The following is a 72,089-nucleotide window of genomic DNA, read 5'->3' as shown; positions in this document are numbered from 1 at the left end:
TTTAGGGAACGGATCAGCATATGAATGGAGTAAAATAAAAATTTCAAAGAGAGAACATGAAAAAATATGGTGATGAATTTGATTTTATTTTACCCAATTCTATTTGGTTTCTATTTAATAATTTATTGAACTTGTACAAAGTATATGTGTTAAAAATTAAACATGCATCAAGCAACCCTCCTCCATATATATATATATATATATATATATATATATATATATATATATATATATATCCATAAATTAAAGACGGAATTAGTTTGAGTCCTGACTTAATTTTAATATGACGAAGTTAGTTTCTGCCCTATGCTGCAAAGGGGCACTTGTTTTAAAATAAAAATTCGTAATTTACATGAACATGTTATCGCTGCAAACATGAAATGTTTGAAAATATTGAAAACAACATCATATCTGTACGTATATAATATGTATTAGTTGTATGTCGGAAGAAGTGTTTTTCTAAAGAGAAATGGAAGTTATAAGACACTGGAATATTATAGAGATATTCTTAGAAATTATAATCTAAAATTAGTTTGTTAAATTTTATTTTGTGTCCATAGATAGCTTGTAAATGTTATAAATAGATGATAGCCCTTAAGATTGAGGATGTTCTAGAAATAATGAGAATAAAAAGAATGTTGACTAATGAGGGGGGATGTACATGCGTGTAAGTATGCCATTTACCCTTTTATCAACTTCTTCTTTTAATTTTTTTTTATTAGAAAATGCAAGAAGAATACATTAGCTCAAAGGAAGAAAATTAAAATACAAAAAAAGAAAATGAAAAAGAACAACTAGCTTAAAACATTTGCCAAGATTGATCATGTTAAATATTTGATTTTAGAGATCATCTCTTCAAGAATTTAACTTTGAAGACATCATCTCATGGGGTTTTGATATGTTGGGAATAGAACCCAGAAAAAATAAAAAACTCCATAAGGTTGCAAGTAAATTACATGAGATAGTAGATATGTTTTAAGTAGGTCGGCTATGTGCAAGTCACATCAAAAAGCAGAACTACTGTGTAGGTCACCCATGTGTAGATCAATTAGAGTACATACTTGTTCTTAGAAGGTCAACCACGTGCGAGTCACATGGGACAGTGCACCTATGACATGCTATAGGCAGGTCAATCATGTGTGAATCATATGGGAGATCGAGCATATCAACCTACTTTGTGACAATTAATCACATCTAATTCAAGAGGTAGAGTAGGTATTGTTGGCCTAATAAGGCTTAAAATTCTTATTTTGATGATAACAAATCATGATATGTTTAATGTGGTTCAAGTGAAAGTTTTTCAGGAAAAAAGGCAAAACTTAAAGGTAGTGACAAAGCTCAAAAGGATGATAAAGCCTATGAATCAAAAAGAGATCTTGAAGAGCATAGGGATTAAAGATAACTTGATGAAAGCTCAAAGGAAAGATTAGAAACTCAAAGACGATGGAAGAACAAGAACTTACTTGAAGATCAAAGGATTAAAGTTTTAAGGATGATTGAATGTAAGTACTTCAAGTTAATTTTAAGTATAAATTGAATTGAAGCTCTCATAAAATTAAAAGAAACTCAGAAATATATTTTTTAGAAAACCCTAAAGAATGTTTTTCAAAATCAAAGAAAAGAAAGGTTTTTGAAAAAGAAAAGTTTTTGAAAATCAGAAGGGCCAGCCGACTGTCATCTTGTGGCAAGCGACTGCCAAATTAAATGAATATTTTTTTCAAAGAGACAGTAGCATGCCAAGTGACTGCCTGAACATAGTCAGGCGCCTGGGCGGTCATGCCAGGCGACTGCCCTAGTTCTGGCAGGCGACTGCCAGTGTTTTGTGCTGTGAGTTTGTTCTATGACGGGCGACTACCAAGCTGTGGCAGGCGACTGCCACTCGAACGTTGGCTTAAAAACTCTCAACGGGAAGATTTTTTAAATGAAGTTTTTGGACACTATTATTTTGAAAAACTTGGAAACTACTTCAAGGAAACTTTGGGGGTAAGGAATTACTTTTAAACATCTATAAATAGCCCCAAACTTCAAAGATTTTTACACCAAGAAATTTTCAGCAACCAAAGTTCTCTAAAAGGCTCTCAAATTCTCTTGTATTCATTCATCTTCAACTACTGAGTTGCTACTGATTCAAACTCCGAAGTAAAGCCTTCAAAGTCGGAATATTTCAAATTTCAGAAGATATTTGGTGATCTATATTGAGTATTAAGTTTCAAATTCTTTTATATTTGAATTACTTTGAAGTATTATTGTGTTGAATGTTGTACTAACCTACTCTGCTGTGAGAGTATTTTCTTTTACACAAACTCTTCTCTATATTGGTTCTTGTTTATAAACGATTCAGGGTTGTAGAATCGCTGGACCAAACGAGGGAATATCGTTTGGAAAGGCGGGCTCTAGCCTAGTGAAGGAGTGTTTGAGCGTAGGGTATCGCTTGTAAAGGTTTTGTTCCACTCGTCAATGGAATAGGTTTAGTGAATCCTTTGGTGATTTTCCAAAGGCGAGGACGTAGGCTAGGTATAAGCCGAACTTTGTAAAAATCCTCGTCTCACTCTTTCTTTCCCTTACTCTTTATTTTCAGCATATTTAAATTGCGTGGATGATTTAACTGATAATCATATATACTATGCAATATAGAAATCAAGTAAACTGAAAGTTTAATTTTGATTTGGGTTACAGAAATCAAAAGGGAGTACATTGGTTATACCATATCTTGCGGAAACCATACGGGAGTACGTTACTTGGTTAACAGCCCAATGATAAATTAACTGAGAGTTTAGTTGAGTTCTGAATATTGAAGAAGTAGATATTATGTTGATTGGATGTTATATTGCACATCATATTAAAGAAACAAAACCATCAATACAAGGCTTTATATCAGCAAGTACAAAATTTATTTATACAGGGCTTTACATCAGTGAGCATAAGTTTTCATTCACTACAGGGCTTGGTTCAAATTTGGCTAATATCCACAAACAACTATTTTGAGTTTTATATTACATAAGTGATGTGCATTGGCTTGGTTGTTTGCTTTCTAATTATAGTTGATTGGTTTGGTTGAATGATTGGATGTTGGTATGGTTAGGGATTAAATAAAGAAACTAAGTTCTTGAGTGCTTAACAAATTAAAAAAACAAGTCACAAATTGGTTAAAAGAAATAAAATAAATTTGAGAATTCTAAAAAAGGATTAAAAGAAATTTTTAAAAGCCAATTCACCCTCCCCCCCTCTTGGGAAGCTATTCCTAATTTCAATTAGTATCAGAGCGGGGTTATAGCAACTCTTAACTAGAAGCTATAAAAAGATCTAAATGGCTCAATTTGGTGTAGCTCCCTTTGAAGAGGGATAATCTTCAACTAGGCCTCCTATCTTTTATGGTTTGAACTACACGTTTTGGAAAAAGAGAATGCAAATCTATCTCCAAACGATGAATTGGAAAGTATGAGAAGTTGTTATAGATGGAGATCAAATTTCCACTAAGATAGTAGATGGAAAACAAATCCCAAAAGAGAAGAAAGATATGACTGATCAAGATTATAAAATGCTCCAAACAAATTCAAGTGCTATAAATGTTTTATATTGTGCCTTGGATGCTAATGAATTTAATCAAGTAATGGCTTGTAAATCAGTTAAGGAAATATGGGATAAGCTAAAAGTTACTTATGAAGGAACAACGGATGTTAGGGATAATAGGGTTGATATGCTCACAAGCGAGCATGAAGCATTTAAGATGAACCCGGATGAATCAATTACAAATATATTTACTAGGTTCACTCACATAATCAATTCCCTAAATGCACTAGGTAAAACCTACACTACTTATGAAATGATAAGGAAAATTCTTAGAGGGCTACTAACCTTATGGGAACCAAAAGCCACTACCATAACCGAAGGAAGAAATTTGAAAAACACTTCCTTAGATGAACTTATAGGTTCTCTCCTTACATATGAAATGGCAATGAATGAAAGGAATGGAAAAACCAAAGCCCAAGAATCAATAGCCTTTAAAACATTAAAAGAAAACTCAAGTAGTGAAATGGATGAAGATGGAGAAGCCTTCATATCTAAAAAGCTCGCAAGGATACTAAGAAGGAGAAACAAATTCAAGAGAAGAAATCAAAAATCTGAATCAAATGAATAAGAAGAAGAAGTTAGCAAGAAATCAAAGAATAAAACTCCTACATGTTACAATTGCAACAAAACTGGACATATAAAACCGGAATGTTCACTAGTAAAGAAAGGATCTAAGAAGAAAAAGAAAAGGGCCGTGAAAGCCACTACTTGGGACATGATGAGAACAAGTAGTTTTGAAATTGAATCAAGTGACCCAGAGGTTGCTTATACATGCTTTATGGCTTGGGACAATGAGGAAAGCTCCTCATCCAAACCCTTAGATAATTCTTGTAGCAATTCATCTAGTGAATCCAATGATGAAGGTATGTCATCTTATGATGAACTAAAAAATGATCTATTCAAAGTACATAAGATGCTCATCAAAGTAAATAAACAAAATGCTTCATTGAAAAATAAGAATGAAGGATTAATGAAAGAGTTAGAATCCCTTAAAGATGCTGAAAGGGAAAAGGATTCAAGGATCAAGAAAATTGAAAATAAGTATGATGTTGCAATGAAAGAATTAGAAGCTAAAAATTTTGCTAAAAAAGAAAATGACTTGAAAATTAAAGAATTAGAATGCAAGAATGAAAAAATGATAGAAGACCTTAGATCCCTATCCTCTACGGTATATGAGAAAGATATATATATTTCTAAATTAGAGGATAAAATAAGAAAATTATCTCTAGAGTTAGAGAAATCTCAAAAGAAGGTTGGTAACAATAAAGAGATAGAATTAAATGATCTCAAAAATCATATTAAAGATAAAGAAAATATCATTTATAACTTTAAAAAAGGAAAAACAAATTTTGACAAAATGCTAGGCTCCCAAAGAATGTCTCTAAACAAAGAAGGCATTGGATTTAATTGAATTGAAAATAAAAAGAAAATAAATCTTTACATGGGTTATTTCTCAAAAGCCTCCAAAGATAATGCTACCACATCTAGTAATGCTTACACTAATACAATATGCTATCAATGTAAGAAAAAGTGGCATATAAAGTTTGAATGTCCATTTAAGAGAAAAGGAGTGAAAACTAAACAAATATGGAGAGTTAAAGAAACATCTTTTATCAAACCAACCGGAATCAAGAAAGTATGGGTATCAAGATGAAAGACTAGTTCATAAATGAAAAACTCCATGGATTAAGTCATTCCCTTTAAAAATTGAGAAAGTAACTTAATTCATGATCAATAAACAAACTAGTTAAAATAGAAAAACTTAAAGAAGAAATTTAAGATAAGTTTGAGAATGAATGACTATATGAGATGCTATATGCTTACATGCCTATATGATATGTTACATAATATATATTGAAAATTTATGGCTCACTATGTTGAAAATTTGAGCAAGAGATTATAAAGCATGAATATTGATATGAGATTAATTCTTAATCATGCATGCTATTGATGAATTACATGGATAGACTTACTGTTTTTTATATTGATATTCATGAGCTGTGAGAGATATAATGATTATTTTGATATCCATGAATATTTTTGGTCTCACATTTTAAAAATTTTAATTGGTATCACAATTTTACAAAGCTCACTTGGTATCACAATCTAAAAGTTAAATTTGTCTTTTAAGCATGACAAGTATGATTATATCTATAAGCATAGTATGACATTGATGATATTAGCATAATATTGATATTTGATACATAATGTGAATCAATGTATTGAAATATAGGATGATGAAAGCAAAATTAATAACAAACCTAAATGTATTGAATTTAGGGGGAGTGTTATGTCATATTGCTTATATTATGATTGTTTCCCTATTAATCAATTTAGAGAATTTTCAATTGGTATCATGAAATAAATTTTCAATTGGTATCAATTCTTAGTTGGTATCATGAATTTTAAATAGATATCATGAATTCAATTTTAAATCGGTATCATCATATCAACAAATTGAAATCTTGAGTAATGTCAAAGAAGGAAAAAGTTATTAGTAAAGATATGATTGTTAAAACACACTACACATGTTATATTGAAAAACTATAAATTGAGTGTGTTCATATGTTTGATATGCATGTTTAATGGTATACTCAACATGTGATTTTACTTGAACTTAATCATTTTTTTCTCTTTTTTATTGATGTAAAAAGGAGGAGAAGTGTTTAAGCAAAAATTAAGCATAGTATTACAAATTTCAAAAACTGAGCATGAGTTCAAAAACTGAGCATGAATATAATATATATCAAAAGGAGAAGTATTTGATAATGATGAGCATTATTGTAAAAGAGGTTTTTGAAATTGATATTGATCTTGCAAATATTGTTAAGATGATGCTTGTTGAAATGGGGTATTAATTCTTATTATTTTTGCTCTTGATTTCTCATCATCAAAAAGGGAGAGATTGTTGGCCTAATAAGGCTTACAATTCTTATTTTGATGATAACAAATCATGATATGTTTAATGTGATTCAAGTAAAAGTTTTTTAGGAAAAAGGCAAAACTTAAAGGTAGTGATAAAACTCAAAAGGATGATAAAGCCTATGAATTAAAAAGAGATCTTGAAGAGCATAAGGATTGAAGATAACTTGATGAAAGCTCAAAGAAAAGATCAGAAACTCAAAGATGATGGAAGAACAAGAACTTACTTGAAGATCAAAGGATTAAAGTTTTAAGAATGATTGAATGTAAGTATTTCAAGTTAATTTCAAGTATAAACTGAATTGAAACTCTCATAAAATTAAATGAAACTCAAAAGTATATTTTTGAGAAAACCCTAAAGAATGTTTTTCAAAATCAAAGAAAAGAAAGGTTTTTGAAAAAGAAAATTTTTTGAAAATCAAAAACATCAAGCGACTGTCATCTTGTGGCAGGCGACTGCCGAATTAAATGAATAATTTTTTCAAAGAGACAGTAGCATGCCAAGCGACTGCCTGAACATAGCCAGGCACCTAGGTGGTCATACCAGGCGACTGCCTTGGTTCTAGCAGGCGACTACCAGTGTTCTTTGTTGTGAGTTTGTTTTATGACAAGCGACTGCCACTCAAACGTTGGCTTAAAAACTCTCAACGGGAAGATTTTTTAAATGAAAATTTTGGACACTATTATTTTGAAAAACTTAGAAACTACTTCAAGGAAACTTTGGGGGTAAGGAATTACTTTTAAACATCTATAAATAGCCCCAAACTTCAAAGATTTTTACACCAAGAAATTTTCAGCGATCAAAGTTCTCTAAAGGGCTCTCAAATTCTCTTGTATTCATTCATCTTCAACTACTGAATTGCTACTGATTCAAACTTCGAAGTAAAGCCTTCAAAGTCAGAATCTTTCAAATTTTGGAAGATATTTGGTGATCTATATTGAGTATTGAGCTTCAAATTCTTTTATATTTGAATTACTTTGAAGTATTATTGTGTTGAATGTTGTACTAACCTACTCAGCTGTGAGAGTATTTTCTTGTACACAAACTCTTCTCTATCTTGGTTCTTGTTTATAGACGATTCAGGGTTGTAGAATCGCTGGACCAAACGAGGGAATATCGTTTGGAGAGGCGGGCTCTAGCCTAGTGAAGGAGTGTTTGAGCGTGGGGTATCGTTTGTAAAGGTTTTGTTCCACCCATCAACAGAACAAGTTTAGTGAATCCTTTGGTGGTTTTCCAAAGGCGAGAACGTAGGCTGGGTATAAGTCGAACCTCGTAAAAATCCCCGTCTCAATCTTTCTTTCTCTTACTCTTTATTTTCAGCATATTTAAATTGCGTTGATGGTTTAATTGATAATTATATATACTACATAATATAGAAATAAAGTAAACTGAAAGTTTAATTTTGATTTGGGCTGCAGAAACTGAAAGGAAGTACGTTGGTTATACCATATCGTGCGAAAACCATACGGGAGTACGTTACTTGGTTAACAGCCCAAGGATAAATTAATTGAGAGTTTAGTTGAGTTCTGAATATTGAAGAAGTAGATATTGTGTTGATTGGATGTTATATTGCACATCATATTAAAGAAGAAAAACCATCAATACAAGGCTTTATATCAGCGAGTACAAAATTTATTTATACAGGGCTTTACATCAGCAAGCATAAATTTTCATTCACTACAGGGTTTGGTTCAAATTTGGCTAATATCAACAAACAACTATTTTGAGTTTTGTATTACATAAGTGTTGTATATTGGTTTGGTTGTTTGCTTTCTAATTATAGTTGATTGGTTTGGTTGAATGATTGGATGTTTGTATGGTTAGGGATTAAATAAAGAAACTAAGTTCTTGAGTGCTTAACAAATTAAACAAATAAGTCACGAATTAGTTAAAAGAAATAAAATAAGTTTAAGAATTCTAAAAAGGAATTAAAAGAAATTTTTAAAAGCCAATTCACCCCCCATCTTGGGAAGCTATTCCTAATTTCAGGTATTGTCTACGTAAGTCGGCCACGTTCAAGTCACGCGAGAGAGCAAACTTGTTCTTGGTCTAGATACCCCATTTCGTTAGGGATTATTGAACTTATCATTTGATCACCACTCAATTCAAATTCATATTCATTTATATAATTTCAAATGAAATAAATAAAATACAAGGAAAATAGAAAAAAAATAGAAAAATGAAAAGGAAAATTTGGTGGGCCAGCTTCTTCATGCTTGCACCTACATACACAAGAAGAGATTTTAGTTACGAATTAGTAATTACAAATCAAAATCAAAATTAAAACAAAAAAGATCAATCAATCTATTTTAATTTGATTGATCAATCAGGATTAATTGGGTTGTTCTCATTTGGGTCTACAAATAGTGATCTTCACAAGATTGGGAGGAAGGAAAATTTTTAAGAAGAGATGGTTATTAGAAAAAGTGTGGGAAAAATATTTGAGAAAAATTGGATACTAAAAGGTGAGGAAAAAAACTGAGAGATTGAGGTTTGAATATGAGAAGCTGGAAGGTGGCACATTGGGAACTTATTCGATTTTAGATTTCAAAAGAGGGGGGGTGAATTAGGTTTTTAAAAATTATCGCCTAGGTCAATCCGTTTAAAAACAGTATTACACAACCTAGGATCAACCTATGCAATCAATAAATAAACATACACGTGTAGTAATAGTAAAGTGCGAAAAGGTAAACAGTATACGCGATATGTTATCGAGGTTCAACCAAATTGTCTACGTCCCCGCATTAGCTATACCAGCACAAGGATTCCACTATGGCTCACTTAAACGGGCGAAACAGCACCAGTTACAACCAGGTCAATTAGCGGGGCTGACCTCAACCTACACCTTTCTAGGATGGTGCACCTAGCTTTCCTAACCAGGTCTAAGCTAACCCGGGACTATTCAACAAGGCTAGTCTCCCTCTTCAGGCCCACCCCTAGAATACAACCAATGATATAAGATTTTGTACATGGAAATACGCTTCTTCACAAACAGATATGTACACTAGTATAGCTTAAACAATAATGCAAGCACGAATAATATGTAAATATGCTCAATGCTCTAATGTGTGCTAAACACTCAATCAAGTATGATAATCAATCAAGATCTAGAGTGTGTATCTAAGCAAGATTTGAAACAAAATATTTGAATATCACAATATCAGATCAAGGTTTCAAATATGCTAGCAAGTTGATTTAAACAAACTCAGTAAGATGTTCTCAATATACTAAGCACAAGGAGTGTTTGAATGCAAACTTGGAAAATGATTTTTGCACATAAAAATATAGGTTTAGGTAACTTGCAATGACAATGCAAGAACCACAACCCTTAAAGTCTTCCCACACAAGATTTATCAAATGAAATCTGTGGAAGAACTTAATGTTATACTCTCAAATAAAATCAATCAAACAATATAGCAAATGAGAGTATGAGCTAGTGAGATTAAGCACAAGCACTTTAGAAATACTCACAACACTTGAAAGATCAAGAAGAATGAAGTGTATAAGTGTTTGGGTGTAGTATAGGCTAAAAGAGGATTTTTGATTTTGAGAGAATTTTGGCTCTAATCAATTTGCTAATCCTTACTAATTATTGCAAATGAACATATATAGGCAATGGGAAACTTTTGACCATTGGGGACTCAATGGGGATATTAGAAAAGTTTAAAACAAGTTTAGAAAAATTAACCCAACTTACCCCTTTTAATTTCAGTAAAAAATAATTTAACCTGAGAGATTCGGGTGCCCGGTCTGAGGTTCGGGTGCCTGAATAGAATTAGTCAAAAAATTATTTTTTAAAGGTTTGAGTGCTTGAAGTCAAGGTCGGTTGACTGAACAAAAGTCAGAAACATTCTGTCCGAGGTTCGGGTGCCCGAAACTAAGTTCGATTAACCGATCGATTCACTTCGGTCGCCCGGGCCCTTTTTAAACGTGAACATACGAGCGCCCGAATTGGTGAAAAGCACTCCGACATAGGTTCGGGTGACGGAGGAAGATACGTTCAAATTGGTTCAGTCAGCTGAACAAAAAGTCAATAAGTTGACATATCCAGGATTCGATCACCCGAGGCATTTTAAACGCCACAGGTTTGGTCGCCCAAGCTCTCTCAAGTTTTTCAATTAAAATCCAATTTTGTCTTATTTAATTGCCTATATATAATAAGTGATGTTGGGGACTATATGCACTAAGCGTAGGTACTTAAGGTCCAACTAGGATCTATTTGAGCATATCTACCTATCATGCTTGATGCAAATTATTACAAGTCATAGGAGTGTACATTCCATAATAATATTACATCCCACAATGAAGAAAGTGAAAAAGAATTACAAATACAACACAAACTACTTCATTCATCAGCACGAACACAGCACGCCATCATGATATGTCTTTTAGTTCGAGTACGCATGCTGCATGCAAGCCTTAATACAAGCATCAGTACCAAGAGTATTTGTCATGATCAAAACTGGATGTGACCTATCAGGTCAACAATCTCCCCCTTTTTGATGATGACAAATACTTTATACGAAAATGGGTACAGCCAAGAAAGGCTCCCCCTGACTTTATGCATAAAGACAATTAAAGCTCAATTTAAATAATTTATTAATGGGTAATTAAATTTAAATTTATCAATATACTCATTTTTGCCTCTTCTCCCCCTTTTGGCAACAACAAAAAGGGTTAAGCAATCAAGTAAGAAGGTAAAGGAAATCATTTAGATACAAAAGGTATATAGGAGGATTTCTGAATAATTTGGCAGCATGTCATTTGAAAATAGACAATTCCCAAAGTAAATTTGTACCTAAGTGACCTGTTTTGAGTTTCAACCAACAATATATAGCACATTTCAACCATTCAACTCAAATAGTACATAAGTCAAAGGCTAATATTATCATGCAACACAAAGGACTTAGCAGTTTAAATTTCATATTCTCCCTCTGTTGATGATTATGCGAGGATGAAAATTAATTTTACATTTAGCTTTCACTCATCCTTTCAAAAATATTTCAAAATTTAATCTATCATAATCATTTTTTATTTTTGTTTGCTTGCAAAACTATGCATTCCCACAAGGTATAAAACAAGAGAAGATATGTGGGACTGATACCAATTGTTATAACTACATGGTAGAAAAATATGATACCAATTGTTAGAGACCATTAGTTATAAGAAAGATGATACCACTTGTTATCTTGTTATGATAACAATTAAAAGTTTACAAATATGCACATTTATACCAGTTGTTAATGTATTTCCATAAGATATAGAATTTGAGTACAAAATACATTTTATTTTCTTAGAGCCGTATGATTTTAAAGTGAAGTGGCTCCCCTTAAGAATATGCATTTTCTTTAAAATTATCTTGAGCACAATGCAAGAAAGCACAACTCAATATTTAAGATATTTAGAACTTAGAAAAGATATAGAATATGTGCAATGATTTTGAAAAATTTAGGCAGCATTTTGTTTGAAAATATGATTTATCCCATAAAAACCTGCCAATTTCAAAGCATTCAAATATATATCCACAAACAGCTCCAGAAGATTTAAGTTTTAAAATGAGCTAAGAGCAGATAATCTAAAATCCAAAACCAAATTTTACATGCACATATATTTTCAATTTTGAAAAATATTTCAACATTTTTGGAAAAATGTCTTCAAAAAAATTTGGCAGCATGCCGTCTGTAAACAGGACATTTCCCAAATTAACATGCACAAAAGGATTCTCAAACAAGCAGTATATCAAGAGTTTTGAGCATGCGAGAACCTAATTCTACTAGCAGGCAATTCTCAACCACTACATTTGCCATGTAGAAGGCTTTCATCACAAGCACGCATTTCAGTAGAATAACTAACAGTTCAAGAAAAATATGTTATCCATCAAAAATATTTAACTAATCAGTATGCTATAGATAGCAATGTGCAATTCAGTTCCCATAAAGGTATATAAGCATATTGTATGATATTGGATCAAGAGAACATTTCAATTTATAGTCGTAGAAGATAAATGCTCCCCTTGAGTTATGTGCTAAACCATTTTATGCCTTTTTCATTATCTAATTACTTAGCCAAGAGTTTTAGATTTTTCGTGATTTAATCTTGGCATATCATACTTAGGCTTAGAGGACCAAAAAGTCACAATGAACATGAACTAAGCCTATAACTGCCTCATTTCTTATGATTTACAATACGTAAGAGAGGCACAAGTTGGAATGGCTTTCAATTTAAAATGCGCGTGCATAGATCTACTTGAATTTTAATCATTCATCTTGATTGAGACCTGCTGCAACCACCTTAGCCATTCAACTCATCACGAGGGACATGAAGTTCTAAAAGATTTGATTTAAAAGTTGAGAGCTATACAAGAGAATTATAAATTAAATACTCTTAAGGATTAAATATCTATTATGTTCAGAAGAGTATTTGAGGAAGCAGGACATTATTTATGATACACAAGTAAAAGATTATGTCCTGATGATTTTAGCAAAGAGTATTTAGGAGTATGAATTCTTAGGACCATGCTCTTTGAAGAATGACAAGTACCCTTTGGGTATGATCATACAAAGGAGCAAGGATACGAACCAAGGAATGGGTGAAACCTTACCGAATATGATCGTGGTTTGGTAAGGATTTCCCTTGGAGGATACGGTGAACTAGAATTAGAAGATTTTTATATTTTAAGCACAAAAGGGAATATTTTGGTTAATCAGTGAAACTAGAATCCCTTAGTGGTTGCCTCTAATTTTGATTATGGAATGATGTCTTTAAGTAAGCACTAGTTAGAATAGGGACTAATGATCATTAGTACTTAAGCCTAGAGTGATGACTAAGCTATGGTTAAAGCTTTTATATTCAAAAATGATTTTTAAGCCTAGAGTGATGACTAAGCTATGGTTAAGGCTTTATATTCAAAAATGATTTTAGGTTTAAAGAATATATGTCAAGATGGATTCCCTAAAGCTCAAATATGTGCAACGAACAAGATATGCTTAACTTAAGATTTGTGTATTCAAGTATGAATTAAGTATTGAGAATAATATGTCAGGCACAATTGCCTTGTCCATTTGGAAGTAGATTTTTATTTAAGCAGCCAATAATTTCATATTTTAACCAAGGAATATATGCATTAAGTTCAGATTGGTTATTTTTCTTGAATTTCCATATTGGCTTAATTTTTCAAGATCCTTAGTATGTAAAATTTTGAATAGTGGACAAATACTAAGTTTTTACAGTTTCAGCTCTAACTACTTCCTAAGCCTTTAGACAACACTACCCTCTATAGCTAATCCTAAATGCTAAGAACGAATTATGTGATCATGTAATTCTCGTTTGAGTAAATTCTTCCTTGAATTTCAAGGGGTTTGTTTTCTTAACAAATCATACCATTTTTCTATCTTTTATTCTCGATGGGTTAGGAGTCGGTGATTCTTTGACTTTCCATACTCATTTGGGTTTCACACCTTTTCTTTTAAACGGGAAAACAAATTTTATGTGCCCCTTCCTTTTACACAAGACACTTGTGATGTGAGTGTATGGACTGGAGGAGGTACTAGCATAATGTTTCAATATTCTTTTACAAAGTACCCCATGTATAGGTTCCTCCTTTTCCTATTTTCAATTCCATTAAAACCTATACCTTCCTAATCTAAGGTCATCTTTTGTGAACCTAAAAACTTATTAGAGTTGCCCTTACCTCTAGTGAACATTTGAATCCTCTATTTTCTTTTCTAGCTCTTTTGTTTTCAAATTTTTAAGACCCTTGCAAACATCTTGAAGCTTAATGAATTCCTTAGTCATATTGTTTGCCTTTTGTTCAAGTTCTACAATCAGATGGTTTTATTATTATCATTAGAAATTTTAAATTTCAAGATAGTCAATTCCTTTTCCAATGATTCATTCTTGCTTGTCGGTCTTTTAATTTTCATGTCATTTTCTCCTTCAACAAGAATTTTAGATTCACATTCTTTCATGCATGCTTCATACTTGTTTTCCAAAATAGAATATTTCTTATTACATTTAACAAATAACTTATGAGTCCTAACATATTCAATCTGCAATTCTTCATAAGTTGGTGTGCTTTCATCATCAGTACTATCATATGATTCACAATCAGACACATCATTCAAATCAGCACATGAATCATTTTCAGATTTATCTACTAAAACATAAGGAATAAAGATAACCTCATTGTTAGTTAAGGCAACAAAGCACTGGTTACCTGCTTCAAGATCAGTAGAGCTTTAGTTACATGGAGAGATCACTTTATTTTGCATGGATGCTTCATATCTCTTCTCAAGTTCATCCCAGATTTCTTTAGCATTGCTATAAGTCATAACCTCACACAAAATATTAGAATCTAAAGCATGTAGTAAGGTATTCGTAGCATCAAAGTTTACCTGCAATAAGTTCCTATCATGATCATTTAATTCATTATCATATTTAGGAACATTAGTACAATAAGTGGATTTCACAGGCACACTATCACCCTGATCAATGACTTTCTAGAATTTCCAATTCAAAGCTTTCACATACATAGTCATTATGAATTTTCATACAGCATAATTATCACCACAAAATACTGGTGGGTGTGTGACCAATCTTCCCTCACAAGAAGAGTACTGTTTACCTTTTCGGCCAAATTGCCTACATCCCCGCCTTGGCTACACCAGCACAAGGATTCCACTACGGCTCACTTAAACGGGTGGAGTGGCACCAGTTACAACCAGGTCAATTAGCAGGACCAACCTCAACCTACACCTTACCAGGATGGTGCACCTAACTTTCCTAACTGGGTCTAAGTCAACCCGGGACTATTCAACAAGGCTAGTCTCCCTCTTCAGGCCCATGCATGGAATACAACCAATGATATAAGATTTTGTACATGGAAATACGATTCTTCACAAGCAGATATGTACACTAGTATAGCTCAAGCAATAATACAAGTACAAATGATATGTAAATATGCTCAGTGCTCTAATGTGTGCTAAACACTCAATCAAGTATGATAATCAATCAAGATCTAGAGTTTGTGTCTAAGTAAGATTTGAAACACAATATTTGAATATCACAATATCAGATCAAGGTTTCAAATATGCTAGCAAGTTGATTCAAACAAAGTCAGGAAGATGTTCTCAATATACTAAGCATAATGGGTGTTTGAATGCAAACTTTAAAAATGATTTTTTACACAAAAATATAGGCTTAGGTAACTTGCAATGACAATGCAAGAACCACAACCCTCAAAGTCTTCCCACACAAGATTTATCAAATAAAATCTGTGGAAGAACTTAATGTTATACTCTCAAATAAAATCAATCAAACAATATAGCAAATGAGAATATGAGCTAGTGAGATTAAGCACAAGCACTTTAGAAATACTCACAACACTTGAAAGATCAAGAAGAATGAAGTGTATAAGTGTTTGGGTGTAGTATAGGCTAAAAGAGGATTTTTTATTTTGAGAGAATTTTGGCCCTGATCAATTTGCTAATCCTTGCTAATTATTGCAAATGAACATATATATATATATATATATATATATATATATATATATATATATATATATATAGGCAAGGGGAAATTTTTGACCATTGGGGACTCAATGGGGATAATTAGAAAATTTTAAAACAAGTTTAGAAAAATTAACCCAATTTACCCCTTTTAATTTCAGTAAAATATAATTTAACTCGAGAGATTCGGGTGCCCGGTCTGAGGTTGGGGTGCCCGAATAGACTCAGTCAAAAAATCAATTTTTAATGATTCAGGTCCCAAAGTCAGGGGCGATTGGCTGAACAAAAGTTAGAAACATTCTGTCTGAGGTTCAGGTGCCCAAAACTAAGTTTGGTTAACTGATCCGTCCACTTTGGTCACCCGAGGCCTTTTTGAAAGCGAATGTTTAGGCACTCGGGTTGGTGAAAAGCACTCTGATATTTGTTCAGGTGACCAAGAAAGATACGTTCAAATTGATTCGATTGGCCGAACAAAAGGTCAACAAATTGACCTGTCCAAGATTCGGTCGCCTGAGGCGTTTTAAACGTCACAGGTTCGATCACCCGAGCTCTCTCAGGTTTTTCAATTAAAGTCCAATTTTGCCTTATTTAATTCCCTAGATATAATAAGTAATGTTGGGGACTATATGCACTAAGTATAGGTACCTAAGATCCAACTAGGGTCTGTTTGAGCATACCTACCTATCATGCAAGATGCAAATTATTACAAGCTATAGGAGTGTACAGTCCATAATAATATTACATCCCACAATGAAGAAAGTGAAAAAGAATTACAAATACAACACAAACTACTTCATTCATCAGCACGAACACCGCACGCCATCATGATATGTCTTTCAATTCGAGTACGCGTACAAGGTGAACCTGCATACAAGCGTTAGTACAAACATCATTACCAAGAGTATTTTTCATAATTAAAACTGGGTGTGACCTATCAAGTCAATAGAAGGGGAGAAAAAGAATATCGGGTTAGATATAGCAAAGAAAAAGGATAGATTTGTAGATTTAAGGATTTAGAAACAAGAAGAGTAAAAGGATTAGTACCTTTTTAATTTTGTTTTTGGTTTAAATCAAGAAAGGGTTTGGCTAAATTCAATAAATTCAAAGCCCAAAAGAATAAGTAATTTCAAAAATTAAAAAATCAAACTCAATTCCTAAAATTTTGAATAAAAATTCTGTGGAAATCTCCAACACTAAACCTAGGGATTTTAACCGAACTCAGAATTTTAACTCCAAAACCCGAATACCCATATCTAGATATGAATCTAATAATCTAGATCTGAATCTAATAATATAGATTTGAATACCCTAGATCTGACCTAAAGACCCAAGTCAACTTAATTTGGGTCCAAATCCATAGACCTATTTACCTAGCTAGACCCAAACCCTTTGGACCTAAGACCCATTAGCTCAATTTGTCATAAATAGAACTTAATCTGAACCATGAGCTAACCTAAAATCCCACAGCTCAATTAGTGAGCCTGGCAAAGGCCACTAACCAATCCAAGGCCAATTGCTAAACCCAAACCCAATTAAATCCTACACCTTAAGGCCTAAATGGGCTCAATCCAAGACCAACCAGTGAAAGGCCCAATTGGACTTAATCTAAGCCCATGACCAGACCCAAGACCCATTGGGCTATTTTAGCCCTAAAAACCAATTAGCCCAGTGTCTTCGAGCCCAAAATAGTTTAACACTAATTTAGCCTAAACCTTCTTAACCAAAGTTAAATCAAAACTCAAGTTAAATCAAATCCAAATTTAGAGCTTGTTTGGCTTGCAGAAAATGCAAGAAAATTAAAATGAAAGAAAAGAAAATGAAGACAAAAGGGAGTAAGAGATCATAGTTCACCTTAGATTTAGAGCAATAAAGGTTGTAAAATCATTGATCCCATGCCATTCGATCAAAACATGCAAATCAGAGAGAGAATAAGAGTGAGAGAAGATAGCAAAATGAGAAATAGGATCGAGAGAGAGAGAGAGAGAGAGAGAGAGAGAGAGAGAGAGAGAGAGAGAGAGAGAGAGAGAGAGAGGTAAGATAGAGATGAGAGTAAGATGGTAAAAGAGAGAAAGCCATATGAGAGTGAGACAAAGAAAAAAAAGAGATCTATGAGAGAGTGGGCAAGACATAGAGCGAGAGTTATGAGAGAGAAAAGCTATGAAAAGAGAGAAGAGGTGAAGAGAGAGAGGGTTGTGAGAGAGTGGAGAAAAAGATAGCTGTGAAAGAGAACAGAGTGAGGGAGGAACAGAATATAGATAAATAGAAAAGAAAAGAAAAGAAAAATAATATATATATATATATATATATATATGTATATATATATTAATTTTAAAAAAAAAAAATTAGTGGGACATGTGTCATTGTACAGATGGTGACATGTGGTACAACCTAGACCGCATGTCTGGGGGTGACGTGGTGCGATCCTGGCCATTCAATGTGTGTTTTCTCCAAATGGTTGGATCACTGCAATGTTAGCTATCCATGTTATGTCTTGTGTACCAATTAGCCTTTGTCACGTGGCAAGTGACATAATGCATGCTTTAATCACCCAGCCACAAATTTTCAAAAAATATATATATAAATAATTAAAAAATAAAAAATGCAAAAAAATATCTCCTACTACCACCTGTCATTGTCACTCGCCGACACGTGGTAGCTCCGTCTTCTCTCTTCCCCAAACTAGGCCAACTCGATTTGACCCCAGTTAACTTAGGTTAACGCATTGATCGGTTCAAATTGGTCTAACTCGCCCTAGACCACCCATTTTATTTTAAAATTTTTAAAATTAATTTTTAATTTTTAAAAATGGAGAAAAATATGATAGTTATGGTGTAATCCCAAGAAGGGGGGTGAATTGGGTGTTAAAATATTTGGCTAAATAAGATTTGCGCTGATTCACCACACATCATATCCCAATTAAAATTTAAAGCGTGTTATGTGAAATAATTATAATAATAAATGCAAACATACACGTGCGGAAATTAAAGTATGGAAAATTAAACAGATACGAGAGAGAGAGAGAGAGAGAGAGAGAGAGAGAGAGAGAGAGAGAGAGAGAGAAAGAGAGAAAGAGTAGACACAATATTTTTATTGAGGTTCGGCCAATCCTACCTACGTCCCCCCCTCAACCTAACCCACTTGAGGATTCCACTATATGCATACTTAACCGGGCGGAGCGACGCCCTTTACAATACTCCTTATAGGGTGAAGTCCACCTAGCTCACTTAATCGAGTGGAGCCAAACCATTTCTTCTTACAAGCAGAGTCTCCCTAGCTCACTTATTGGGCTAAGCCAAATCGGTTCTCCTTACGAGACAAAGTCTCCCTAACTCACTTAGTGGGCTGAGCCAAACCAATTCTCCTTACAGGATGAAATCTCCCCTACTCACTTACCAGGCTGAGCCAAACCGATTCTCCTTTACGGGGCAGAGTCTCCCCAGCTCAATCACCGAATTGAGCCAAACCGGTACATAAAACAATTTTTGTACAATAGAAAATGTTTTTTAAACAAGCAGATTTGTACACATTGAAGAACTATATGCACTCTCATATGATTTATGAAATGAAGCTTGGTAGAGTATTTAAAATTACTCTCAAAAGTATTCTTCAATAAAAATTAAGAGCTCATTGAAAATGATTTTTCTTCAAAATATTTGACCTTTCTAAAAAAAAATAATTACTAAAAGGCTTTTAAGTAAAGTATATGAATGAATACATGCTCTAACCTTTCTCAAGGGGCTTTTCAACCCAATATATATGAGAGAGATATATGCTTAAAGTTACGTTGTAAAACTCAAAATATTTTTTCCAAAAGATTTTTCAAAATGAAGAGTGGAAGAAAAATATTTCTTCAAAATTGACCTCTGAAAAAAAAATTCAAGTAGGCTTTCAAGCAATATATATATATATATATATATATATATATATATGTGTGTGTGTGTGTGTGTGTGTGTGTGTGTGTGTGTGTGTAAATATATGCTCAAGCTCAAACCTTTCTTGTATAAACAAAATTTTCTCAAAATAATTTGTCAAGTGAAGAGTATAGGAGAAATTAAAGATTGAAATCTCTCAAAAAATAAGGAAGCTTTCAAGCAATGTATATAAGTTAAATACATGCTCAAGCTTTCCAAGAACCTTGTAAAAAGGTTTTCCCAAAAAAATATTTTCCAAATGAAAGAGTCAGAGAAATTTGATCTTTGAAACACATTTGAAAAAAAAAAAAAGGCAATCAAGCAATATATATATATATATATATATATATATATATATATATATAAGAGATGATATATGCTTGAGTCTTTTCAAATAAAACCCCCAAAAAGATTTTCCCAAAAATATTTTCAAGAAGAGTATAAGAAAGAAGAAATTTAAAGCATAAAATGGGGTAAAAGATTAGAGAGAATCACAAAATATTTAACTAAACTTTCCTATTGATTCTCTAACATTTTCAAGGTGTTTAAGGCTTGTATTTATAGGTAAAAACCATTTCTAGTCATTATATGGCTGTTGGGACCTTAAAATATTATTTTATTTTGAAAACTAGTCATTTTCTGACCTTTGGGATGCTTTCCAAAGAGGTTCGATCGGCTGGGGCCAAGCCCTAGTCTACTGGGGCTTGAAATCCGCGAGGTTCGGTCGACTGAAGCGAAGATCTAGTCGGCTGGCCTTGGGTTTTCTATGCAGACACCTTTCGATTTTTTAGCCATAACTTTTTCTATAAAACTCCAACTTTGATTTTCTTGGTATCAACAGAACTCTAAGAGAAAATCCCACAACTTTTATGTTGAACACTTTTTAAGATAAGAAGTTATGGATTGAGAAAAATGCCCATCAATGAGATGGAAGAAACACAAAGGGAATTTTTCTACTACAGACTCCTTTCCATGTTTTGGCCATAACTTTTTCTATACAACCCCAAATTAGACATTATTGGTATCAACAGAAAGCTAAGAGACAATCCCACAATTTTCATGTCGAACGCTTTTTAAGATAAGAAGTTATAGATTGAGAAAAATGCTCATTTCTAGTGTCTGATCGGCTGGCTGATCGACTGACCCCTAGTAAAAATTAGTTTTTGCCTTCTTTTAACTTCAAAATCATTTAAAACCTTTTGGTATAAGCTTGACTTTGAATAAAAGGGTATTTCATGAAATATCGTGGTTCCTAAGATCAATCTAAGGTTAGGTAGAGCTTCAATTTAAATTAGATGATATGCCTGCACAATTGAAACCTAACTTACTATTACAACTTAAAAACAAATAAAATCTTCATGTTTTGCTCCTTTGCAATCCCATGGAATACACCAATTGGTGTGCTAGTTTAGGTGCTCTTTACGACTTCCATTCTGCATTCGTCACTTCTACTTACAGACATATAAACCTGTTCACACTCAATACACAAGCGAAATGCTATGGTTTGTCATAATCAAAACAAGAATTGAACTCAAAAAGTCAAAAAAATAGTAAAAAAATTCCTTTAGAATGAACATTCCTTTTTCCATAGGTATGAATATTCCAACTCTTTTCCAAGGGAATGCCGAATGAGCATCACATTCCTTCCTCTCTTCCCCCACCCCCCCCCCCCCCCAACCCAAAAGATAAAAAGTTCTCTACACAAAATGCTTTATTCCAGGCTATATCAAGGATTGTTCAATCAGTCAATTTGGTGATAAAATAAGAAAATCAATTTTTTTTTCTTTTTCAGTTTAGTTGAACTAAACCGAAAGAAATAGAAAATAAAAAATAATAAAAGAAAAGAACAAGAAAAGAAGAGGAAAGAAAAGAAAGAGCTGTGGTTGCAGCTTACAAGCTCATCGTGCTATGGCTACGAAGGCTCGAATTGGAACTCTGAAAGACTTGAAGCTCAAGGCTCTGAAGGGGTGAATCGGGTGATGCAATGGGAGGCCAGAGGTGATGGCATGGAATCTTGAATTGTCAATTCTTGAAGAGTTGAGGGGGCGATGGTTGATGGGGATGATGGCGGTGAAGGTCTAGGGTAATATGTGAAGGACCAAAGGCTTGATTTTCTAGACGGGTGAATGGGGATGAGGAACCCTAATATTCTAGTGCGAGGGCTGGTGTTGGGTGTGGGAAAGATAAGCTTAAACAACCCACCAACAAGATGTTGGTGAGCAAAATGGTAGTCAATCTCAATATGTTTAGTTCGCTCATGGAAAACATCATTGTGAGCAATTTGAATGGTACTCCTATTATCACAATAAAAAGGGGAGGCAGCATTGTGAACAAGATCCATATCTTCGAACAACCATCGAAGCCATAAAAGCTCAAAAGCAGCATCTGCAAGAGTCCGATACTCAACTTTTGTACTAGACTGAGCAACAACCATTCGTTTCTTACTTCGCCAAGAAATTATAGAGGTACCAAGGAAGAAACAATAACCAGTAGTAGACCGATGATCAGTAGGATCTCCAACCAAATCAGCATCAAAATACCCCATAAGATCAAGTGATGAAGTAAAAGAAAAGTGAATTCCATGGAACGAAGTACTCTTTGTAACGACCTGAATAAAAATGGGATTTAAATAATAAAGAGGAAGGGAAATGGAGACAGTAACAGAAGAAGGAAGTTGACTTCGTCGACGAAGGTATAAGAAAATTCGTCGACAAATACAAGGGATTCGTTGATGAGGGTATAAGATAATTCATCGACGAATACAAGGGATTTCTCGACAAAGAAATACCGAGAGAGGTTTGAGCCGACTAAATTTCATCGACGACGACTGAATTTCTTCGACGAATTTATTAAAGGATTCGTCGACGAATGACGTGGCTTGTCGACGAATTCTCTACTCTATAAATATCAAAATCCGGATTTCTAACTTACTAATGAATCTAACTCTCTCCTCACTCTCTCCCCTTCGGTTCTCTCTCTTTCTTTCGTCGATTTCGGGCTAAATTTATGTCGGATCAACAATCCAAAGCCACCACGACGCTCCTGGGGAAGTTCTCTCCAAATCTGCCGGAGCGGATCGTTAGTGAAAGCAAGTTGGAAATCATCCCTGAGCTGAGGTAAGGTTTTTTAAGGCAAATTTGGTCTTACGATAGTTATAGGAAATGATGTACACATGAAAATACTAAAGTTTAATACTAGGGGTTTTCATTTTTAGGGTATTGGTCAGGAAATCCTAAGGGTGTTAGACTAGAATATTTTGGGGGCTTTCTTAGTGGCCAAGTAAGGGGATAAATTAAGCTAGTATTTTATGAAAAATGTATGTTTATTATTATAGAATTTGATTTCAGGGAAATGACTGTATTTATATATGATTTATATTTGGGAAAATATGGTTAAAATGATGGTATGTTAAATATGAGGAAAATCTGTTCAGTGTGGCATGAGTATAAAATGTTTGAAATACTGTTTTCTAGAATGGGATTATGACACGAATTTTTATAATGGGAAAACCAGCGTATGGGCCGAGATTTATATATATATATATATTCACCGGCGTACGGGTCATGCTATGATGTGATTTTCTAGCGTACGGGCTATGCTATGATGTGATTTGTCAACGTACGGGTTGTGCTATGATATGTTTGCCGATATACGGGCCGTGCTATGATGTGATTTGTCAACGTACGGGCTATGCTATGATATGTTTGTCGACGTACGGGCCATGCTATGATGTAATTTGCCAACGTACGAGTTGTGCTATGATTTTCTGGTGTACGGGCCGAGCTATGATAAAATGAGTTATTCCGGCGAACGGGCCGATGATTTTCATTATATACATATATATGTAAAATGATATGATTGATGTAAAAATTAATGATATGAAATATCCATGTATCATAGTTTCAATATATGTTATATGATATCAAAACCTGGTTGGCTTGGTCTAGGCTAGCACTTGCACGATACCGTTGCTATGTGTCCATGGTCTTCGTGATCATGATATTTGTGTGTAACGCCACTGTACGGAGTGGTGTGAGATTGGATGGTTGATGTGGTTTTTAAGAAGTGTGTGATCACCCCTGGTGTATGGACCAGGTCAGGCAAACCCATCAGATTTACAGACTGTACTTTTGACTTGGCAATGGTCGGCCAACCATTGTCAGGTCCCGTCTTCGGGCCACACAACCCAATCATGTGGGGGTAATACATGACAACAGCCAGCTAACCTACCAGGAATGTTTTTATGTTATTATTATTATATGAGATGAGATATGTTTATGAAAATGTAGTATGTTATGCCATGATTTTATATATATATATATATATATATATATATATATATGTTTTCCCAGATTTGACAAACAGTTACAGCATATGTTATGTATGGTATATGTAGAACACGGAATAATCATGTTGCCACACACTGGTATTAGTTTATTTCCCTTACTAAGAGGTGTCTCACCCCTAAATTTTATAAACTTTTCAAGAGCCCCAGATAGGAGAGCGGGAAAAGCTCCACTGAACTAGAACTGTTGTTTGCCTTTTTAAAGGGTAAGTTTTAGTAGGGGTAGTGGATTTTTGTGGGAAGTGTCCCTACATTTTGTTTCTTTTGGGATGTATATACTGAAATACAGTGGACGTAGTGACTCTGGTATTTGTAGTAATGTGATGGATGTTTTGTATTTACAATATTGTGATTATATGTTTCCTGCTGCTTAGGCTTCCGTGTTGTGTTCTGATTTATCCCTGGTACCCACGAGTCCAGGTGGAATATGATCTGCTGAGCTGGGATTTTTGATATTAATTTTATAAATAAATAAAAAAGAAAAAAAATGTGAAAATTAAGCAGGTCATCACACTCTTAATATAGCGAATAATTCAGAGAACATCAACATAAGGGGTAGTACGGGGAGCACCCATAAACTAGCTTAACAAATGAACAGCATATGAAATATCAGGGCGTGTGACAGTGAGGTATACCAAACTACCAACCAATTGTCGATATAGAGTAGGTGTTATGCCCTGAACCCGACAATGGGATCCAGGGTGTGATGTAGTAACATAACTTGTCTCTGTATCATACAAAACACCAATGATACAATAATGAATGAGGGTCTGACCCCGTGGGGTTCCCGTACACCCTATACACATTCATATACACGACATACACACAGCGGAAAAGTTCATTCTATACATACATAGTACCATATCAGAGTCTATACAAATAGAGTCTAAGCTCTGTAATACAAAACATAACCCAGGGTGCCAACGAATACACCAAAACGACAACCCTGTTACAGTCCAAGTACTTACACTAGTACTCTATGCAGTAAACCGACCACCATGCTCCCAACACAAAGATGCTAGTTCTGATTACTCGAAGGACCTAACATGTACGTATGATAGGGGTAAGACACCTCTCAGTAAGGAAGAATCAGGTTATATCAGTGTGTGGCAATGAGTGTTATCATGACATAAAACATACACAGTTCAATACAATTCCAGTATTTTCACAAAACAGTTCCAGTATAGTTCTCATCATACCCACACACACATGATCAAGTAACCCGATGTCGTCACACCCTTCGGCACGAAGCTGGGCCACATTACACGGCAATCCCGGAACATGGCGTAGCCCCAAGCTCTCATAGCATCGTACCGGTACAACTGGTGGATCCACACCCTTTGGTGATTAGTCAGTAAAAGGTGATATTTCACACCTTCGGATATAGAGCCAAACACTCTTACCACTAGAAGGTGGTATTTCACACCCTCGGATATAAAGTCGGACACTCTTTCACAACTTGGAACAATTCGGAACCCCGTTCCTATGTCTCATTTCTGCAAATCACAACTCATGTATGTTCATATAACAATTCATTCCACACTCATTTGGTAATATCAAAATCATGATTTTCCAAAAATACAGTTTAAACAAGTCAAGGCACGGCCATCTCCATAACACACACACACACACACACACACACATATATATATATATATATAACACAATATATCCACGATTTTCCAATGAAACCAGAGATGCAACCCAATGCCCCCTTTTTCCCAAAACTGTAACATAAAAATCTCGTAATTTTCACCCGTTAGAATTCCCCAAATGAGTAGTCAAAACACACACAAGACCGTGAACCACAGTTCTACCAAATCCAATTTCGAAAATAACTGACATAAACAGAATCCCCTGACCTTTCCCCAAAAATCCAAACCCAAACTCTATAGCTCCTAAACAGCGAACCGAGTTCCCAAAACCTGTAAATCACAGTACAAAACATACTTACAATTCCATTCTCTAAAGAACTACCAAAACGGAAATAAAAATCAAGCCTTACCTCGATTTTGGGTCAAAACTTGAAAATCCTCGAAATGAAGATCCGTTCCACAAATCACGAAGAGAATCCTTCCCTAATCCTCATAGTCACATCGGATCATCAATTCTAGCAATGAACGGCGAATAAATCTAGAAAGAGAGAGTGGAATTTTGAGTTCTTAGAGAGAAAGAGAGAGAGAATTTGGATGTCTTAGCTTCTAAGCAACCCAAAAGGATACTTATAGCACCTTTGACTCAGCCAACCTCATCGACGAGGCAGCATCTTCATCGACAAGGCGGCATCTTCGTCGATGAGTCAACAAAGGGAGTTCATCGACGTAGCGGTGGCCTCGTCGACGAGCTTGATATTTTTGGATTTCCTAAAACCTCTCGGCTTCTCCTTATAGACGAGCCCCTGCATTTCATTGCCGAAAATAGAAGTAGAAGGGTCTTCATCAACGAACTCTAGTTTTTTCGACGAAGCCTGCTCAATTTACTATTTTACCCTTTTCTTACTTATTTATTCCAGATCTCATGGATCAGGTTCTTACAGTAGGATTTGTTGACCCTATGGGTATACGCTATTTTGATTATGACAAATACTCTGGTATTTAATGACTGCCAAGTGTGTGTGCAGGTTTTCATTGACAATATCATATGATGGCATTCAGAGACCCGAAGAAATATGAAGACCCTTATTGCTTTTAAGTGTTGTATTTTTTCATTCAATTGGGTCTATAATATTATTTAAATTCCAATGGTCTATAATAATTGGTTCATATCATACTTGTAGGATCTATAAGCTCAAGATCATAGATGGACCTTAGGGGTCGATTGACGCTGGATTTTTTCGATCGGCTCTCAAAGGCCTTAAATTGACCATAGGACCCACAATATTGCATGAAAATGCCCCCCCCCCCCCCAAAAAATAATCTTAGTGTTGATTATCATGTGAATAGGGGTAACTTTATTAGAAGAAAAAGACCGAAATACACGAAAAGGGCATGTTCAGTCAACCAAACTTCTACACGCAGAACTCTTTAGTCGACCGAACCTCCCCCAAGTCAACAATTTGACCCTTCAGTCGACCGAACTTAAAATGAGCTGCAACACTCTAGTCGACCGAACTGACACGTGGGGAGATTCCAACCCCCTGGTTGACGGAACTTTTAGTTCAAAAATTGACTGGTCGACCAAACACCAAAGTTCAGCCAACCGAACCCAAAACGGTCGACCGAACCTTGGAGATTTGGAAATCACCCTATGAATGGTCGACCATCTTCCTAGTTCAAAATTTTCCTAGTCGATCGAGCTGAGCACCCCGGTCGACCGAACCTCTCGAGTTGCACAATATTTTCCAAGGTTATTTGGGGTTAAAACATGGTTAATTTTCCTAAACATTTTTAAACAAATTTAATAACATCCTATGTGTCCCTAACGGTTATAAAATGTGGGAATTCTATAACTATGAGATCATTTGCTCAGATTAAGGGTGGTTAGTATTTTGATTAACTCAAATATTCTCTGTATTTTTGAAAGACTCTTTTCCAAACCAAAAGCCTATACTCTCTCATACACCTATTCATTTGTTAAATCATGGTAAAACAGAATATCATGATTTCATAACCATAACACCCAGATACTTAGATATTCAAACAAATATTCAATTATACAGAGAATAAATATTCAGTCAGTTATTCAGATATTCAGATTTATTCATATTAGTTTTAGAGTGTTATGGTTATTTTAAAATCATGGTAAAACAGTAATGTAGAAATATCAGTTATATATATATAGTATCAGACCCTAATGGACCAGATTTAGTCAGCAGAGCATGATACCGTAGCTATTTTCAGTTTAGAGTGCAACCACATAACTCAGATAGTATGTGGATATTCAGCAGTCGATCGTGCCTATGTTGTGGACAGGTTCCCCATTAGTTAGGGTTAAGGAGGCCAATCTGACTTTCGGAGTTTAGTTGACATATCCTGGTTGGCCAGCTAAGATAGGTCCCACCTTCAGGCCACACAATCTTGTCATGAGGGGTTAAATCATGACTTTCAGTTATCCATCCAAGGAAAATTTTCTCAATTATTATATATATATATATATATATATATATATATATGTATATTCAGATTTACAGAAATTGTAGGCATACCTATAAATACTAGAAGTATTATGAATAAAATATTCAGAAAATTAGTTTATGTTAAGCAACATAAGTATGAGCTATATTGTAATATTTATATATGTTTTCTCAGACTCAGTTATTTATGGTACTTCTAAATCAAATTTTAAAATTATGTAAACTCACCTGCCACACACTAGCAATAGCATATTTTGTCTTACTAAGCGTTGTCTCATCCCAGTGATTTAACATTTTTCAAGTGATCTAATTAGGCAAGCAAATCAGGCTCGCAGATAGAGGGACTACAGTACTGTCCTATCTGTAGGGTGAGTATTTTGGAAAGTCATTTTTGAGTAGTCCCTTGGTCCAGATGAGGGTATTTTGGGAATGGTTGTGCATGCTTGATTTGGAAAATATTTTGACACTTTGGTATTGTATATATCGATATGGTTGAATGTATTTTGCTTCCCGTAGTTTAGGTAGTTTATTGTGTCTCAGGTTCCACGGGTCCTATTTGAACCGTGATGATGGTGGTATGATTTATAATAAAAGGCATCGGGGTAGTGAAATTTCACAGTATATATTTATCAGGAAAAAAAATAATATGAAAAATTAGGTCGTTATAGATCTTTTTGTGTACTTAACTCTATCTTTGGGATGTGTAGTTCCCAAATCTTAGTTAGTGATAATTTAATTTCAAACCAACCTTCAAAAATTTTGGGATTTACCAATTAATCAAATAATCCACCAATCCCTAGAAGTCGATACCAATTCTTAATGTAACATGATTCTACTTCCAATGATTAATGCATAACCTCAAGGCCCTATTATGTCTCTTAGTGAATAACGCAGGTGCAACCTATAGTGATATATTAGGTTGAATAGATTCCTTGTAGAGGAAATCTTCTAGTTACACCCTAGGTTGTCTTAGTTCGGTTAATGTCATTCTATAGGAAGCAGTCAACATAGACTCCGTTTCTAGCACCAAATCAATATTAAATTCAATCTTCTTTTGGAGGTAACACTGATAAATCCTTTGAGAAGAATATCTAAAAATCTATCACCTATGGGTAAAGAATTTTGGGATTCATTAACTCATATGCTTCTTTCATCACTGCTACAAACCCCATACATGTGCCCAAATTCTATCATTTTCCAAGCACTCAAGATGTCAAGTATGAGAGCTTGTTAATTAGAAAGAAAATCCTCACTCCATTTGGATTTCAGAGTACTATTTCCTTTTAAAAACAATCAACTAGGTGTATGATAAATAGTTAACCACCAATGGTTAGCCTCATCTTTAAACAAAGAACTTGCAATGATGATTCATACTCATCAAGGACCATACCTGTTGAGACATCTCAGACCATAATGTGTAATCATTAGCCTGTCAGATCAAATGTATAAAAGGCACTTCAAACTCTCATCATAACTTTGCAATTTGTTCAAGTATAAATTATATGAACTTCCAAACATTCCCTAGAATTTTAATCACCCAATTCCTTTTCAATGCCAAACTAATACACAGGCTTACATTTTTAAATTAGGGTAAAGTATCATTTTCCTACCAAATTGGTTCCTAGATTCTCTTTTTTTTTTTTTTTCTCTTACTTTAAACATTTTTTTTTAAGACTAAACTTTTAACCTATGGTGGCATACGTTGAATATCAAAACATAGTCGGGAAATACCCTCAATGAAAAGCATGGAGTGCAATTATGGCAAGTTTAAGTCCTGGTATACTAACTATATATATAATATTATTTTATTATATTAATATATTATTATATTATATTATATTATATTATATTATTTAATTAATTATTATTATTATTATTTTATTTTTATTTTTTTTACATTTCCATGCATACAGCTTTTGGGGTCATTATACTATTTAATGTGATACCCCGTGGAAGAAAGGTTTAAAAAAAGGATTTGATGTTACTATCCATATCAACAACATGCACCTTTCTTTTCGAGAGTCTTCTCCTAAGAATTCCACGTTTAAACATGCTTGGCTTGAAGTAATCTTGGGATGCGTGACCTTCTAGGAAGTTTTCTCAAGAAGTGTGTAAGTAAGGACAAAACACACTGAAAAGGACACGTGTTAGTTTGTGGGGCCAGTCATTAGTCCGATAAGGCCTGCCCCCTGTTGTTTAGACCAGATGGAGGAAGAAAGACACAGTGCTCCCTGGCAGGCTCAGGTGGGGCGTTATAGTAGGCTCATGAAAAATTGGGGCTAATGCATGAGTAGACATGTGACTCACTCGAAAAATGAGCAGCTCGAAAGCTATCCCAAGTATAGGAGTTCTATCGTGTAATATTAAGCCCAAGGGCTAGATCGTCTCCTCAGGGAATGCGTTTAATCTCAGATTTTACGTTCGTCCAATCGAAAACAAAAATGCACTGAACTCGGTTCAGATTCAGGGTTTTTCAAGATTGTTCAATTTCACTTTTGATGAATTAAATGACACGTAATTTAAAACTCTAAACTAACATTCACTAAATAAAAGAAAACAAGAATAGAAACCCTACGTCTACTTAAAGAAACATTGGGACACGCGTTAATAAAAACTGGAAACCTAAAACATGGAACTAAAACATGCAAGAATGGAAACTCTAATCTACCTAAGGAAACATCGAAACATGCACTAATTAAAAATGGTAACATTAATCATGGAATTAAAGCACATAATGGAAACTCAATCACACACACACACATTAAAAATCGAAACTTTAACAAAAATCAAGAACTCGAACCAAAATAAAAAAACACAAACAAAAACCTAAATTTAAATGCTATCAAAACACAATAAAAATGCAAACTTTGATAAATCTGACCCTAATTAAGCTGAGCTTCAAAAAGAACCAAAAATTAAAAACATTCGCAATTCAAAATTTCAAATAACTCAAAGAAAATTAATACTTAACAATTATCTGACTAACACAATATTCAAATTCAAAACTTTAAATAATCTTCAAAAGATAACATTTAACACTTATTCAACTAACCAAAAATTATATAAAAAGAAAGAAAAGATGAGAGAAAGAGAAAAAGAAAAGCCATGAAAGCTTTAGGCCGTGGCAGCAGGGTGCTGTGCTATGGACTGTGCAGTAGCTCGTGGAAGCTCACGGGTGGTTTGTTGATTCACGTACAGCAGAGAGGCTGGAGGTTGGGCAAGAGAAAGCAAAGAAATTGGAGAGAAGAGAAGAAGGAGAGCAGGGAAGAATAAGAGAGAAAAGACAAAGAGCAAAGCAGAATTGAAAAGAACAAATAAAACAAACTAAAGAAGAAGAAGAAAAAGAAGAAGAAGGAGAAGAGGAGAATGGGGAGCCATGGGGGCTGCCTATGCAGGAAGAGAAAGATAAGGGTTAAATAGGATAAGGGGGGAAAGCCCTAGACCCAAATAGGAAACCCGAATTGCTATATTTTTTCATTTTTTTCATCCTCTGTTCATCGCAAATCGGACTCTTTTGGAGCTTGTATCTCACAAAACTCAAAACATAAAAGTTGTAGATGATCGTTTCCTCTTTCTCCAGAAATTTGAATCGTCTCAATTGGAGCTTGGACGGAAAAGTTATGTATAAAATACGAACAGGTGTCGGTTTTGATTCCCGGGAATTTTCCTGCGACAAAAAATTACCAAAACTTCATAAATAGTGTAATAAAGTTCAAGAATGATGATTTTGGCATTTTATTAAAATATTGGACAATTTTAGACATTTAATTAAAAATATAAACCGTAAAGCCCGGGTTAAACATCCAATTACGCAGTTTTGACGCGTAATCAACATGATCAGGTCCACCGGAGGTGAGGGACCGATATCCACTGTTGGGGCATCCTGCATTTAAGAGGAGCCGCCATCAAAATCTCTCTTCTTATTCTTCTTACTTGACCTCTACTTCTTCACCTCCGCCATCACCGCCTCGTATTGGTTAAAGTCCATATCTGCAAAAGGGAAGAGGAAGAAGTTGGAAAAAATCACACGGCGCAAATATAAGCATGTACATCATAAAACGGGAAAGGTATCTACTGGGTGAGACGTGACTAAGCTCGTACTGCACAATGACTCGTTCCTTGAGCAGTTCATTGTGTGGGGCAATACCCTGCCAACTACTATCTTACAAGTCCTTAAAAATGGCCTGCTCTTCCGGGAAAAGAGTAGGAGCCAAGTGCCACAGACGAGCTGAAACAAAAAGAAAAGATTAGAGACAAACATACAGACACCAACATAACCCAGGCCCTCCCAGGAAAAATAAAAGACAGAGGAAGAAACATCACCATCAAGAGGAGTAGCCCAGATGTGGGGCACATGATAGTTTAGCTCCCCATAGGCAAAGAAGAATTGAAACTTCCACTCGTGAATGGAAGAACTACCGGGAGTAAATAGTTTATACTAGGAAAAGGAGTTGAAATAATACAGCTCCTTCTCTACGGAGTGCGTCCTCATCTGAAAGCGACTCCGAAACAAAGGCATAGTGGGCTGGTGACCTCATTTAGGAGGAGGACGACAAACGACACCAATGATAAGTATGAGTTGAGGACAAGCTGTGAGGGAGCTACGTTATAAAATTAAAGGACATACAAGAAGAAAGGATGAAGGGGCAACCAAAGACCTAAATCCATGAAGTCAATATATAAACAGATCTCATTGGGCTTCGGCTCTAGAGCAGACTCAAAGTCATTGAGCAACCTAGTATGAATATTATCTGGAATAGCGAATAAGTGATTAACATTGCGCATATCTTCCTCAAAAAGGTAACACCGGGCAGTCCGTACGGTAACATGAGGCTTAAACTGAGCCCCCGAGGGCTTCATGAGAATCAAAATCGAAGGCAAGCACAACAAACAACTTACAACACTCAACGATTTGGATCAACAAAGCCTATTTTCTACAGGTTTTCTAATAAACCCATTCGAAGGAAAGGAAGAACATGAAGAACAATTACTAACAACACCAAGAACAAGCAAATAACAAAGAAAAACTTAACATACAAAAGCAAAGAAAGACACAGAAAAAGGCATAGGAAAAGCGTACCTAGTAGAGAGCCTCTCGAGCAGGACAAAAGGAAAATGAGCAAATCAACGCCTTTTGTAGAAGAAATCTTGCTCAAATCTTAAGAAAATGCGCATCCCGAGAAGGCAGGAAGGTATTAATTAGTTCATGTTTCTAAGGAAAAATGCTAAGTACCCATATGGGCACACTGCCCAAGAAAGATACACATATCATGCCAGACGCAGATGTTGACATGACCTCATCCCAACCAAAGAGGACACCCAACTGGCGTGACCTCAAGTCCCAAGACGTCTCAAATTCCCAAGTATGGCACAAATAACAAGAAATTTTTCATACCCTACAAGCGCTATCATGAAAGACCTTGAAAATCTACAAAAATTGGCCCAACATGACAAAGAAAGCTCGTGAGGCCATGACCAACAAATGAGCACAGCTTATTAGCCAAATTCAGCCCAACTGATGAGCAAAGCTTGTGAGGCCATTCTCAACAACTAAGCATAGCTCATTAGGCAAATTCAGCCCAACTGACGAGCAAAACTCATAAGGCCATGCCCAGCAAATGAGCACAGCTCATTAGGAAAAATCGGCCCAACTGACGAGCAAAACTCATGAGGCCATGCCCAACAAATAGCATAGCTAATTATGCAAATCGGCCCAATTGACGAGCCAAGCACGCAAGGCCACATGAAATTCCGTGAAGAGTGGCTTGGCAAGAAATGTCATGAAAAGCAGCTCGGCAAGAAATGCCACGAAGAGCAGCTCAGTAAGAAGTGCCCTGAAGAGCAGCTCAGCAAGAAATGCCACGAAAAGCATCTCAGCAAGAAATGCCACGAAGAGCAGCTAGGCAAGAAATTACGTGAAGAGCAACTCGACAAAAACAGCTTGGCAAGAAATGCCACGAAGAGCAGCTCGACAAAAAATGCCGCGAATAGTAGCTCAGCAAGAAATGCCATAAAGAGCAGCTTGGCAAGAAGTGCCCTGAAGAGTGGCTTGGCAAAAATAGCTCGGTAAGAAATGCCACGAAGAGCAGCTCGGCAAGAAATTCCACGAAAAGCATATTGGCAAGAAATGCCACGAAGATCAGTTTGGCAAGAAATGTCACGAATAGCTGCTTAGCAAGAAATGCCACGAAGAGCAGCTCGGTAGAAACAGTTCGGCAAGAAATGCCACGAAGAGCAACTCAGCCAGAAATGCCGCGAAGAGCAGTTCGGCAGAAATAACTCAACAAGAAATGCCACGAAGAGCGGCTCGGCAAGAAATTCCCTAAAGAGCAGTTCGGAAAAAACAGCTTAAAAAGATATGTCATGAAGAGCAGTTCGGTAAGAAATGCCTCAAAGAATAGCTCGACAGTAAATGCCCTGAAGAACAACTCAACAAGGAATTTCGCGAAGAGCAGTCCGGTAAAAATTTAACAAAGAGCAACTCGACAAGAAATGCCACGAAGAGCAGTTCGACAAGAAATGCCCTAAAGAGCAACTCGGCAAGAAATGTGGCGAATAGCAACTCGGCAGAAACAGCTAGGATAGAAATGCCACGAAGAGAAACTCGGCAAGAAATTTCACAAAGATCAGTTCGATAGAAACAGCTTAGAAAGAAATGCCACGAAGAGTAGCTCGGCAAGAATTGTCTCGAAAACAGTTTGGCAATAAATGCCATAAAGAGCATATTAGCAAGAAATGTCACGAAGAGCATCTCGGCAGAAACAGCTCGGTAAAAAATGCCGCGAAAAGCAGCTTGGCAAGAAATTCCACGAAGAGCGGCTCGGCAAGAAATGTCGTGAAGATTAGCTCAGTAAAAACAGCTCGGCAAGAAATACTACGAAGATTGGCTCGGCAGAAACAGATCAGCAAGAAATGCCCCGAAGAACAACTCAACAAGAGATGCCACAAAAAGCAGCTCGGCTGGAACAGCTCGGCAGGATTAGCTTAGTAAAGATAGCGCAGCAAGGGTAGCTCGGCAAAATGTCAGCATCGGCTTGGCAAGACCAACTCAACTAAACATTGGCTCAACAAAAATAACCCAGCCGAGCGCCCTATGTCATTGGCTCGGCACAACGCAACCCGACTCGATGGAGCCAAACAGAATTCCAACTGTCTCGAACCAGCCGACCCAAAAAAAAAAAAAAGAGGTAGAACACCAGTTCGAAATTTCAAGAACAAGTTCCGAAAATTTGAAACTAGGGGTGACAACTGATATGCCCTAAATGTATCAAGGTCAAATAGTCAATCTGTAGCATTAAGGCACAACCACAATCAAGGTCATCATCACTTAAGGACAGCTGCCCTAAAGGGGTCAACCCCATATCAACCAAAGCGATCCACGCTCGCGCCACAGACAGCTGTTGTCAGCTCCTTAAAGGCCAGAGCGATTCACATACGTACCATAACTCGCCAATAAATAGTCATACACCCTCGGGTCAACTTTTGCCACTATAAAGAGGGACTTGGGCGAGAGGCCAAGGTAACTCACTCTTAACCCACGTTACTGTTTCACTCAACCTCTTTGAAGCGTTCCCTTACTTAGACATCAGAGTGATCCCCCGGAGTACACCCCGAGTCCTCCAAGCCTGCTTTGTTTTCACTCTTTTCAGGTCATCGGAAGTCAGAAAGTAACGTCGCAGGTCCTCACCATTTTTATCCCACAACAAAAACTAATATATAGCTTGCCAAAAATGGAGTGTTTCGGAAGCATATATTAAAAATCTTAATTTGTTAATACTTACCCACAAGAAATCAAGAAAAAACTTTCGAAATTAATTCTACAATTTTCTTTATTTTTTTACGGTTACAATATGATAACAGTGATAATTTCACAGTTGAAAATACCATTGTAAAATTAGCATATTTATTTGCTAGGCATTTTTACAGTGATATGTAAGTTTAACTTTAGAAACCAAAACACCTGTAAAATATTTTGAAAAACACAAACAATATTCCATCTGAATCCTAGCAAATAAAGATTTTACAGAAAATTAAGTGGCACAATTTCAACCATCTATCGATGAAACAAGCCTATGATTGGAATTAGGAGCCAAATCAACGCCTATCATTTTTATTTTTTTTATTTTTTTTTAGAGGAACTTGCTAGAATTTTGGAGATCGTTTTTATCTTTTTCTTTTTTACAATCTCTCAAAAAGACACAAGAGATAAGACCGATCGGCTTTGAAAGATTGTTTTGCAACAAATTAAGCCAACAGCATGCATGCATGTCCATGCTGGACGTCCCCAAAATTTCACCAACTACAATCAGCTTCAAGTACAATTAATTACCTAAATTATCAACTTACAATGGAAAAACACAAATGCCTAGCTTGTAAATAAATTAATTACTAACAGATTTTTTACTAAAGAAACCCTAAAAACCCTATTTGTGAGTTAATATGTCGAAAAGAAGAAGAACCCATGCACGTCAATTTTTACATTGCAAATATTGTAATCCCAAAATGGATCCCTAATTCAAAGACAACCCGTCCTTTTTTCTCATCCTCACGATCTCACCCACCTCCATCTCTCTCCCTCGCATGCACACAACCGTCAACCATTCTCCTACCCTCTCCCTTAACCCTCTCCCAACTGCTCTCTCCAATGGCTGCAGCAGCTCTCCCTCCTCGTATAAACCTAAACATCCCAAACTCTTTTCTGATCAAGGCAGGATGGCCTTCTGGAGCTCATCCCCCCGTCTCCCACTCCTCCTTGGCCTCCTGTCTCTCCTCCTTCTCCACCCTATCACCACCACCACCTCTTCCGCCAATGGCCTCCGCATCATCAAGACCGTCGTCCGCCGCCCCTCCTCCTCACCCCCACACATCCCCCCCTTCCGCGAAGCTCCCGCCTTCCGCAACGGCGACGCCTGCCCGTCCAACGACGCCGACCGCATCCACATCACCATGACCCTCGACGCGAACTACCTCCGAGGCACCGTTGCAGCCGTGCTTTCCATCCTTCAGCACTCCACATGCCCGGAAAACATCTCATTCCATTTCATTTCTTCCGAGTTTCTGCCGGAGATCCTGTCCAGCCTCAAGTCCACGTTCCCTTACCTCAACTTCAACGTCTACCCCTTCGACTCGAACCGGGTGCGGAAGAAGATCTCCCGGTCCATTCGACTAGCTCTGGATCAACCCTTGAACTACGCCAGAATTTATCTAGCAGACGTTATCCCGGCGGAGGTGGGAAGGGTTATATATTTGGATTCGGACCTCGTTGTGGTGGACGACATACGGAAGCTGTGGGATGTGGAATTGGGAGACAAGGTGGTGGCTGCGCCGGAATACTGCCAAGCAAATTTCACCAACTACTTCACGGGAGCGTTTTGGGCAGACCCGAAATTGACGAGAACGTTGGAAGGGCGGAAGCCGTGTTATTTCAACACGGGAGTGATGGTGATGGATGTGTATAAATGGAGGAGAGAAGGGTATACACAGAAGGTGGAGGAGTGGATGGAAGTGCAGAAGCACAAGAGGATATATCACTTGGGGTCATTGCCACCATTCTTGCTGGTTTTGGGTGGGAACATTAAGGCAGTGGATCACAGATGGAACCAGCACGGGTTGGGCGGTGACAACTTTGAAGGGAAGTGTAGGAGCCTTCATCCAGGGCCCATAAGCCTTCTCCATTGGAGTGGGAAGGGGAAGCCATGGTTGAGGTTAGAGTCTAGGAAGCCATGTGCCGTCGATCATTTATGGGCGCCCTACGATCTCTACCGTTCGTCCAGAGTGACATTGGAAGAATGACGCAATGCAGGTCGTCGAGAAGAAGGAGCGAGATCGAACGACCTATGATAATTGATGATGGACGTGCATGGCATGGATGAGTGAGTAGGAGAGAGGAGATGCGTGCGCGTAATTACTTTAGGAATCCAATTTTCGTGGACTAGGTGATGAAATTGTATATTGAAGAGAAGAAAGCCTTTGTTGGGCTTTTTCCTTCCGTCGTTTAAAAAGGGAGACGTCGCATGATTTTGCCTTTGGGATCATCCGCACCTTGGGTTTGAAACACGCAGTAATTAGGACAAGCAATCAACTGTAATTTCATTCTCTTTTTTTTTTTCTTTATTATTTTTCATCCATTTAGGTTGGGATGGTGTTGTGAATTGTAAATTATTAAAAATATATATATTTACCAAAAAAACAAAAACAAAAGGGCAGCGAGAAAAACCATGATGAAAACTCACCGTATGGTTACATTCACTCTTGATCACTGCTGACCCGCACAATTATATAACTTTGCGATTATAATTCTGGGCAAATTTCACGTTTGTTTGTTCGCACGTTGTCTGCCTCCAATCCCCATATATAAGTGCATGCTGCGGTAAATTAGAGGGCCGCTTTAAGGCAACGCGTACATCTATCCATTGATTTACAGTAAGGGTGAATGAGTATGGTATATGTCCATCTAGTAAAAACAGTTTTTCAAATGGTTAAATTAATCATGTCTAGAAATTCAATGTAACCAATAAAAAAAATAGTGTGTAATCAATAAAACGGGGTGTGAATGGCTAAATTAATTCCTGACTAGGCAGAATATGGCGCGTTAAAAAGAGCAATTTATATATTCAAGGATTTTTTTTTTTTTTTTTTGCGTTTATATATGTTATTTAAACACTACTACGTACCTACTCTTATTAAGCACCATCTCAAAAATATAGGTATGCCAAGCAAACAATGAGAGCATATCCTTCGCCTTGTCTATGAGAGGACCGTCGTACATTCTAATAAAACCCAATAAAGAACAAAGTGATTAACATGAAAAGTAATCTGGTTTAATTTGACAAGGGTAAAAACATCAATCTCTCACCCTCTCCATCTCTCTCATCACGAATTCACCAACCTGGTCTCCCCTTCCCAGACGCCAACACCGTAAAGCTTCTCCTACCATTTTATTTCTTGTTGGTTTGACGACCCTCAAGTCCATATTCCCTTACCACGACTTCAAAATCCATCCCTTCAATTCTAATCAACCCTTGAACTATGCTATAATTTATCTAGCAGACAATATATCAAAGTTGATGTGCACCTGGGAGAAAGGTGGCTGTGCCAAAGAACTTGCATGCAAATCTCACAGGAGCATTTTGGTCAGATCTGAAATTGTTAAAACGTTTGAAGGGAGAACCCATGCTACTTCAACAGAGAGGCAAGGGCACAGTGATGGTAGCCAATGTTGATATGTTGAGGAGAGAGAAGGGTGCGCCAAAGAAAATGAAGTTGGTAAATGTGCAGAAACGGATGACGTCACTTGGAGATCATTGACACCACTCGTCCGTTTTGGGTGGAAACATTTCAGGCTACTGATCACAGGTACAAACAAGCGTACATGCTACAATTTGTGAGGAAAAGAAAGCCTCGGTTAGGGCTTCCTTTTTTTTTTGGGAATACGCACCGGGTATCCACGCGTCCGTTTTACGGTCCACGTGACTAATCTTGCGCCCCTTGAAGTTGACCCCACAACTCAAAAGGGAGGGTAAATTCAGGAGTCCAAAGGCGAAAACGAGTCCGGAAGGGTTTGAACACCTGACCTTGTGAAAGGCACTCCCGCAACCCGTACTACCACCTGAACCACACCCTGGGGGTCCTCGGTTAGGGCTTCTTTGTTTGAAGAGGGGAGGAGAGAGAGGTCACAAAACAGGAGTTTTGACTCCGAACAATATGGAATTTATGGCACAAAGCAGGAACAATTATAACTTAATTCTCTCTTTTATTTTGGTTCATTTAAGTTCAGGTGGTGGTGTTAATTGTCAATTATCTAAAAATAAATTTACCAAAAGACAAGAAAACCTGAAAAGATAAAACAAGATCAAAACTAACTGCATATTATTTCGTTGCAAATCATAAAAGGCATGCCGAGGAGTGGCCGCTTGAAGGCTGGGCCAAACTCCAAAAAGGGGGGAAAACTAAATTCCTGCAGCCAACACATCCGGCAGTTGGTTTACAAGCGAGAATGAAGCTGGAAATATCAGTTGAACTCCATATTGTTGGCCTTACAAAGTTTAAAATCTTGTTATATTATTTTGATGCTAACAAACAAGTGAAATTTAATGTATTTGTGTGAGTAATGATATTTCAGGGCTTATATATGAGAAAGCAAAGCTCAAAGTGCTCAAGAGGATCAAATGAAGTTTAAAAGAGTTCAAGCATAGATTTAAAGATGATATACTAAATCTTGAAGAATATGAAGACATGAATGAGTTGTTGAAAGTCAAGAAATACTAAAAGATCCAAAGAAAGGTAAAGTGATAAAACTCAAAGTTTGAAAGCTTGAAGAAAAAACAAAACATGAAGACTTAAGAATGAGAAAAGTTTTAGAAGTTTTCATGTAAGTACTTTAAATGTTTAAAATATCGTTTGCAATATTTTGAAACTCTTAGGTTAACTTCTTGGACCTAAATATCTTTTAAAATATCTGTAAAATAATTTTATAAAGTCAAAAATTATTTTAAAAAGGGTTAGAATCATTTTTGGAATAAAAAGCACCAAAAAGGGTTTTCCTGTTTGCTGTCAGTTTTTATACAGCCATATTCAGGTGTATTTTTCACTATCAAAACTTTATTATTTTAAAAAATGATGAACACGAAAGTTGTAGTAGTTTCTCTTAGCTTTCATTTGACACCAAGAACACCTAATTTAGAGTTATAGAGAAAAAGTTATGGTTAAAACACTGAAACAGGGTCACTGCTGTCAGTCAGCTGAATACTGTTCACGGAAGGGACTTCAGATGACTGAACAAATGACTTCGGTCGACTGAAGAATAAGTTCAACTGACTGAAGTATTTCCAAAACAAGCAGAAAGTTGCAGCAGTGAGTTCAGTCGACTGAACTTGTGACTTCAGTCAACTGAACTTGCGACATTAGTCAACTGAACCCTACTTCAGATGACTGACCCTGTATTCAGCTCTATTTTAAAGGGGTTTAAGGAACTTCAGTTGACTGACCACGAACCTTCAATCAACTGAACTCTGTTCAACGAGAAAATTTTTCAAATTCTAATATTTTAAAATATAGACGTTTGAGCTCCAAACTTTCTATAATATTGGGAAACACTTAAAGAAAACTTTTGTAACATGGAAACAAGTTTAAAAGTCTATAAATACATGGTGTTGCAAATCAAAACATATCCAAGAATTGAAAAATCTGATTGTAAAGCTGAAAGCACTCTTGTTCTTCCAAAAGCTCTCTTGTTCACTCATTGCAAATCTATTTTGCTGAGAAATTCTGAAGTGCTAATTCTTCCTCCTCTAAATTTATATTTCTAATCCTTATCTAAGAAAGATATTGATGAATTCTACACTTGAGCTTCATTGTATTTCATATTGGTATTTTACATTCAAAATATATAGTACTGAAATTGTACTAACTTGCTCTTTGAGAGAGTATACTTGTACGCAGATTATATCTTGTTTCTTATAGTTCTTTGACGTTCCAAGGGTTGTTTGGATCGTTGGCTAAGTAAAGGGATATTGCTTAGAGAGGCGGGCTCTAGTCTATGTAAGGAGTGACCGAACGAGAAGATATCATTTGGAGAAGGCGGGCTCTAACCTTAACCAACGAGTGTTGTAATCGGTATTGTTCCACCCGTCCACGAAACTGAACTAGTGAATCCTTTAGTAGTTTGCCAAAGGCGAGGATGTAGGCTGAGTATAAGTCGAACCTCGTAAAAATCTCCGTCTCATTCTTTCTTTCCCTCACTCTTTATTTTCTGTATATTTAAAATTGCATGAATGGTTTAAATTTAAAAATCATATAAACTACATATATTTGAAAAGCAAACAAACTTAAGGTTAAATTTTGATTTGGATTGCAAAAACCAAAAGGGAATACATTGATTACACCATATCTTGCAAAACCTTACGGAAGTACATTACTTGATTAACATCCTAAAGATAAATTTACTAAGTTTATTTGAATTTTAAATATTTGGAAAGAGTAATTTGATTCATCTATACAGGACTTTACATCAGCAAGCATAAATTTTCATTCATTAGAGGGCTTGGTTCAAATTTAACAAATATAAACAAACAACCATCTTAAGTTGTTATATTACCAAAGTGCTGAATACTTTATAACTTGGTTTAGTTGTTTGTTGTTTTACTTATACATGAAAAATAAATTGATTGTTTGGTTTGAAAATTGTGTTTAATTGATTAGTTGTTTAATTAAGTTGTGTGATTGGTGAAATTAAACAAATAAGTTAAAGAATTGATTAAGTGTTTAAAGAAGTTACGGATTCTTAAAAGTTAAAAGAAAGTTTTAAAAGCCAATTCACCCTCCATCTTGGGAAGCTACTCCTAATTTCACATATTTCCACTAGTACTCTCAAAAAAAAATAAAATAAAATAAAATTGCATAATCAATGAACCCTAACAGGCATACAGAGGAATTTATTTCGGGCTAGGCATCCAACAGAATATACACATACCCTTCAATTCAGCTAATGCAATAGTATAATATAAATTTTAACAGCATGAGCATTTCACGGGTTCAAAGTGTGAAAACAACCTCCTGCAAGGTTACAAAATAAGGCTGCATACTATAGACCCATGTCATCTGCCCTACACGGGAGCTTTGAACACCCCAAGCTTTCAGCAGCATCATCAAATCTAAATATGGAAAATGGGGGAAGTGTGGGGGCAGTATTCCTATTATGTCAGAATAGAAGTTTAAAATGCAATTACTATTGTACCCACCAATGAATTTTTTCCATTCTCTTTTTTTATTTTTCTTCATACCAAGCACCATCTGAGAAATACAGGCAGCATGTAAGGTTAGCAAATAATGGGAGCATCCCACCAGCTTGTCGGGGATGAATCCAGTGCCGTAGTTCATACCTGAAAGTCCTAGCCATTTCATCTTAAAATCAAATAAAGAACAAAGGGGACATATATGGAACACCAGGGAATCCTCAAAATGTCCAGAACTAATCTGGTTTATAACAACTACACCTGAAAATAAACACCCATCTCTTCTTCTATTTCAACCTTCATCACCAGTTAAAAAAAATTGAATTCAGTCTTAACCATCGCAACGTCGTCACCTGGCAGTGAACATATTTCAGGACACACGGCAAGGGATCGTGTCAATCAGACAACAGAAAGTGTCCTCGCCCCATCAAATAAGAACATCCCTTCTATATTCTTGACTAGCCATTCACCCCCGAACTTTTGTGGTGGCAGCGAAGGGGCATTTCCCCAGTGTATTCCACAAGATATAATCCCCAGAAGATACCTGCTCAAAACAAATGACAAATAGCACTATATGAGGATCCTCCACTCAATCAATACAATGTAAAGCATGGTAACAGCAGTTATCATACAAACAAGGAGGTGGAAAAAATAAGGGAGACAACCATACTCAGGAGGAAGGTGGACACTAAACTCCCAACAACATACTGTGTTTTAATTTTCATGTTAATTCAGCTCAAATTGTCCTTGTCAGTGATGTTGTCTGTGGTTGCAATCAAGTCAAATTGATGGCAATTATACAAATGAGTCCATATAACATTTATGTCAATTACCCCATGCACTCTTAACACTTGCTGCAGATCTGAGGCAATCACATGTTCTTCTGGCAGCTGAGCAGTTCCCTGACTACTCAATTGGTGTACTAAGGGGCCTCATGCAGGCAACCATCCAGGTTCCTAAACAAGCATTAGGAGATCAGGCAACTGCCTGGGGTGGTAATTGTTATATGGGCATGTCTTGTTAAAAGGATTTGCATGGAAACAAAGGAAACTTTCTCCCATTTCAAACATAGGTTCAGGGACACCAAACTGTTGATACCCTAGCAATATGCAAATCAAATTGCACAATGAAAGCATGTGACAGATTAATTCAAAAAATAATAAAATAAACTACATGTTTAGTATGCAGATGGAATGGGGTAGGAATGGAACGGGATAAAAATTTGAATGGAGTTTATGAATAAATCAAGTGATAAATTCAATTCCATCCCATTCCCATATACCAAACATGTAGTAAATCTATTAAAATTGGAAACCGGAAAAATTTTTGTTGAAAGCTATAATTTGAAAAATAAAAATAAACAAAAGAAAAAGAGTCAAAAGCTATTAGCATACAGCAAATTGTTGACAGGCCGATAATCATGGCAAATATCAATAAAACTTGTACGATTAAGGGGATGGATGGAGCAGAGTAGATTGTAAAAGAGATCTCTCTTTCCCTCTCTCCCTCTCTAAAGTTGGAAACATTGCTGACGGATGGACTTTCTTTGGCTTCTTTCTTGATTTTTTCTTCTTATCAAAGGGCATACATACCTGAGTTGAAAACTCCACAGGTGCTTTAACAGTTGGATAAATGCTAACCTGTACACAACATGAATTATGAAGTATAAGAAAACAAATTCTGGTACCCAACATAAAATTAATTGTTGTTGCCGGCAAAGTGATGCATTCATGCATACGTGTGTGTGTGCGTGTGTGTGTGTGTGCGTGCGCGCGTGCGCGTGTGTGTGCATCTATTGATATGTGTGTGTGTCTGTGCATGCATGCATGCACATGAACACACGCAAAACCAGTTAATCATACAACCTAGGCATTAAAATTTGGAACTGAGGATTAAAAGGAAACTTTCAACTGGTTAAGGAATATGAACTATCTATAGTAGACAATCTTTTTTAGGACAGCAGACCAACAAAGAGATGGTGTGAAATTCAAGTGCAGTTAAGGCACATAGAAATTGAAGGTCATCTAAAGAATGTATAAAGGCAGATTTGGTAGCTTCCCAATCAATATAGTAATGGTTACTACTCAGAACAAATCAGCAGAGGCTGCTAGAGGAAAGAAAAACACCAACTACATAACTTCATAAAAAAACCAGCTGCACAAAAATAAAAAAATTGATGCAAACTAAGAATAACAGCTACAAAAATGAAGATCAAAACTTTTTTTCAAAGAGAAATTCCAAGGGGTGATCATCAATGAGCAGAAAGAGATATCTAGAAAATTAGCCAGTCCAATTTTTTGAATATGAGGTAAAGAAGGCTGTATGAGAAAATTCTGTTCAAGGCTTGTAAGACTTCTCAATGAAACACCATGCCAAGGTCCTTACTACACAATCCTAGACCAGTTCAACTTGCAAGAGACAGAAATTACAAGTGTTGATGAACTCACAAATTTAGAATCAATTGAAGCTCCAGATAATGATGCCCCGACAATCTTGAAAGACACCTGCATTCATCAACCAATCTAAGCATCTCCGTGATGAATTCTATTGTGAAAAAAAATTTAATAAAAAAAAAAAAAAAAGTGCGCATGCACAAGTTTGTGCACATTTGCATGTATTTTTTATGTACATGAATCAGAAACAAGGCAGCATACTGCCACTAGGAGAACAAACCGAATAAAGACCAAAAAAAAATAATTTGAATTTTATCATTTTCTTTATTATTCAGTAATGCAGGTCGAATTTCATCATAATTTTTATCCCCTGGCATGACTTAACCATCAATTAAACTGTTTGCCACTGCAGTTAATCCGCAAGTGATACAATTTTTTAAATGTCACATTAAAATAAATCAAGAGTTACTGACATGAAATTCAGGAAAAAGTATAAATGTTAATTAATCTGCCCCAGGAGATACAGAACCTTTCAAGTACACAGGCAACAGCATTCAGGCACAAGGACTAATAAGTCCTGACCTTAGTCAGTCCAAGAGGACTTTTGGTTCGCAGCATCAAAAATATTCCCATGGAATGATGTTTCCAGGAATCTTATTCCTAAGAATGGGTGGCTGACTCATGGAAATAATTTTGTTTGGTTCGCATCGTAAGATTTCCAGAAATGTACACATGATTCCCATCTTAATGTTTGGTTCAAAACAGGAATCTTGGCAAACAATTCAAGAAGACCATTATGCCCTTGACATGTGTAACCAATATATGCAAAATAATCATATTTTCAACACAAAAACTACTAAGAATATGTGCTTAATTAAATCCACGTTCTAAAATTTTAAGTAATCAGAAATGTAAAAAATTTAACACTTAAATAATCAATTAACCAAAATAATAGGAAATAATAATATAGTCTAAACGTTTACTATTATATTAAATTATTATAACACAATAAAAAATATTATTTTATTATTATATTAATATTTGTTATTTTAAATATAATAAAGAGTCGTAATAATATACCATAAGGGCATTGTTGTCCAACTAATCAAAATATTAAGGGCAATTTGGTCCAAAATGTAGGAATCTCATGGGAATGGAATGCCCCTTACCCACGGGGGAGAGTGGGAATAGGATGCCAATGTTTCAAGAGAAACCTTTCATTCCCAAGAATGTGAACATTCCTGCCACGTCATATTCTCATGCTCAAATAAACATGGCAATGAGATGCCATGAGCATCATATTCCCTAGAATCCTAAAAAATGCCGTGAACCAAACACCCCCCCCCCCCCTAAGTATAAACTCGAATGTTGTGATAATGGCAAAAGGGGACTTTTTTTTTTTTTTTTTTCAACACAAGTACAATTTTGGTTGATTCATTCAACTCCTTATCTAAATGCTCGCCCAACTAGTGAATTTGGAAGAGAGGCCTTTTATCCCCTTAATATACAAGTCAAGCATTCAGTCAGCTTCAGCTCATTAGGATGCAACAGTGCATTAGTTTCAAACAAGAATTAACTAGTTTGTCAAGGAAGTCATGCATGCAGTTCGCTTAAGCTCATTTGAGCGTAATAGAACAACAGCTTTGAGACAAGAATTAACTTGGCAATAAGGCATGTAACGGCAATAGAACAAATCACGCATAGAAATTAGTAAGTAAATCATGAGAACCACTTGAAACCAAATGAATCAGCCAAGATGATATCCAAAATTCACAAATATGATATCCGACTAAAGGATGAAGAAAACAGAAGTTGTAAGCATACTTTTGCATAATTATATGCTTGCCAATTAAATGGCTCCTCCAAATCCACTGATGGAAGGTCCTTGCTCATTTTCTCCATTAAGAACTCCTCCACATTTACCACGCTATTTGCACTCGCTGATTCAATATCACTATCTTCGTCAGCTATACCTCCAAATACTGATCTAGAGGATTGTAACCTTTGGTTTTGCCATGGTGCAAACCTAACTGTTCCAGGGAAAGTTGCTTCAATACTTTTCCCCACTACTCGTCCACTAGTTATAATTTTCCATTCTACAGAGCGCTCTGTCGTTGAAACTGTTCCAATAGATGGAGTCCCATCAAAAGACACCACCCTTCTCCTAGGAAAAGGCATGACCACAGTACAGAATTCCATCGCTAGAGGAGCCTTATAACCTTCCATTAGGCACAACTTGAATAAAAAAGCACCTTCATCTTCTGATACCATTGACAGCTGGTAAAAGCCCTTTATTGGAGGTCCAACACTGCAGAATGCTTGATAATGCATTAAAACAAAATTACCTAGTGGAGGTGAAAACATCACAGCCTGCCTATCCACACCTTGTTCAGGAACTTGAGCACAAGGATGGAAAGATAAAACCTCAATTCGAGCAGAATTCAACCCTGCCAAGGGGAATGACACATCTGGCAATCCTTCCAGTTCTGCTCGACAGTTTATTTGACCCGATATTGAAATAGTATCTGGAATCTCATCCCGGTCATACATTGCAGCATGAACTGTCTCTTGGATTGTAAACAGCATTTTCTGCTTTCCTTTGTAGAGATATGGCTTCCATGCTGGTTGCTTGAGGTCAGGAGGAGGCAAATCTAATGAAGAAAAGCCATTAGCCTTAATAGCAGAAATATTGGAGTAGCTGAGGTCCAAAGGTGTACCTGTATATGCAATAAAACAATCATGTGAGGGGGAAAAAATTTATAATAAAAAAAAAAAAAAAAAGGTAAAGACCAGGATATTCAACTTGATCCATAAAAATAAAATTTAAGGGAATCCAAGATGAGAAATACCATAATAGAAAAGTACCAACCAAAGGGCATTGAGCTACTGATAAAAGATCGAAGCACATCCCTATCCAGGGGTCTCAATCCAATCTTTGGGGCATCTGATACACCGGTTCCAATCCCAGCTGTGCTCGAAGCAGCAGAGGCTGCAACAGGTGCAGCAACAGGCTTTGCCCTAGCAGAGATGCCCATGCTACCAGTAAGTGAATCAAACAACCCACCAACAGATGGAGAAGCACTCACAATAACCTCAGGTTCTGCCACATTGCCCATAATGACATCACCAATAGCATGAGCCACCATAAATGCCCTATAAAGTTGAAAACAAAGAACAAAATATATGTCTATGATCAACAGCACACATAATTTAATGTGTTAGCTCAAGTTAGGTTAAACTGAAGCAGGGCCTGAAGTAATTGAAAGGGGTAAGGCAAGCACCCTTTTCCCTCAATAATAATTTTTTATTATAACTATAACAATAGTGTGTCAAAATACAATATTAAGGCAAGCACCATTTTCCCTCACTATTAATTTATTATTATAACTATAACAATAGTGTGTCATAATACAATATTATGGTGTTGACAATTTAGTCCCATAAATAAGATGCCCATGGGTGTGAGATTTACCCATGGGGAAGAATGGGATAGGGATTCCCATGTTTTATAGGGAATCCTTCATTCCCAAGAATGTATGATTACCGCCAAAATCATTTTCCCACCCCAAAATAAACTTTGGGATAGAATGCCCATGGCGTCATTTCCTAGGAATGTTGAAAGATGCTGTGAACAAACAGCAACTTTAGACAAATATTGTCCACAAACAACATCACCAACCTCATCTTGAATATCCCTAGTAAGTTCATTGATGAAAAAAGCAGAATGATAAGAACTTGCACCTTAGAAATGTTAAAAAATGCGAAAACAGCTAGCCGCAGTTTGGCTTTGAACCAGACTATGTTACACCATGAAACCATTAGATAAGATACATGCCTCATTCCAAGTTAAATCAAATATAAAAAATTCTTTTTTTTTTTTTTTTTTTTTTTTGTGATTTTGGAGCAGACCTTAAACTTCATCCAACTTTCTCTCGACAGCAATAAGATCACAAACAGGGGAACCTTGATATTAACCTAGTGCCATTGATAATCCCCCCAGTCCTCTTCCCTTTATAGTGCTAACACTAGTCATTGCACCATAAATACCATTTGTTTCTAGAATCCATTACAATACCCTATCATAAGGCTTTCCCTAAATCATGAAAGATTATGTACAAAACTTCTTCTTTTCCCTAATCAATTTTGTCAATGAGAAAATAATCCTAATGGACCAATCCTAGCTAGACTTGCAATCTTCATCTAAAATGAACTATTTGACTAATTTTATTTATTAAAAAAATAAAATAAAAAAAACCAAAACAACAACAAAGCTCATTACAATATGGAAGATCCTCCAACTCCAAAGTATCAACTCAAAAAATATAAAACAATAGAAGTCAAGCAAAAAAGGTGAAGCCCAACATAACAATATTATTTATTAAATAGTAGAACTGGATTAAGCAAAATGTGAAAGATGATTCATAGATAAATCCCTCCCCAACTCCTGGAAGGAAAAAACAAAAACCAATTAGTTAAGTGATTTTATTGTTGTGATTGTAGTTTTATACTGTAAAACATCATGAATAAGCATCAAAGACCAGATATGATGCACTCACTTTATCTTACATTTTATGATGCCTTGCAAATTGATCTCAGAGAATTCATCATAATGCAGGAAAATTTCCACACACAGAGTTGCACACACATATTATACTTTCTGGCACAAAAGTATACAAACAAAATAAGAGAATGGGGAACACTAAAACTAGAACCTCCACAGAATGGAGAAGGGAGCATCAAGGACTTAAAGTTTACTATCGGCTGGGGGGTGGTGGAGGGGCGGAGGGGGGGCTGGCTCACTGTGCCAGCCCATGTGCAACTCCATTAACCACCCTCTTTATGTGCCTAAACTCCAACAAGGAAAAACTTGTAACAGCCAAGAAGATGATGTATCTTAAACAAAAGGAGAGATCAACAAAGGAACATCATCTCTGACCAGCTGAAGGGCATTATTTCAAACAACAAAATCCCCTTCAAAGACCTCCCTCCAGGCAGGCTTTTCACACTCCAGAACTGGCAACCTAGCTAATGTAGCTTCACCTTTCAACGCAAAACTGAAAGCAATCAACCCAGGCCTTAAGAAATAGTAAAATACCCTTTATGGATTTAGCCTACACAGGAACAAAAAGGAGCCAATGGTCCCATCACCAGATCAACAATGACTTCAGTACAGTTTCAGGAAGGAGAAAAAAAAAAAAAACCAAAGGCAAGGCTGCTGTCCAAGCTGGGCATCTTGTTCAGACATTTTACCACAAGTCTTCCAGGTTCCCCCAGTATAAGAAGTCTCGTTCTCAGAAGAAAGTTTGCATCTGTAGGGGAATTCTCAAAGACCTTAAATTTCTGGCTCTCCATAAAACCTCAAAAGATATAGACGAGAACAGGAAAAGTTTGGGAGGATCATGGCCCTGGTTTTTCAGATCAACAAAAGCTTCGTCTATGATCAATCCCACTCGCACAAATCCATTTTTTATTCTTTATGAACCCCAAAAATCCACAAAATTTCAGACTACACAGGAGCAACAATTAGGCTTTCAACACACTAAGGAATATTGTCTTTTGAGTAGCACTAGCTCTCTATAGAAGTGTTGTCCATACTAGATGTCCAAGACACAAACAATTCTCTGGCATGTCTTAGAGTTGAAGATGCACCTAAAATGCACTGGTTAGGTTTCAGCATACAACACACTCCACTCACATTTCTCAAAGAAGAGCATTAATATTTTGCCTCTACTTAATAAATACATACTAAGAGAAGCAATCTACACAACAACAACAACAAAACCGAGCCTTAGTCCCACTAAGTGGGGTCGGCTATATGAATCTTTTTCCGCCAATTTATGCGATCATAGACCATTTCTTTTGATAGATTCAAAGATATTAAATCCTTACTCACTATCTCCTCCCAAGTTATTTTAAGTCTACCCCTACCCCTTCTACTGCCCCCCATAGTAACTAAGTCACTCTTCCTCACAGGTGCACTATAAGGCCTACGTTACAAGTGTCCATACCATCTGAGTCGCCCTTTCCTTATCTTATCTTCTATAGGAGCTACACCTAACTTACCACGAATATGTTTGTTCCTTAATTTATCTTTCAATGTTATACCACTCATCCATCTAAGCATCCTCATCTCGGCAACTTTTACTTTTTGGATATTATGTTTCTTCGTCGCCCAACATTCTGATCCATATAGCATAGCTGGTCTTATAGCTCTCCTATAAAACTTCCCTTTCAATTTTAAGGGTATTCTACGATCACATAGAACACTTGAAGAACTTCTCCATTTTACCCAACCTGCTTTAACTCTATGCATTACATCATCTTCAATTTCTCCTTCAGCTTGCATAATAGATCCAAGGTATCGAAATCTACAAATGCTATTTATTTCTTCATCATCAAGTTTAACTTTGTCTCCAATATTCCTCCTATCATTACTAAAATTACATTTCATATATTCTGTTTTATTTCTACTTATCTTAAAGCCTCTAGATTCCAAAACTACTCTCCATAATTCTAACTCAGCCTCTACTCCATCCCTAGTTTCGTCAATTAATACAATATCATCTGCAAACAACATACACCATGGAACCTCCTTTTGAATACTCTTAGTCAATTGGTCCATCACTAAAGCAAAAAGATAAGGACTCAAAGCAGATCCTTGATGTACACCTATGGTAATTGGAAATTCTCTAGTTTCTCCATCTATAGTCTTTACACTAGTCATTACTCCATCGTACATATCCTTAATGACATCAGTATACCTACAACATACACCCTTTTTTTCTAAAACCCACCATAGAACTTCCCTAAGTATCCTATCATATGCTTTCTCAAGGTCAATAAATATCATATGCAAGTCCCTCTTCTTTTCCCTAAATTTTTCCATTAATCTTCTTAAAAGATAAATAGCTTCTGTGGTAGATCTCCCAGGCATAAAACCAAACTGATTTGCTGAGATCTTCGTTTCTAACCTTAATCTTTGTTCAACTACTCTTTCCCATAGTTTCATCGTATGACTCATAAGTTTAATTCCACGATAGTTATTACAATTTTGAATATCTCCTTTATTTTTGTATATAGGTATTAAAGTGCTTTTCCTCCATTCATCTGGCATTTTCTTAGTTTTTACAATTGTATTAAATAAATTAGTTAACCATATAATTCCGTCATCACCCAAGCATTTCCAAACTTCAATTGGGATGTTATCTGGTCCCATAGCTTTCCCATTTTTCATCTTTTTTAGTGCAAACTTAACTTCGTTAACTCTAATTTTTCGAATAAATCTTATATTTTTAGTTTTTTCCTCATTTGACATTTCTAAATTTAAGCCTTCTATTTGGTTTTCGTTAAACAACTTACTAAAGTAACTTCGCCATCTTTCTTTAATATCTTCGTCCTTAACCAAGACAATATCATCCTTACTTTTTATACATTTTACATTTCCTAAGTCCTTGTTCTTCCTTTCTCTAACTTTAGCAAGTTTAAATATATCTCTTTCCCATTCTTTTGTACCTAATCTATCATACAAACTATTAAATGATCTATATTTAGCTTCACTAACGGCCCTTTTTGCATCTTTTCTTACCTCCTTATATTTTTCAAAGTTATCGCTGTTTCTACATTTTTACCACGTTTTATACCAAATTCTTTTTGTCTTTATGATTTTTTGTACATCTTTATCCCACCACCAACTTTCTTTGCTATTTGAGAATCTTCCCCTTGATTCGCCTAAAATCTCTTTTGCTATCTTTTTAATAGAGCTAGCTAATCTATTCCAAAGAGTATTTGAATCTATCCCATCCTCTAAGGTCCAATCCCCATCTTTGATCATTTTATCTTTAAATTTTATTATATTTTCTCCTTTTAGGTTTCACCATCTAGTCTCCTACACTGGTTTATTTTATCCTTTTTCTTCCATTTTTTAATGCATATATCTAACACTAAGACTCTATGTTGTGTGGTTAGACTTTCACCTGGAATTACTTTACAATCCTTGCATGATACACGATCTACCCTCCTAGTTAAAAAAAAATCTATTTGACTTCTATTTTGTCCACTTTTAAAGGTTATTAAGTGTTCTTCTCTCTCTTAAAGCAAGTATTCATTATACTAAAATCATATGACATAGCAAAGTCTAAGATCATCTTCCCAGACTCATTTTTGTCTCCATATCCATATCCTCTATGTATCCTTTCATAATTTTTATTATCTCTTCCAACGTGTCCATTCAGATCTCCTCCTATAAATATTTTCTCAGTCCCTGGTATGCCTTGTATAATACTATCCATATCTTCCCAAAATGCGTTGAGGCGCAGCAATTGACTAGACATCTAGGAGTAAAGCACTGTTTTGGTGCGGGCCGCGAGAGCGGTACCAAATCGAGGCAAACTCTAAATACTAGATATGACCTCAAAATAACAGGGGTCAAGGTCGGCCAGTGAGACGATGGGGGATAAGCTTCATCGTCGAGAGGGAAACAGCCCGGATCACCAGCTAAGGCCCCTAAATGACCGCTCAATGATAAAGGAGGTAGGGGTGCAGAGACAGCCAGGAGGTTTGCCTAAAAGCAGCCACCCTTGAAAGAGTGCGTAATAGTTCACTGATCGAGCGCTCTTGCGTCGAAGATGAACAGGGCTAAGCGATCTGCCGAAACTGTGGGATGTAAAAATGCATCGGTAGGGGAGCGTTCCGCCTTAGAGAGAAGCGTTCCGCATTCTGAAGAACAAAAAATCAATATGTATAGCAAAGGCTTTGGTCATCATCATGTAAAGGTTTATGATCATACAATAAGTATAAAACCTTTGGCAATATGGGGACCCCATTCATCATATGAATCACTAGAAAGAGAATAAATAAATAAATAAATAAAAGAAAAAGTAGCACAAACACTGACCCATTTCCTTGTCAATGCTTCAAGTGAACATGGTAAGATTACTTCTTGGTGCATCATGGACTGACACGGACGGATGGGGGCATTTGTCTCAAATTGTCCTACAGTATTCCAGGAATGTGATCTTTGGAATGTGGAATGCTCACATTTGGGAACTCGTTGGAATCCTACATCGCAGCCAATCTTTGATGCTATGGGAATGTGAGATTCCCCAAAACTTGGGTATTAAATACCCATATCTCCCTTCTGTAATCTTGGATTCCCATGGGAATCCAAATTCATGGGACTAATTATAACTATTACTATTACTACTATTATTATTAAGGTTTTTCAACATTTTGATCATTATTATTTACTAACATGAATATTATTTAAATTTTTCATTGTTTTTATATTTCTCATTATTATCAGTTTTTATTATTATCATAAAATAATTATTATTATATATTTTTTGTTTATTATAATCTATGATTATCATTAATTAAAGATGTCATTGGTGATTATTACAATCACTATTATTATTATCTATGCATATGCACATTACAGGAATACACCGTAATATTATTATCATTATAAGCTAAAAGTATTCTGGTACATTATTGAAATAATATCAAAATACACATATTATGCCAACCAATGTGATCTTATATTCTAGGAATCTTAATAAGTAAACCAAAAAGGAAAATCCCATGAGATAGTAACCATATTTCAAGTGATTCCATGAAGGCATGGGAGAAAACCAAGTAAAACATCCCCATAGAAACATGGTTTTCTTGCGATGTCAGTGATGGAATATTTCAATATTGATGCGTGCACGCTATGCATGTGCACCTATGTATAAGCATGTGGGGTGTGTGTTTAGCTGTTAAGAGTTTCTAGAATTTTTCACTGTAGTGCCAATTATGCAGATGGTTATTACAACAACAACAAAACCAAGCCTTAGTCTCACTAAGTGGAGTCGGCTATATGAATCATTTTCCGCCAATTTATACAATCATGGACCATTTCTTTTCATAGATTCAAGGATACTAAATTCTTACTCACTATCTCCTCCCAAGTTATTTTAGGTCTAACCCTACCCCTACCCCTTCTACTGCCCCCCACAGTAACTAAGTCACTCTTCCTCACAGGTGCACTACAAGGCCTACGTTGCAAGTGTCCATACCATCTGAGTCGTCCGTCCTTATCTTATCTTCTATAGGAGCTACACCTAACTTACCACAAATATATTCATTCCTTAATTTATCTTTCAATGTTATACCACTCATTCATCTAAACATTCTCATCTCGGCAACTTTTACTTTTTGGATATTATGTTTCTTCATCGCCCAACATTCCGATCCATATAGCATAGCTAGTCTTATAACTGTCCTATAAAACTTTCCTTTCAATTTTAAGGGTATTCTATGATCACATAGCACACTTGAAGCACTTCTCCATTTTACCCAACCTGCTTTAACTCTATGCATTACATCATCTTCAATTTCCCCTTCAGCTTGCATAATAGATCCAAGGTATCGAAATCTACAAGTGCTATTTATTTATTCATCATCAAGTTTAACTTTGTCTCCAATATTCCTCCTATCATTACTAAAATTACATTTCATATATTCTGTTTTATTTTTACTTATCCTAAAGCCTCTAGATTCCAAAACTTCTCTCCATAATTCTAACTCAACCTCTACTCCATCCCTAGTTTTGTCACTTAATACAATATCATCTGCAAACAACATACACCATGGAACTTCCTTTTGAATACTCTTAGTCAATTAGTCCATCACTAAAGCAAAAAAATAAGGACTCAAAGCAGATCCTTGATGTACACCTATGGTAATTAGAAATTCTCTAGTTTCTCCATCTATAGTCCAATCCTTACACTAGTCATTACTCCATCGTACATATCCTTAATGACATCAGTATACCTACAACATACACCCTTTTTTTCTAAAACCCACCATAGAACTTCCCTAGGTATCCTATCATATGCTTTCTCAAGGTCAATAAATATCATATGCAAGTCCCTCTTCTTTTCCCTAAACTTTTCCATTAATCTTCTTAAAAGATAAATAGCTTCTGTGGTAGATCTCCCAGGCATAAAACCAAATTGATTTTCTGAGATCTTCATTTCTAACCTTAATCTTTGTTCAACTACCTTTTCCCATAATTTCATCGTATTACTCATAAGTTCAATTCCACGATAGTTTTTACACTTCTGAATATTTCCTTTATTTTTGTATATGGGTAGTAAAGTGTTTTTCCTCCATTCATCCGACATTTTCTTAATTTTTACAATTATATTAAATAAATTAGTTAACCATATAATTCCGTTATCACCCAAGCATTTCCAAACTTCAATTGGGATGTTATCTGGTCCCATAAATTTCCCATTTTTCATCCTTTTTAGTGCAAACTTAACTTCGTTAACTCTAATTTTGCGAATAAATCTTATATTTTTAGTCTTTTCCTCATTTGACATTTCTAAGTTTGAGCCTTCTATTTGGTTTTCGTTAAACAATTTACTATATTAACTTCGTCATTTTGTTTAATATCTTTATCCTTAACCAAGACAATATCATCCTCACTTTTTATACATTTTACATTTCCTAAGTCCTTGCTCTTCTTTTCTCTAACTTTAGCAAGTTTAAATATATCTTTTTCCCCTTCTTTTGTACCTAATGTATCATACAAACTATTAAATGATCTATATTTAACTTCACTAACAGACATTTTTGCATCTTTTCTTGCCTCCTTATATTTTTCAAAGTTATCTCTATTTCTACATTTTTGTCACATTTTATACCAAATTCTTTTTGTCTTTATGATTTTTTGTACATCTTTATCCCACCGCCAACTTTCTTTACTATTTGAGAATCTTCCCCTCAATTCACCTAAAATCTTTTTTACTATTTTTTAATAGAGCTAGCTAATCTATTCCAAAGAATATTTGTATCTATCCCATCCTCTAAGATCCAATCCCCATCTTTGATCATTTTATCTTTAAATTTTATTATATTTTCTCCTTTTAGGTTCCACCATCTAGTTCTCCTACACTGGTTTATTTTATCCTTTTCCTTCTATTTTTTAATACATATATCTACATATATCTAACACTAAGACTCTATGTTGTGTGGTTAGGCTTTCACCTGGAATAACTTTACAATCCTTACATGATAAACAATCTACCCTCCTAGTTAAAAAAAAATCTATATGACTTCTATTTTGTCCACTTTTAAAGGTTATTAAGTGTTCTTCTCTCTTATTAAAGCAAGTATTCATTATACTAAAATCATATGACATATCAAAGTCTAAGATGCAGATGGTTATTATTATTCTTTTTTTATTTGCACCATTCTTGCTTGAATGTACAACACGGCACAAGTGCTACATCAAAAAGAGTGAGAGACAGTTCTGTAAAGTTTTTATTTATTTTGTATATAGAGCAAAACAAATATCTGATGGGCAAATAGAACTCAAAAAAATGATATAAAAATCAGTTTGAAACCAATTAAAACAAGTTTATCCATCAAAGATCGGGAAAATTAATATAAATAAATTGGGAAAAAAAATATAATTAACATACAACAAAGCAAAAGTCTCCATAGATTACATTGCAAGTAACTTACAATACCCTGTGATGGACGGAAGATCAAGCAAGAGGGAAGATAAGCTTCCATCCCCTCCAACAGAATTTCCACAATCAGATCTTCTACATAGTCTTGTATATGCTTTTAGATGTTGTGGTTCTACTAAAGGCAACACAAGAATGCAAAAATGACCTTTTATATGCAGAATTAGCGGCCATAACAGGTGTTTATCTCTTTTTTCTTCTCTTTCTACTTCTTCTTCTTCTTCTTCTTCTTCTTTAACATAAACACTTACAATATGACGTGTAATTGGGTCATCAACCCAGGAATCCGATCCTTCTATTGATTGGCGGACACGTATGCCAAATCCACGCACAGACCCCTCCCTACAACCATAGAGCAAAATTATTAATACAGTGATCATCCATCCTAACTCCATTAGTCTCCTTCATGTATATGTATTGAAAATTTTTAATTAAATTTAATTAATTTGTTCAAATAGACTCTAATATATTCTTTAGGACAAAATTAAGAACATGATATATTGTTGGTCATATAATTGTGGTCATATAGGCGCTTTATAAGCAACATCACCGACCAGTGGTATAAAAGGATTGGCTGATCTAACTCTTCGTTTATAAACGAATTATAGATGGAATAACAAATAAATTTGGTTTTACAACTCCCGTTGTAGGAGAAGGTATTAGAATTGGGAACTTTGGCGCACGTGTGAATAAAAAACGCTGCCACATTTAACCATTACTGTGTCCTACAGCTATGAACCATGATTACGTTACACAAACTGCTACTACCAAGCTCAGTTAAATCAACAATCTGTTGTCCTAAACGAAAGCTGACTTTCCTCCGGCATTACAAAAGCGAAGAAAAAACATCTAAAAGCAGTACAAATTGTTTCGGTAACCTCTTCTTTCTCTCCGCAAAAGCAGCGGCTATTTCAGAGTCGGTAGGAAGATAAGGCAAAAGAGTGCAGCTTAAATCGTCCTCGCTAAAGCCGTCGTTCTCATTCTTGCAAGCTGCGCGCCACCGCTTCTCAACAACCGAGAATCTCCTAAAAATGTAAACGAAAAATCGAAATCTAATGACTTAATGGAATGAGAAAAGAAATCAGAGGCCGACAGCTGATATTAAAGAGTAGAAAACAAGATCCAAACATGAGTAAGCTACAGATACCAAAAGCAGAATTAGAAATTAGCAGTAGATGAGCGAGAAATGAAAATCGACAAAATGACAGGCATACGAAAAAAAATGAAAGCAACACAGCAACCACTCGGATCAACCACGTTACGCATGATGAATATGCATAAAAAATGGAGAAATCGGAACAGAACAGTGTACAAAAACCCTAGGGAAGCGATAGCTCCTGCCTATGTACCTGGAGAAGACGACGGAGTCGAGATTGTTGAGGATCCAGAGAGCTCTAATGCTGCATCCAGTCATGGCCTCTCTCTCTCTCTCTCTCTCTGCAACTCGTGCGAATCACCGTGTCAGATAAGGAAGAGGATAAATGTGTGGAAAAGAAAAATTGAAGAAGATACTGTGAGTTGGAACGGTGGCTTTCTTATTATTCTCTGACGTCATGTCTAATTCAGATGAAACGCAGCCGTTTTCCCTTCCGTACAAGCTACATCTCATTCATAGAAACGGCACCGTTTTCAACATCCTTCTTATTTTGCATTTCATTTCCTAATTTATGTACAATCACCATTATGGATTGAGTTGAACTTAGTCTAAATTTATGTAATTTTAAATTTTATGTCCGAAGTTTATAGAGCCACCCTTCTGTACAAGTTACATCTCATTCATAGAAACGGCACCATTTTTAGCATCCTTCTTATTTTGCATTTCATTTCCTAATTTATGTACAATCATTCTCAATTGAGTTGAACTTAGTCTAAATTTATGTAATTTTAAATTTTGTCTAAAGTTTATAGAGCCAAAGGCAATGTCAATGTCATTTTTCATTTTTTTTTAAATTGAAACATAATCATTTTCAACTATTCAAATAAAGAAAATAATATTTTTATTCCACTATAACAAAGTATTCAATATCTAATTTTCTTTTTTCTTTTGAGATAAAGAAACTGTTAGGATGTGTGGCTCGTATGTGTGTCGGCAGCAGCACCCAACTGAAATTGTTGAAGCTGGAGATGGACGGTCACCAACAATCTACCTACCAGCTGACTTTGCAGCTGCCTTGTTTGAATTCCTCTCCCTGTATATATATGTAATGTATGTGTGTGTGGAAGGTATGGTGAATTGCAGCTATGTGTTGAGAGTTGCAGCAAATTGTGTGAGTTGTGGTGCTGTGTTGTGTGAGTACCGAGAGCTGTGAGTTGGAGAGTGTGTGGTGTTGTGTTGTGTGAGGCAGAGTGAAGAGAGAGTAAGAGAGGAGTTGAGGGTAGTAGCCTCCTCCTTCTTCTTGTATATTTCTCCCGACGGTTATAGTAGATTTGTGCTCTTCCATGGATGCAGGTCATAGTGGATCTAACCACATAAATCTGGTGTTCCATTCTTGTTTGTGTATTTTTGCTTGTATCCGATTGTTGCTTGAAGATCTCTTCCCAACAAATGGTATCAGAGAGAGGTTGGAGCAAAATTGTCGGATCAAAGCAAAATTCCCAAGTTTGAGCCTCTGCCCAGCAGCTCGAAACTCGGTTTTGAAACCACCACAAGATTCCTCTTGCGCGAGACAAAGCTAATGGCAATAACCGGAGCTCGAACGAAGATCAGAGGAAGCCGCACGCGCTCACACGCGCTGCTGACGTCAAGGCGACATTCCCACGCGCCTTCACACACTGGCAGGCAGTCGGTGGGTCACTCCACGCGCGATCACGTGCCAGCGAATAGGCGGAAGATAGAAGACAGCCACGTCAGCCAGGACCTGTGTCGCGTCAGCGCCACGTGGCACCTAGTAAATTGTCCAGTCAGCTGCCGCGTCAACTAGGGGCCCACGCCACGTCAGCAACTGGGACCCACAATGGGTCCCATATTTATGCGTCAGAAGGTGGGCCCCACGTGCCATGTCAACAAACAGCACAGTTAACGGTGTCACTAACTCTGTGAGGGAATATTCTGTCAGTAAAAGGAATATTCCATTAAAGTTGACTTTTGTTGACCAATTTGACCAAAAGTTTGACCGGGCTTTTTAGAGCCATTTCGGGTCATTTTTTCAAGCGATTTGAATTATTTCTAAGGTTTTCGTCCATTCTAGAGCCATTGGCGGTGCCCATTTATTGAGATTCGAAGTAAAATGACAGGAATTGGCACTTAAAAGTTTGAAGTGGAGAAATTTGATGGGTGGAACAACTTCAGTTTGTCGCAGAGCATGGTGAAATATATTTTGGTTCATCAAGGATTGATCAAACCATTGATCGGGAAGTAGCCAGATGATTTCAAAGATGATGATTAGACCGAATTAGAGATGAAGACGGTCAACACAATTCAATTGTGTTTGGCAAATGAAGTTAAATATTCGGTGTTAGACGAAACCTCACCAATGGAGCTCTGGAAGAAATTGGAGCAAAGGTATATGTCAAAGTCCCTTACCAATAATTTTTTTCTAAAGAAGAAATTGAATCAACTTCGAATGAACGAGGGAAGTAGTCTTTTTTATCACATAAACGATTACAACAAGATTTTGACCCAGTTGTTGAGCCTCGGCGTAAATATTGATGAAGAAGATAAGGCGTTTTTACTATTGTCGTCTCTACCAGCTTCATTTGATGGTCTGGTAACTACATTGCTTGTGGGGAAGGAAACCTTGAAGTTGGATGATGTGATGGCATCACTTCAAGATCCTGAGATGTTAAGAAAGCCGATTGTGACGTCTCGTGAGCAAGCTTTGGTGGCTAATAGTGAGAGACAAGGAAGAAGCAAAGATCGAAAGCTCGGAGGTAAGCAATGGCGTTCAAAGTCAAGAGGACGAGATACGAGCGAGGTCGTATGTTACTAGTGTGATAAAAAGGGGCACTTCAAGAGGGACTGTGAAGATCGAAAAAGATACGAAGAAGAAAAGAAGACATGGGACGGTGTCAATGTATTGGAGCATGCCACATGGCATGGTAATGACGAGGCCATTGTAACGGTGAGTAGCTCACATCGACAAATCAGTTGAAGAAATGTGCAGTGTCGATACTGTAAAAAGCACGGCCATATGAAAAGAGAGTGCCAAAAATCGATGAAGAAGAACATAAATGCTCATGGTAGTCCAAACGATAATGGATGGGTTTTGGACTCTGGGAGTTCAGTTCATGTTTGCTTTAAGAAAGAATTTTTTCATTTTTTCAAAGAAGTTCGCGGTACGGTATCACTCAGTGATGGGTCTTCATGCGATGTTAGAGGGATTGGATCTGTGAAGCTGACTCCAGCTCCCACCAAAATCCAATACACAGGCCCGCAGCATATCCTCCAATATCTATATCATCCTCTCTATCTGTCCATCAGTATGAGGATGAAAGGTCATACTAAATGTCAGCTAAGACCCCATAGCCCTTTTCAAACTCTTCTAGAATTGTGACGTGAACCGTGAGTCTTGGTCAGAGACGATGGACACTGGCACACCATGCTGTAGTAACCTGGATAATTATGGGAATTAAAAAATAAATAAATGAGAGGAAGAAGGAAATTTTAAAGGGGAAGCAACAGTCTTCTTGGGCTCGTCGATGTGGACGTGTGTCTCATCGATTAGAATTTACCGAGGGGCTATTTTCAGGGCCTAAAACTCGTCAACGAGGGTTAGGTGTTTGTCGACGAACTCCCTTCTTGGACTCATCGATGAGGAGACGTGACTCGTCAACGAGGCCACATGGCAAGAGGACTATAAATAGCCGAAAATGACATTTCAGCAGAGAAAATCAATTTTTCCTGTTTCCTTCTCTTTCTCTAGCTTGGCTCCTCTCTCCTTCTCTCTAGATTTTCGGCTCCGATTCTCCTCGATTTGACGATTAGAAGCTACCATGCTGATCTTGGGGAGATTCTCTACAACCTAACTGGAGCATAAATTTGATTTGAGTAGTTTAGGCACCATTCGAAAATCAGGGTAAGTAGATTGTTTAGGTTTTTTTAGTATTAGCAGGCTTATTTGAGTCCAGATTTTGTAATATATAAGAATATACTGGAGTTTTTTGGAGTAAAATTAGGGTGTTATATTTTCAAGGTTAGGGTGTTTTTAAGACCCTACAGGCATAGGTTGAGGACCCCAGTAGGTATTTTTTCCAAGAACCTAGGTACATTAAAGTTTAAGAAATTGTGAATAGGCAGGTTCAAGAAATATGAGTGGATAATTTTCTTGGAAAAATCAATGATTCACTAAGAAATTTGTATAAATGTATTATTACAGGATTTAGAGATTGGTACGCCGAGGGCGTGAGGGTAGAGTTGGAGGCGAGCCTCCTAGTCAAATAGGTAAGGGAAATATGCTATGCTAGGAATCTTAGAATAATTATTAATGAATTATATATTTTTCCAGATTATTATTCAGTTAAGAAATTATTTATATATCATAAAATACAGTATCGGTATTTAAGATATTATTTATGTAGTTGTGTGGCATGAGATAGATATTTTACAGCATATGCAGATTACCATGATTTTCAAAATTTTAAAGTCATAACACTATGATACAGTTTATACAACTGAGATAATATAGTATTTTCATATCAATTTTCGGTGTTATGATTATTTTCCATAACACTATGGTAATTCAGTTTATACAGTATTTCTAAAACACTTTACGGTGTTATGGTTATTTTGAAATCATGATGAAATAGCAAGATAATACATATAGTATATACAGTATTAGACCTTGATGAATTAGATCAGCTATCAGTAGAGCACGGTACCATTGCTATTTCATATCAGTTACCAGCTACCATGCCACGGAGTTTGTGTTAGGGTCGGGCTGAGGATTGGTGGAGTGTAGTTTACCAGCTACCGTGCCATAGAGTTTGTGTTAGGGTCAGGTTGAGGATTGGTGGAGTGCAGTTTACCAGCTACCGTGCCACGGAGTTTGTGTTAGGGTCGGGCTAAGGATTGGTGGAGTGCAGTTTGACTTATCCTAATAGGTCAACTAGTATTAAGTTCCGCCTATGAGCCGCTCAATCTTGCCATGAGGGATTAAATCATGATGTATAGTTTTCCAAGGTATTATCACAGTTATTTCTATGTATAAAGATTTACAGAACATCAGCAGATATATTATAATACTAGAAGTATGAAAAAGTAGAAAACTCAAGACATTACAGTTGCATTTTAAATTATAAAAGATGCAAGTTGTACTGTATGTTGTTCTATTAGTTTTATTTTTAAGTTTTAGATATTTATCTCAGTTTCCACACACTAGTAATAGCATATTTCCTCTTACTGAGTGTTGTCTCATCGTAGTGATTTAATATTTTTTAGGTGGTCCAGTTAGACGAGCAGATCAGGCTCGCAGATAGAGAGGGCGAGTTCACTACGCTATTTGTTGGGTAAGTGTATACAAGAGACAGTATTTTTGAGTAGATGATTCTAGGGTAATGTGTATATATATGTGTATGGTTTGGGAAGAGTTACTAAATTCTGGTATTGTTTATATGGATAAACAATTTTATATTTTTCCGCTGGATAGGCGTGTAATATAATCAGGTTTTCATCAGTGCTCACTTGGGGCCTAGGAGGTTATAGCAGATAATTCAAGAGTATCAAAATGTTATGTTTTGCAGTTTATTTTTTATTTTTTAAAAAGATGGTATAATTTTTGGGTCGTTACAGTTTGGTATCAAAGCTTAGGTTGTTAGGTTTGATAGGCTATAGAATGCAGTGGAAACAATACCAGAGTACAGGAAAAGAATTTGAGGTTTTGTTCTATAGTCTGAGTATATGATTTTTGTGGTGGTTTTTGTGTCTTTCCTGGGGTGACGATTTCAGGAAAGTCATAGTAAACTATTGTCCGGTTGTAAGTTTAGGTTGCAAGATTGAATTTTGAATTAAGATCAGGGAGGGTAGTTAGTTGTGAATATGAGATTTCAGTTAGATGAAATAAATTAGATCTGTATGGGAGATAGGTTCCTTAAATTATGTTCATTGTCTTTTCAGGTAGGACCTAGGGAGTAGTGATACAAATGCTAGGGGTGATGGAGCAAGACCTTCCGATATGGGGGGTAGAGATTCTGATGCGATATTGCACAACATCACTCAGAAGGTGATGGCTGAGATGGCCAGAAGGTCGGGGGAGCATAGTTGCACAATCAAGCAGTTTACGCAGATGAGACCTTTGTCATTTTCTGGAGGAGCAGACCCTCTAGCAGCTAAGAGCTAGATTCAGGATATTGAGTATACGATGACGGTCCTCCCATGTACTGACAAGCAAAAGGTATTGTTTGCGACATTGAACCTGACCGGAGAGGCAAAACGTTAGTAGAGATCAGCAAGGTTGATTGAGGAACAGAGGCCCGATCCGGCAGCGATGACGTGGAGCCATTTTCAGGAGTTATTTTTCGACCGGTACTTCCCTGCCACTGTTAGGAGGGCGAAGGCAGTAGAATTTCTACACCTAACTTAGGAACAATTGACAGTATAACAATATGCAACCTATTTTATAGAGTTGTCTCTGTTTGCCCCACATTTGGCACCAGACAAGGAGAAGAAGGTAAGGAAGTTTAAGGAAGGCCTGAGGCAGAATTTGTTTGAGCAGGTTATTGATTTTAGGGCTCAGACATTTGTGGAGGTTGTGGACAGAGCTGCAGTAATTAAGAATGGCATACAGAGAGGCACCGCAACTCAGAGTTAGAGGAAGAGGCCCACGCCTCAGGGTTTTCGGGCGGGTTCCAGCCGGGGCCCATGGAGAGGAGACTGGTATGGAAGAGGTCAGGGACAGATGATGACGCACAATGGTTTTTAGAGTGGGCAGACCTTTCTTATCTCTCTTGAATGTTGTTGGAGGTATCCAGGTGAATATAGAAGGGGAGAAAATGTTTACTATTGTTGTGGGAGACCTGGTTATATGGCGTGATCATGTCGGGGACAGCCGATCCATACGCCAACTCATAGACCACTTTAGGGTGTTTATCAGGTACCCCGTGGGGAACAGCAGAGAAACACAGCACCTGCGAGGGTGTATGCTTTGATGCCAGGAGACACTGAGGCTACTAGAGACGTTGTTACAGTTATCTTTACTGCTTTTTCATATAAAGTTGTTGTTTTGTTTGACATATGTGCCATCCATTCTTTTGTCTCATCGGGGTATGCTAAATTAGCTGAGATTGAAGCACAGTTATTAGATGTTAAGTTTGTTGTAGCCATGCAAACTGGATCTATTGTGAGGTGTAGGAAGGTACTTCAGAATTTTCCAGTGGATCTTCAGGGGAAAATACTACCAACTGATCTTGTGATATTATATATGCAGGGGTTTGATGTAATATTAGGTATGGATTGGCTGGCAGATGCCAACATAGGTTGCCATAAGAAAGAAGTAATTTTAAACCCCCGGGTGAGCAAGAATACAAATTTGAGGGTTCACATGTGCGCGCCTCGCCACAATTGGTGTTAGCTATTCAGGTGAGAAGGCTGCTTCAAGGTGGTTGCCAGGGATATATTGCTTACATAAATGAGTTGCCAAAGGAAGAATTAAAACAAGCAGATATTCTAGTGGTTAGAGAATTTCTAGATGTTTTTCCAGAAGAATTACCTAGCTTACCACTAGACCGAGAGATTAAATTTACTGTGGATCTACTATCAGGGTCGACACCAATATCTAAAGCACCATACCGAATAGCTCCAACCGAGTTGAAGGAATTGAAATATCAATTGCAGAAATTGTTGGATAAAGGATTTATCAGGCCCAGTGTGTTGCCTTGGGGAGCACCAGTCCTATTCGTGAAAAAAGAAAATGGAACCATGAGAATGTGCATAGATTATAGAAAAATAAACAAACTAATGATCAATAATAAATATCCTCTTCCCAGGATTGATGACGTATTTGATTAGCTCCAGAGGACCCAGGTCTACTCCAAAATTGACCTTCGTTCAAGTTATCACCAGGTGAAAGTCAAGGCAGAGAACATATCAAAAACAACCTTCCGAACCCAATATGAGCACTACAAGTTTCTGGTAATGTCATTCGGATTGACTAATGCACCGATAATATTTATGGATTTAATGAATCGGGTGTTTCATCAGTACCTAGACCAGTTTGTTGTATTATTCATTGATGATATACTAGTCTACTCGAAAAGTCTTGAGGAACACAAGAATCATCTGAGGCTGGTGTTACAAGTGTTAAGGGAAATAAAATTATATGCCAAATTCAAGAAATTTGAATTATGGTTGAGGCAGGTTACTTTCCTCAAGCATGTGTTTTTTGGGGACGACATATCAGTTGACCCAAGTAAGATAGAGGCAATGGTGAGTTGGGTGAGGCCAGGAAATGTCCAGGAGGTCACGAGTTTTCTAAGTTTGGTAGGCTACTACTGACGCTTTGTGGAGGGCTTTTCCAGATTGTCGGGGTCCGCTAACACGACTCATGAGAAAAAAATGTGAGGTTTGATTGGACCAATGTTTGCGAGCAAAGCCTTCAGGAGTTGAAGCAGCGGTTGGTCACCGCCCCGATGTTAGCTATTCCATCAAAAGAGGATGGATTTGTTATTTATAGTGATGCGTCTCAGAAAAAACTTGGTTGCGTGTTGATACAACACGACATAGTTATTGCATAAGCCTCTAGGCAGCTTAAAGAATATGAGAAAAACTATCTTGTGCATAATTTAGAATTAACTCCAGTGGTGTATGCTCTCAAGATTTGGAGGCATTATCTGTATGGAGGGAAATGTGAAATCTTCACGGACCACAAAAGCCTAAAGTATTTCTTCACCTAGAAAGATTTGAATATGCAGCAGAGAAGATGGTTGGAGCTTATCAAAGATTATTATTGTACTATCAGCTACCACCTAGGGAAAGCAAATGTGGTGGCTGATGCACTGAGTAGGAAAACAACAGGAGCAGTGGTGTCAGCAATGGAGATTCAGCGCCCTATCCAGATGGATTTGGAGAGGTTAGGCATGGAGCCGATAGAGGGTGATCACCAGACATTTATTGCTAACTTAGTGTTACAGCATACATTGCAAGAAAGGATTAAAACTGCTCAGAGAACTGATTTAGAACTAATAGAGTTGATAGAGAAAGTGTAAGATGGGTAGGAAGAAGAGTTCAATATATCAGATTACGGAGCCCTGCGATTTTGTACTAGATTATGCATTCCTATAGATGCTCAGATCAGGAGAGTTATCTTATAGGAGACTCACAAATTCCTATACATTGTGTATTCAGGTAGTACTAAAATGTATCAGGATCTACGAGAATCCTTCTGGTGGAGCGGCATGAAGAAGGAGATTGCTGAATTCATAAAGCAATGCTTGACATGCCAATAGATAAAGGATGAGCACCAGAGACCCACAGAGCAGTTACAGCCACTCTACATTCCTGAGTGGAAATGAGATCACGTCTCTATGGATTTTATAATAAGGCTATCGCCAGAACGACAGGGACAAAACGCTATTTGGGTGATTATATATCGACCAACGAAGACCGCTCACTTCATCCCTATCAAAGTCAACTATTCTATGGACAGGCTAACAAAGTTATATATTCAGGAGATAGTTCACTCCCATGGTGTGCCGGTATCCATAGTCTCAGACCGTGACCCTCAATTTACGTCACGATTTTGGAAGAGTTTACAGGAGGCTATGCGGCCACAATTAGTATTCTGCATAGTTTTTCATCCTCATACTGATGGGCAGGTAGAGAGGATGATTCAGATACTTGAGGATATGCTACAAGCTTGTGTGTTGGATTTTGGGGGTAACTAGACCTAGTATATACCGCTGGTTGAGTTCACGTATAATAATAGCTATCAGGCCAGCATTGACATGGCACCTTTCGAGGCGTTGAATGGTAGGAGGTGTCTTTCTCCACTATACTGGGATGAAGTAGGTGAGAAACGAGTTTTGGGACCAGAATTGGTGCAATAGGTGTACGATAAAGTCCGACTAATTAAAGAAAGAATCAATACAGCTCAGAGTTGGCAGAAAATTTATGCAGATACTCGCCGCCTAGAGTTAGAGTTTGATGTGGGAGATCGGGTATTCTTGAGGGTAGCTCCACTGAGAGGAGTTATGAGGTTTGGGAAGAAGGGTAAACTAAGCCTTAGGTACATTGGCTCATTCGAGATACTTGAGTGGGTGGGATCAGTTGCCTACAGGCTAACTCTACCACCAGCTTTGTCTAGAATACACGACGTATTTCATATTTCCATGCTGAGGAAATACATTCCAGACCCATCCCACGTGATAAGTTATGCAGAGATAAAGCTTAGAGATTCACTAGCATATGATGAAGCACCAGTGCAGATCTTAGATAGGAAGGAACATGAATTATGCACCAAGAAAATTTAGTTAATGAAAGTCCCGTGGAAGAATCATGTCATAGAAGAAGTTTTATGGGAACTTGAGGAGGAGATTAGAAATAAATATCCATACCTGTTTAGAGGTATATAGTAATAGTCAGTAATGTTCATATAACGACACCTTTATTTTATTCAGTATAGAGTAATGAATGTATAATTGTATTTTAGATCATAGGATAGGTAGTGTTTTGGTTTTAGGAGATTTTTCTTTTATAGGTATATTTGTAATCTCCCAGAAACGTTTATGTAACCACGGTATTCATCCGCCATAAGTGAGGGTAATTAATAAAATAAGTAGCCTATTTCTCTCAATGGATGGTGTTCAATACAAATAGCGAACTTCGAGGACAAAATTTTATAAGGAGGGGAGAATGTAGTAACCTGTATAATTATGGGAATTAAATAATAAAGAAATGAGAGGAAGAAGGAAATTTTAAAGGGGACGCAGCAGGGCCTTTGTGTCCGTCGACGAACATTCTTCTTGGGCTCGTCGACGTGGACGCGTGTCTCATCAACGAGAGTTTACCGAGGGGCTATTTACGGGGCCTAAAACTCATCGACGAGGGTTAGGTGTTCATTGACGAACTCCCTTCTTGGACTCGTCGACGAGGTGACATGGCTCGTCGACAAGGTCACGTGTATAAATAGCTGAAAATGACATTTTAGCTGAGAAAATCAATTTTTCCTATTTCCTTCTCTCTCTAGCTCGGCTCCTCTCTCATTCTCTCTAGATTTTCGGCTCCGATTCTCCCTGTTTGACGATCAGAAGTTACCACGGTGATCTTGGGGAGATTCTCTACAAACTAATTGGAGTAGAAATTTGATTTGAGTGGTTTGGGCACCATCCCAAAATCAAGGTAAGTAGATTATTTAGGTATTTTTAGTATTAGCAGGCTTATTTGAGTTTAGATTTTGTAATATATGAGAATATACTAGAGTTTTGTGGTGTAAAATTAGAGTGTTATGTTTTCAGGGTTAAAGTGTTTTTAAGACCCTATAGGCATGGGTTGAGGACCCCAGCAGGTATTTTTTTCCAAGAACCCAGGTACATTAAAGTTTAAGAAATTGTGAATAGGCATGTTCAGGAAATATGAGTGGATAATTTTCTGGGAAAATTCAGTGATTCACTAAGAAATTTGTATAAATGTATTATTATAAGATTTAGAGATTGATACGCCAAGGGCGTGAGGGTTGAGTTGGAGGCAAACCTCCTAGTCAAATAGGTAAGAGAAATATGCTATGTTAGGAATCTTAGAATATTTATTAATGAATTATATGTTTTTCCATATTATTATTCAATTCATAAATTATTTATATATCATAAAATACAGTATCGGTATTTGAGATATTATTTATGTAGTTGTGTGGCATGAGACATATATTTTACAGCATATGTAGATTACCATGATTTTCAAAATTTTAAAGTCATAACACTATGATATTACAGTTTATACAACTGAGATAATATAGTATTTTCATATCAGTTTTCGGTGTTATGATTATTTTCCATAACACTATGGTAATTTAGTTTATACAGTATTTCTAGAACAGTTTACGGTGTTATGGTTATTTTGAAATCATGATGAAACAGCAAGATAAGACATATAGTATATACAGTATTAGACCTTGATGAATTAGATCAGTTATCAGTAGAGCACGGTACCACTGCTATTTCAGATCAGTTTACCAGCTACCGTGCCACGAAGTTTGTGTTAGGTTCGGGCTAAGGATTGGTGGAGTGTAGTTTACCAGCTACCGTGCCACGGAGTTTGTGTAAGGGCTAGGCTGAGGATTGGTGGAGTGTAGTTTGACTTATCTTGGTAGGTCAACTAGTGTTAAGTCCCGCCTACGGGCCACACAACCTTGTCATGAGGGGTTAAATCATGGTGTATAGTTTTCCAGGTATTATCACAGCTATTTCTATGTGTAAATATTTACAGAACATCAATAGATATATTATAATACTAGAAGTATGAAAAATTAGAAAACTCAAGACATTACAGTTGCATTTTAAATTATAAAAATGCAAGTTGCATTGTATGTTGTTCTATCAGTTTTTTTTAAAGTTTCATATATTTATCAGTATAGTATTTTTGTAGCTCAGTTGTCACGCATTAGTAATAACATATTTTCTCTTACTGAACATTGTCTCATCCCAACGATTTAATATTTTTCAGGTGATCCAGTTAGACGAGCGGATCAGGCTCGCAGATAGAGTGGGCGAGTACACGACCCTATTTGTTGGGTAAGTGCATACAGGAGATAATATTTTTGAGTAGATGATTCTGGGGTGGTGTACATATGTGTGTATGGTTTGGGAAGAGTTACTAAATTCTGGTATTGTTTATATGGATGAATAGTTTTATATTTTTCCACTGCATAGGTGTGTAATATAATCAGGTTTTCCTCAGTGCTCACTTGGGGCCTGGGAGGTTATAGTAGATAATTCAGGAGTATCGTAATGTTACGTTTTTTAGTTTATTTTTTTTAAAAAAGGATTGTATAATTTTGGGGTCATTACACCATGTAGTCTAACTATCTCCTGTATATACAACTCTACCAGTTTGCTCATGGAGTAGTTAACTCTGATGGGAAGGAAATGGGTAGCCTTCGGCAATCGTTCAATGACTACCCAAATGACGTTTTGTCCATGCAATGCTAGCAATAACCCTAGAACAAAATCCATAGAAATATGCTCCCACTTCCAT

The 72,089-nt window shown here is 36.5% G+C and overlaps 2 protein-coding genes across 5 annotated transcripts; one reads left to right on the top strand and one right to left on the bottom strand.

Annotated features, from left to right (window-relative positions):
* The first annotated feature begins 37,039 nt into the window (after positions 1-37,039).
* On the top strand, positions 37,040-38,119 carry LOC131150179 (probable galacturonosyltransferase-like 4). The gene has a single exon (XM_058100774.1). It carries the CDS (start codon positions 37,040-37,042, stop codon positions 38,117-38,119), a length of 1,080 nt encoding a protein of 359 aa, XP_057956757.1.
* A 4,613-nt stretch (positions 38,120-42,732) lies between these two features.
* Positions 42,733-59,480, bottom strand: LOC131150178 (AP-5 complex subunit mu). Of its 4 annotated transcripts, XM_058100768.1 has the most exons (8): positions 59,320-59,475; positions 58,849-58,995; positions 57,971-58,312; positions 48,322-48,605; positions 47,277-48,169; positions 45,507-45,563; positions 44,652-44,699; positions 42,733-43,603 (listed from the first exon to the last, which is right to left on the bottom strand). In XM_058100768.1, the coding sequence occupies exons 1-8, from the start codon at positions 59,382-59,384 to the stop codon at positions 43,526-43,528; spliced, it is 1,914 nt and encodes a 637-aa protein (XP_057956751.1). In that variant the 5' UTR covers positions 59,385-59,475; the 3' UTR covers positions 42,733-43,525. The 4 variants fall into 4 exon arrangements, with proteins under 4 accessions (XP_057956751.1, XP_057956750.1, XP_057956756.1 ...); XM_058100767.1 differs by having other exon boundaries at positions 42,733-44,699; positions 59,320-59,480; XM_058100773.1 differs by lacking the exon at positions 48,322-48,605 and having other exon boundaries at positions 57,966-58,312.
* Positions 59,481-72,089: the final 12,609 nt, after the last annotated feature.

Source organism: Malania oleifera, chromosome 3, assembly GCF_029873635.1.
Source record: "Malania oleifera isolate guangnan ecotype guangnan chromosome 3, ASM2987363v1, whole genome shotgun sequence".
In the NCBI taxonomy this organism is placed as follows: domain Eukaryota; kingdom Viridiplantae; phylum Streptophyta; class Magnoliopsida; order Santalales; family Ximeniaceae; genus Malania; species Malania oleifera.
The sequence above is the reverse complement of the archived record's forward strand: the minus strand, read 5'-3'. Positions and strand labels throughout refer to the sequence as shown.

Bases quoted from the DNA above. Each gene is read 5' to 3' on its own strand.
- LOC131150179 (XM_058100774.1), top strand. From the start codon at position 37,040: ATGGCCTTCTGGAGCTCATCCCCCCGTCTCCCACTCCTCCTTGGCCTC.
- LOC131150178 (XM_058100767.1), bottom strand. From the start codon at position 59,384: ATGACTGGATGCAGCATTAGAGCTCTCTGGATCCTCAACAATCTCGAC. The intron at 58,313-58,848 runs GTTACCGAAACA...CTATGGTTGTAG, and splicing joins TTTGCGGAGAGAAAGAAGAG to GGAGGGGTCTGTGCGTGGAT. The intron at 44,700-45,506 runs GTGAGTTCATCA...TGTTGTGTACAG, and splicing joins CTTCAATTGATTCTAAATTT to GTTAGCATTTATCCAACTGT.